This window comes from Staurois parvus, unplaced genomic scaffold (assembly GCF_062004578.1).
Source record: "Staurois parvus isolate SC_StPar_1 unplaced genomic scaffold, SC_StPar_1.0 ptg001134l, whole genome shotgun sequence".
Lineage (NCBI taxonomy): Eukaryota > Metazoa > Chordata > Amphibia > Anura > Ranidae > Staurois > Staurois parvus.
In genome coordinates, this window is record NW_028318930.1 from 1,398,581 (window position 1) to 1,470,669 (window position 72,089).

General features: G+C 41.4%; 1 long non-coding RNA gene across 1 annotated transcript; it reads right to left on the reverse strand.

The window, feature by feature from the left end:
* Positions 1 to 33,174: 33,174 nt before the first annotated feature.
* LOC149439302 (uncharacterized) lies at positions 33,175 to 51,971 on the reverse strand. Its single transcript, XR_016307837.1, has 3 exons — positions 51,850 to 51,971; positions 37,027 to 37,175; positions 33,175 to 33,539 (listed from the first exon to the last, which is right to left on the reverse strand). It is a non-coding gene; the product is annotated as an uncharacterized LOC149439302 (long non-coding RNA).
* Between the last annotated feature and the right edge of the window lie 20,118 nt (positions 51,972 to 72,089).

Sequence of the window (72,089 nt, forward strand, 5' to 3'; positions counted from 1 at the left end):
AATTTTTTGCAGGGGTTCCCTGAGACCAAAAAGTCATTTTAAGGGTTCCTGTGTTGAAAAGGTTGAGAAAGGCTGTTATATGTGTGACTTCTGAGTGAATGCTGACTCATTTGCACTGCAATGTTTTATGATGTGTAGGCAATAAAATCATAATTTTTTATATATTTATCTATTATATGTAATATTTTTCCAGGAAGCATGTAAAAAGTCATAAAAACAATGTAAGTACCTTATGTGATCTAGCCTAGACCAGTCCACTTCATGCTTTTCTATCATTAAACTCCTCTCATTAGATGTATAATCCCCTCATTAAGGCAGGAATTAAGTTGTGTGGTGCTTCTAGGGAAATCAATTAAGAATTGATTAATCAATGAAAAACAGCTGTGCTATAAAGGAGAAACAGACAAGGAATTTCGTAGCCATTCAGTTACGATATAACAGTATGTACATCTCATATATAACAAAATGTGCTTTATGAATTTACAAAGCAATCAATAGGAAATATGACCTATATCCCCAACTGGTAGTTTATAGCAATTCACAACAGTAAGAGGACAACTGGGCTAAGTGACTTGGGAATAAAACAAACAGTTGCTATTATCTTAATGAACAAGTAATGAAGGAAAAACAAATGAAAACTGTCTTACAAAAAGGAAGTCTTGTTTGTTTTTCATTTTCATTTGAAGACTACTCTGGAATTGGCGGGTATTACATTGTCATTTTGTAAATGGAAGAAGGTCAATGTCGAAGGTAGACATACATGCTTCAAGTGATACATGGCATGTATTACTCTGTAATAGCATAGCAAATGTAGTTATTGCAGGCCATTTCAGCAGTGCATTTGTTCTGTGACAGCTCATCAGATTAGATGTGGATGTTTTGATTCTGGAAACCCAATAAATAAAAACAGTGGCTCAAAAATAATTCTATATTACCAAGATTTCATAATTGAATTATAATGCTTTAGGCAATTGATATTGTGGGTCCAAGAAACCAATAAAGATCTGGAAAAACACCATCATGAGACTCCATTGTGACTTTAATGGTTTATTTTACACACTTGTACATATCAAGGAAGATGTACTAAAACTGGTGCGTGCAAAATCTGGTGCAGCTGTGAATAGAAACTAATCAGATTCTAGGTGTTATTGCCAAAGCTTAAGTGAACAAGCTGAGATTAGAAGCTGTTTGTGTGCCCTGCACACTATTCACTGATGAGCTGTGGCCAGCTGTAGAGGAAATGTAAAAATCGTATTAAGCCTTGAAATTGGTGCCCACTGTTTCCTATATCTTGCACCAAGAATCTCATATTACTGTGTAATATGTAACTTTAATTGGGCAACTATGTGGCAAATGAGGTTTAATGTTGATAAATGTAAGGTTATGCACTTGGGGGCTAAGAATATGCATGCATCATACATACTAGGGGGGGTACAACTAGGGGAATCAATGGTGGAGAAGGATCTGGGGGTTCTGGCAGATCACAAACTTAATAATGGCATGCAATGCCAAGCTGCGGCTTCTAAAGCGAGCAAAATCCTCTCTTGTATTCAAAGAGGTGTAGACTCCAGAGAGAGATATCATTTTACCCCTGTACAAAGCATTAGTAAGACCTCATCTGGAATATGCAGTTCAGTTTTGGGCACCAATTCACAAAAAGAACATTGGGGAACTGGAGAAAGTACAGAGAAGGGCAACCAAACTGATAAGAGACATGGAGGAGATCAGCTATGTGGAAAAATTAGAGGAACTGAATTTATTCTCTCTTGAGAAGAAGACATTACGGGGGGATATGATCAACATGTATAAATACATCAGTGGTTCATACAGTGAACTCGGTGTAGATCTATTCACCCTGAGGTCATCACAGAGGACAAGTGGGCACTGTTTACATCTGGAGGAAAAGATATGTAATTTCCAAACACGGAAAGGTTCCTTCACAGAAGAGCTGTGAAAATGTGGAATAGACTCCCTCAAGAGTTGGTTCTGGCCAGCTCAGTGGATTGCTTTAAAAAAGGCCTGGATTCTTTCTTGGATACACAGAATATAACTGGATGCTAACATTTATAGGTAAAGTTGATCCAGGGAATATCCGATTGCCTCTTGGGGTATCAAGAAGGAATTTGTTTCCCTACAGAAGCAAATTGGATCATGCTTTGCTGGTTTTTTTGCCTTAATCTGGATCAACTGTGGGTGTAAGATTATAACATTTTTTTTTTTTAATGGTTGAACTGGATGGACTTTTGTCTTCTGCCCTTTGCAGAGACACTGCAACTTTCCACTGCATGGGCACATGGTGACTGTGTCTCTTTAGGGGCCAGCCAGGTGCTACAGGCAAATGGCACCTGAAAAGGTATCAACCTGCAAACAAAATTGTTTATTGAGGAATCAGTCTCCATTTGTCAATTTAGATATCTTAAAAGTAAAAATATAGAATCCAGCAGGACTGTGGGCTTGGACAATGTGTGACCTCTATACCTTTTTTAATTGCAATCATTTTTTTAAATAATTGCTTGGATTAATAAAAATCCAAGCAATCATTTAATTACAAAAAGTTTTACAACAAATCATAAAAATGCCATGAGTCAATAAACAAGATGATACAAGGAAAATATAGGTGTCCGTTTATGACACAGAGAATAGCTGCGATTCAGAGGATCGCAGCTATTCTCTGGTCATTCACAGTTTATGACACTCAGGAGATCAGCGGAGAACATGTTCAGACCTTCACTGGTGATCTGTGTTCTCCCTCCAGATTCTCCAGCCCAGAGCTGGAGAATTGGAAGGACCGCAAACTAAGCAACGATAATTTACCTCTGCTTAGTAAACTGATCTTTTACTGTAATCTCGAGATATTATAGTAAAAGCAGCCGTTTTCCAGCGTTTGCAGATCGTTCTCCCTTCGTTTGGAGAACTGATCCACACTGCTTCATAAAAGGCATTCGCAGGAGAACTGTGTTCTCTGAGAATTCCGGAGAACTGAGCAGCGATCATTTACCGCTGGTTCATAAACGGACACCATAGTGTCTGAAAAGCATCCGGAAGTTCAGTAGTTGAGCTACAGAGATTGTGGTACCATAGGACCCAGTATTCCCAGGTTTAGTTGAGGAAAAAGGAAAAGGGGAGGAATAAATGGGTGACAGGAAGGTTTACAGAGGGGGAAGGAATGGGGGGGGGAGGGGAGAGGGAAAGGGGATGGAACAGCAGTGTGGATTTGGTTTTCATAATTTTGGGTGATCCTTTACTATTGATATCTGCAACAAGGGCAGCAAGAAGAAAATAATGCCCTTACCTATACATTATCATATTATCATATTATTTATGATTATTAAAAACATGACCATTAGAAGAGAATCTACTACTTTTATTGCTCGCCAACCACCCAAATAAATTATAATTTCATATAAAAAAACAAAATGTCACTGTTTTGTGTAATTCTACAATTCGCCTATTAATTATTAAAGCTCACTTGTATTGTCCAATTGTAGGAAAATGTTGTACCAGTTCCTTATGTTCACCCTGCCTGATGATGGAGATGCTACCAATACTTAATAAAGACTATTCTTGGGGCTATTGCCTATGGCTACTCCACCAAAAGTCTTGTGCAGGTTATGGTGAGAAGGAAATTGAAATCCGAATCAGAATCAGAATTAGTGCAGCAGTAGGATAAATTAAAATGTATGGGCAATACAATAGTGCAATGCAAATATATCAAACACTTATGTGTCACCACAAATTGAAAAAATAAAGGAATCCAAATCAGGGCTGTCTTTAATATTGATTGGACCATGGGCAAACATATTCTTGCTCATCGTTCCCCTTCTCCATGCAAGTTTGCTCTCCATCCAAAAATACCAAAGAACAAACATACACACACATAGACTTGTCTCAAAAAACTTTAACCCCTTCACGCCTAAGGGTAAAACAAATCTAAATGCCTAAGCACAATTTTGCAACTTTGCCATGTGTTAGTAAAACCGTACATATCACCACAACTACTTTGTATATCCAGGTGAATTATACCGTGTTTTTTTCAGGACGTATTGGGCTTTCATTTGGTGGTAAATGGTAATAGATATCTCCTGATTTTTTTTTATTATCAAAGGAAAACTGGCCCAAAATAGTAAAAAAAATATTTTTTTTTAAACTTAGTTGTGTGTTCCTTATTACAACCATAACCTACCATCAAAGAACAACCCAAAATACATTTTCCAGCTCTTGACGATCGCAGCGATACCATATATGTGTATGTTATTTGTTGTTTGTACCCGTAGTACAGCCCAGAAACAATAGTGCACATTTTGTTTTGTTTTTTGTTTTTTTAATTAAAACACACTGACACTAACTGAGACTGACACCAATTTTTTTTATATCCTGACCTTTGACCCTGACCTTGACCCAAACACTTACCCTGGCACTGAACTAGATCAAACCTTGATCTAGATATTTTTTCTTAATTTTTTTATTTTATTTAATATTTATTTATTTAACTTTCTTTTTTTTTTTTCAACAAACATTTTTCCTTCCTCTATGCCAGGAGTTAGAGAGATACAATGTATCTCTCTCCTCCATTCATAGAGAGAAAAAAAACACAAGGGGGCCAGGCTGTACAGTGACTGATCACTGTCATAGCCAATCAGAAGCTATCACAACGATCATGTGACCCAGAATCGGGAGTGTTGGGTCCCAATCATTAGAACGGGACACCGCGGTCTTTGTGCTGGGAGTGCACTGATTGGTTGCTAGTGGTTACAGCACATCAATATTACTCACTGATTGGTTGCTGGAGGTTACAGAAGATCACTAATGTTCACTGACTGGTTGCTAGAGGCAGGGCCAGTGCAAGGATTTTTGTCTACATTTGTCTTTGCATTTTGCTGCTCCCCACCCCACTATCCTTTCAGGCGTGGTTGGATGAAAATGAAAATTGGGCATGGCTTAATACAACATAGAATCTGAATAGAAACAATGAAGAAATCTGAGATTTAGCCTAAATTAAATTCACCAACTATACACACAGTCCCCCTTACCCCTGCACACTATCCTTCCCTACACGCACCCTCTGCACACTGCCCCCCTTTTCCTCTGCAAACATTGGCTGCACAAATCCCCCCACCTCAGTCCCCTGCACACATTGCCCCCTACCTTCCACCAGTACACATTGTCCCCTCTGTGTAAACACTGTCCTATACACATTGCCCCCTGCAAACATGCAAACATGGGGGGGGGGGGTTAAATGATAACTTCTCTTTTTAACAAAAAATAATGAATGCTAATTTTTTTGCAGGTAAAAAAACTTTACTATAGCATTTACTATTTTTGTTTTAGGGACCCGGAAAGCATTGCACTAGCTGATCGACTGTTGCCATGCAGGTCTTCTACAGACTATCAGTGTATGCTGTATGATGTATGGGCAGGCAGTTTGACACTGACAGGAAGGATCAATGAACTACCACAATGCTCAACAGCACCGTGGTATTAAATTGAGAATTAAAAGGCGACATCACACCTGTCACACCTGTCTCCCCTCTCCCTGCCCTGCAGAACATCACTACTGTCTCCTCTCTCCCTGCAGAACATCACATGTCTCCCCTCTTCCTGCCCTGCAGAGCATTACACCTGTCTCCAGCCCTGCAAAACATCACACCTGTCTCCCTTCGCCCAGCCCTGTAAAGCATCATACGTTTCTTCCCTCTCCCAACCCTGCAGAACATCACACCTGTCTTCAACCCTGCAGAACATCACATCTGTCTTCAGCCCTGCAGAACATCAAATCTGTTTCTAGCCCTGCAGAACATCACACCTGGCTTCCATCTCCTAGCCCTGAAGAACATCACACCTGTCTCTGGGTCTGCAGAGCATCACACCTGTTGTGAAACGTCAGCCACCAAACCTTGCCAAAAGTCAGCCACCAAACCTTAATGACTTGGAGGGGATCTGCCAAGAGCAGTGGGCCAAAATCCCTCCTGAGATGTGTGCAAACCTGGTGGCTAACTACGGGAAACGTCTCACCTCTGTGATTGCCAACAAGGGATTTGCCACTAAGTACTAAGTCATGTTTTGTGAAGGGGATCAAATACTTATTTCCCTCATGAACATGCAAATCAGTGCATAATTTGTTAGACGTGCATTTCTTTTGAATTTTGTGTTGCTATTCTGTCTCTCAGTGTTACAATACACCTACCATTCGATTTTTAGACTGATCATTTCTTTGTGAGTGGGTCAACATTCAAAATCAGCAGGGGATCAAATACTTATTTCCTTCACTGTATATTTATTTATTCCAGGTACTTATATAGCGCCATAAACACCTCATATGCCAAAATCCAAGATGGCTGCAGCGGGATCATTTATGCATATAGTTACATAGTTAGTCTGGCTGAAAAAAGATAAAAGTCTATCCAGTTTAACCATTACAAAAAGTTATAATCCTATACCCACAGTTGATACAGAGGAAGGCAAAAAAAAACAGCAAAGCACGATCCAATTTGCTCCTGCGGGGAAAAAAAATCCTTCCTGATCCCCCAAGAGGCAATCGGATATTCCCTGGATCAACTTTACCTATAAATGTTAGTATCCAACGACCTTCTAACCGCCAAAGCTAATGGCCACTATTCAGTGCTCCTACTCCTTGACCTCTCCGCTGCCTTTGACACAGTCGACCACCCCCTCCTCCTCAAAAAACTACACTCCCTCGGCCTCAGAGATTCTGCTCTCTCCTGGCTCTCGTCCTACCTATCGCAACGCTCCTTCAGCGTTACCTATAACGCTACCACCTCCCCCTCGCTCCCCCTCTCTGTTGGGGTCCCTCAAGGTTCCGTCCTCTGGCCCCTTCTCTTCTCCATCTACACCTCCTCCCTTGGCCAACTCATACACTCTCAGGGCTTCAACTACCACCTCTATGCCGACGACACACAAATCTACCTCTCTACCCCTTGCCTCACCCCCTGTCTCTGTCCGAATCACAAACCTACTAAACGACATATCAGACTGGATGTCGCTCCACTTCCTTAAACTGAACCTCTCCAAAACCGAGCTCCTAGTCTTCCCCTTCCCCCCCGCACACCCCCCCCCATTGACTTCTCCATCACGTCCAACAATGCCACTATCAGAAACATTAAATATATAGTGCAGCGCTGTAATGTAATTAAAAAGATAAAAATAATTCATAAAGTCCTTTCACAATAAAATCAAACATGTGCAGGCCTCCTCCTCATTAGGTGACTGGAATCAAACAGAAAAAATGCGCACTCACCGACCGCACATTTTATATGCGCCTGTGTGTGATTTTATCCAGATGACCGGCCAGACATGCAGCTCCAGAAAGCACATGGATCATCCCTCTTAAACACTGATATCAGCCTTGGGTGTAGTAATACCTCCAGGTGCAGAGAGCCCTCTTGCCCCAAATGATAGGTAGACAGGGGTCCCCCTCCTGGTTCCAGGTACCCCAAAAGTGGTAGGTGTAGATCTGAAGCCCTCCGACAGGAGAGTCAAAGAAAAGAGGGAACGCCAATAGTGTAGTAGATTCAAAACTTTATTAGATCAACAATAATAAAGCCAGGGTCACATGTGCATACAGATACCATCGGCCATTGAGCGGGCTGGTAAATGTGAAAAAAGTAAACCATGTACTAACCCGGCTGAAGTAAAGATCAGAGACCACTGGACCTTCTCATGGTCTCAGTGGTCAGGAAGTCACACTTGCTACTGGCTCCTCCTGAGGCCTTTCGTGCTACGGCACTTCATCAGAGGGTGGGCGCAACTAGCAGTGTGACAGTAATACTTCCCTTTTTAAATGCGGTTCGCACATGCGCGAAAATCCCGCTCTATCATCCGGAGTTCGAAAAGCGGAACTGCGCATGCGCGGATAGCCGCCATTTTGCCGTGGATCGTGGCTGTGCAGAATTAAACTGCGCATGCGCCGCCCGATCGCCGCCATTTTGCCATGGATCATAGACAGTAAGCTGTGAAAATCAACAGCTGCTGTCAGAAGAATACAAATCAAGCACAAGTCAAGTGTTTGTTACCCATGGCTAGTGATAAAAGGGTGAATAATCCTATCCACCCCAGACAAGTGGTCCAGACTATAAGCCACTGTTAAGATACAAAACAGATGTATAGGAATGCACAAATATGGTGCTGCAGAAGCTGGAACCCCTCTTTATACTAGTTATATCCAAGGCATAGGAGCTAAATCGGTTACTCTTAAATAAAAAATAAAAACCATAAAAGCATGTAACAAAACACAAAAAAACATACTTTAAAAATCCCAAAAAACGCACACAAGCATCTTAAAGGATGCACCTATATTGAGATGAGGCATATTCTGTTAACATTATGAATAACCCTCAGTCATGAATCATGTTACCCCAATATTAAGAGATTATATAATAATCACAGAGAGGGTGGAATTATTCCATGAGAACAGAAAAAAACCAAGAACCGTATGGGTATTACTAATCCACCATCCTAGGGGCTGATATAGAATGGGATATTGATTACACCAACCCTATGGTCCTATAATATAAAGTGCAAAAAAATTATATCCCATTTCCCCATTTATTACCCCTAATACTCTCTAGGTCATCCATGACTAAAGGTGCCCATTTAGGTGCTGCGTACAAAAATGCACTAATAAAACCATAAAACAAATGGCCAGTAAAATCATCTATAAATTCTACGAAAATAATAAACAAAGGTGCACTATATCTACACTACATTAAATCTTGAAATATGATGAGCACAGTGGGAGATGTATCAATGTCCTAACTGTTGGCAATGAAGCTGTTAATATCCACCTCAACATTGTGTCCATGAGGGTAAAGAGTACGTAATTCATAGACCCAACGGGTCTCTGCCTGAGAAACTGTCCTGGTCTTATGAAGTCCCCTCCAATGCGGTGATATCATCTCTATACCCATAAACTTTAAAGAAGTAGGGTCGCTATTGTGGAAAAGCCTAAAATGGTTGGATAACGAGTGGTCCTTGTAGCCTTTTTTGATGTTCGCTACATGCTCCCGCAGACGGTCCCGTAGGCGTCTGGTTGCCCTACATACTGTTTATTACATGGACAACTGAGGAGGTAGACCACAAATTTACTATTACATGTTATGCATTGTTTAATGCCATAGGACTTCCCGGTTGATGTTGAAGCAAAAGTGTCAATTTTCCTTTTACGGGTATTATTGCACCTACACATAATACATTTATTACATGGGTAGAATCCCTTTAGATCCCCGAAAAAGGAGATTTTTGCAGGGGGATTCACCACATTTGGTGCAATACGGTTTCTCATAGCCGGGGCCCTCCTAAACATGATCTCAGGCTTGTTAGGTAATATTTGTGAAAGGACTGGGTCCATCTTCAAAATATCCCAGTTCTTCTTTATCAGTCTTCCTACCTGTTTGTATTGCACTGAAAACGTAGTTACAAAGGGACATACTTTCTCATATGTTCTTTTTGGTTTGTATGAGAGCATCTCTTTCCTGTCAAGGCCTGCAACCTTAGCCAAAGACTCATCAAGCTCAGGTTCCTTATATCCTTTCTCAAGGAATCTATTTTTTAGGATGTTCGCTTGAGACCTATACGTCTCAAGATCCGTGCAATTTCGTCTTATCCGGGTGAATTGGCCTTTAGGTATGTTACTCAGCCAATTCGGATGGTGACAGCTATTCACAGGAATATAGCTGTTACGGTCGGATACCTTAAAGAAGGACTTAGTTACTATCCTCCCATTATCTTTCATTAGTGTAAGGTCCAAGAAATCGATCTGGTGTCGACTATAGGTATAGGTCAAGCGAATGTTTAGAGTGTTGTTATTCAATGTTGCAAAGAAATTGTTAAGCGCACTTTCCTCTCCATTCCAGAGGAGGAGGATGTCATCAATATATCGCTTATACAAAACCAGTTCCGGCCAATCTCTGGCATAGAAGACATCCTCCTCCCACCTGGACATGAAGAGGTTGGCGAGGCTGGGGGCGAACTTAGCCCCCATTGCAACACCCTTTATCTGTAGATAATAAGACTGATTATACCAAACGTAATTGTGGTACATGGCAAAGTGCAACAGGTCCAGAATAAAGTGCCTTTGTGTACCTGACAAGCGACTATGATTTGTTAGATAGAAATCGGTGGCCTCCATGCCATCCGCATGGTTAATGCTGGTATACAAGGAACTGACATCAGCTGTAACCAGAAACATATCAGGTGATGTATTAATTGTATCAACTATATTCAGGACCTGTTTGGTGTCACTGAGAAAAGAGGGAGTTTCAGCAACCAATGGTTGCAGATGGAAATCGATATATTCCCCAATCCTAGATAGCAACGACCCTATCCCACTAATTATGGGTCGGCCCGGAGGATGTACCGGGTCTTTGTGTACCTTCGGAAGGATGTACAATATAGGAAGTTTAGGAGCCACCGGGCATAAAAAAGCCTTCTCCTTCTTATTTATAATTCCATTATCAAAACCTTTCTTGATAATGGCTAAGAGCGACTTTTTGTAACCTGTAAGAGGGTCACCAGGTAGTGGTCTATAGGTGGATTCATCCTCCAGCAATTTGCTGACCTCCCCCATATAGTCAACTTTATTCCAGACCACGACTCCACCACCCTTATCCGCTGGCCTAATTACAAGACCTCTCTTTTCCAAGAGAGTTTTAATGGCCAACCTGTCACTAGGGTTATCCTGTACCCGTTTTAAAGGCATGTTTTCCAAATCCCTTAGGACTTTCTCTTTAAAGACATTTAAGTAGGAATGTGATTGTGGAGGGGGGTTGAAGGTGGACGCATTCTTTAAACTGGAGTGGACCACACTATTGATTCCCTATCATGGGTCTGTTGAAAAAATATTTTTTGAGAGACAGTTGTCTAATGAATTTGTGCACATCTATATAGGTGTTAAACTTATTAATCCGTGTAGCAGGGGTATATTTCAACCCTTTATCAAGAGCGCTCGCTATATTCTTAATTAATGCCACTATCAGGCCCGCCCCGCAGGCCAGAGTACTTGGTGTCATTCTGGACTCCAACCTATCCTTCCAGCCCCAAGTCCAATCACTAACTAACTCATGCAGACTCCACCTCCACAACATCGCCAAAATCCGCACTTTCCTAACCCCAGAAACCACTAAACAGCTCATCCACTCCCTCATCATATCACGACTCGATTACTGCAACTCCCTCCTCACTGGCCTGCCTCGCCACAGGCTATCCCCGCTTCAGTCGATCCTGAACATGGCAGACAGACTCATTCACCTTACCAACCGCTCCATTTCCTCCACCCACCTCTGCCAATCCCTCCACTGGCTTCCGATTGCCCAACGGATCAAATTCAAAATCCTAACACTGACATACAAAGCTGTCCATCATCCTGCCCCAAATTACATCACCGACCTAATATCCAAGTACCACCCAACACGCACTCTCCGCTCCTCACAAGACCTCTTTCTCTCTAGTTTACTAGTCTCCTCCTCCCATGCCCGCCTCCAGGATTTCTCCAGAGCGTCACCCATCCTCTGGAACTCCCTACCTCAATCCATTAGACTACCACCTACTCTCCTCTCATTTAGGCGCACCCTGAAAACCCACCTCTTCAGGGAAGCCTACCCCACCCCCTGCTAATTGCCGATCTCTTCCACTCTTCCTACCACTCCATTCCCCACAGCTATCTCCTCCTGTACCACTATCCCCTCCCTCCTAGATTGTAAGCTCGAAAAGAGCAGGGCCCTCGAACCCCTCGTGTATCACATTGTATTGTTTTCGTACTGTCGCATGTTCTGTCTCCCTTTGTAATGTACAGCGCTGAGCGAACTGTTGGCGCTTTATAAATACTGTATAATAATAATAATATTCTGTGTATCCAAGAAAGAATCCAGGCCTTTTTTAAAGCAATCCACTGAGCTGGCCAGAACCAACTCTTGAGGGAGTCTATTCCACATTTTCACAGCTCTCACTGTAAAGAAACCTTTCCGTGTTTGGAGATTACATTTTTTTTCCTCCAGACGTAAAGAGTGCCCCCTTCTCCTCTGTGATGACCGTTAGTGGTATAGTGGCGTGTGTTCCATCTCTGCCCTACTAGTTTCGTCAAATATGACATCATCAGGAGAAATAGTACAGTAAAGCCTTCTTACGACTAAAGGTATTCACATTTCTCATTCCATCACATATCCCAAAAATAGGATTAATCCTCATTTCAGGGTAGTGGGCAAAGCCATGCAAATCATTTCTTTTTACTGTCAGGTCATCTACAACCACTGGTGTAAAGTAAAAATACAGTCACATTTTACAGAGCTGTTTATTCCAAACTACATACAATGGTTTCAGGCTTTTTGTACATCATCGGTGCAGTGCAAAAAGCAATGATTTGCATGGCTTCTGTCCTGAAATGAGGAACAATTGCATTATTTTTAGGATATATGATGGGATGTGACATGTGAATACTTTCTGTTTTAAGAAGTCTATACTGTCTAGCTGGGTCCCAAGACCTACTCCATAGAAGCTATGGTTTCCATGCACTATACTGATGATGGTTAAATAGTGTAAATCGGCTTTATGCAGTTTGGAATAAATGGTTCCATAACATAAGGCAGTATTTGCACTATATCCCAGTGGTTCTTGACTTGTTTCTAACCGAAGGAGCAAAAATTAATGATTTGAATGACTCTGCCCAGTGTCCTGAAATGGGGAATTATCCTCTTATTTTTGGGATATGTGATGGAATAAGACATGCAAACACTGTTTTAAGAAGGCTTTACTGTGCCACACCACTAGTTTTGCTTAGCAAACTGATGGACAGAACAATGTAAGAAGTCATTTATAGTAAATGAATGTAGGTTGTTTCTGTTGGACTCTCTAAATGATTGAGAACTGGTTTCTTAATAAAGAACACTGTATATGTTATCATTAAAATGCAATAGAAATCAGACCGTTTCTATGCCTTGCAATTTTTTTTTTAATAGACTGACTATATTTTATGAAGAAAGCATGCTTTATAGTGTAGAACTACATAATTTTCTTTTATTTTCACAGGGTAATGGCTATTAGCATTACATACATTTTGAATGGCAGAAACAGCCATTTTCACCCTGCATAAGTTAAAGCTGAGTTCCCACAGATATAAAAGACATAAATGAATGGAGCTCTCTGTTCATTAATACATTAATACATGTACTTTTAAATGCAATCAATGTAAGCACCTAGCTTTTTCTTGGTATTAGCCACTTGCAGTCCCCATACAGAAGTGCTGGGGTGAGAGATGAAGTAGCAGCACAAGGAGCCAATCAGTATTTGAGCCCAGTATATATGAATACTTTTCCTCAACTAATGACAGCGACCCTATTGCTAAAGATGGAGAAATGCAGAGGGTGCCATTGCTGACCTCTTTCTGAAAATGCTAGTTGCCTGACTCTTTCTGGCTTTAATACTTTGTAACACTCTGACCCAGTACAGGCATGCAGAACATACCAGAGTGACATCACAACTCTTTTCCGATGGTGTAATTACAATTCATGAGGCCCCCATATCAACATTTTGATGCCTGTCCACAGCAACCTCTCTCAGTAACACCCGGTAGGGTCAATTGAGGCAAAAGTGTAATTGCTTTTAATATAAAGTATCTTTGATGTTTGTCCCTACTCATATAAAACCAGACACCACATCCCAATAACGCAAATACTAGACTGAAAAGGAAGGATAGGGATTTTTCACGTCATGCCGTTTGCCTTATAAACTTACAACAATAAGTAGAAAAATATCACATTTTTAATTGCCAATGTCATTTAAAAATTACATAAAATAGAGAAGGTTACCATTGTAGTTGTACCAAAATCATATAAACAATCATGTGTTTCCAATAGATCTGCACTTTACCATTTACAATTCAATACACAGTACATATTCTGACGTAGAGGTCACCCAGACTTTATCTCACAGATGCATTCATGATTGTAAACTGGTGGCTACTTACATTATCCTAAAATCCAGCCTGCTTTCTCAGACCATATGTGAATATCTATGGTTGCATAAGCAAATTATCAGTACCGGTAATACATTACTGACATGCTTTGTAGTACATTGTTTGACATGCTTAAATAACAACAAAATACAATAAAAACAAGGAGTTTGCATTGTATTTGTTGTTATTTTCTTCTTTGGAATATAAGATTTTAAAGTATTACTAAAGGTTATTTTTTTTATTTAATTAAAATAAAAAAGCCTTTATACTTACCAGCTCTGTATGATGACATTACAAAAAGTGGTCCCTTACCTCCTCTTTGCCAGTACCCTACTGGTGCAAGGCTCCTTCTCTTCTGGGTGCCTCTGTGCATGTGTCCATAGACACAAACAGCTTCAATAAGACACGCCCCTGCTCCCTCCCCATGGGAGTTTGACTGATAGCAACACGAGCCTATGGCTTCTGCTGCTCTCAGTGTCTCCTGTGAGACCAGGAAGTGAGAGGAGCAATGCTGCATCCGGTGCAGCACTGGAGCCGTGAGAGGGGTCAGGTAAGTATTTATGGAGGGGTTGGGCAGGTTAGGTAGTGGCAAGTTTTTACCTTAATGCAGAGAATGCATTAAGGTAGAAAAACATTTTGACATTGGAAACACTTTAAGGTTTTGGTGTTGCACCATTCCAGTACGCAAGAGTTGAATATTGTGGTTAAAGTGGATATTTATTCCCCAGGTCCACTTAAGCTCCATACGCTCCCCACCACAATATCAATCAACAAATCCTTTTTGGTTTGATTACTTTTTTTATTATCTTTTTATCTAGCCCTGCCCCTTGCAGACATTCTCGTTTACATGAGAATGACATAAACTTACTCCCCCAGCCTCCTGGGATATACCCATCACATATCCCAGTTTTCAGGAGCAGCGATGGCTGAGCCGGCTTCCTGACTCTGGAAGAGGTAGCTGACTTCTGATGACTGAGGAGAAAAAAGATGGTGGCATGGGACTTGTGCTGTGGCACCTGAGCAGTAGACAGCAACAGGAAACTGCTGGCTTTGCTGGGAAGGAGGGTAAGTGAATCAAGGACAACCCAACAGAACAGGTATGTTATGGGGGGAGTGAAGTTCTTCTTTAGGTATTTAGCAAAAAAATTAAAAACAATAATATTATGTTAATTTTGCAATATTACAAAGGTTTTAGCGCTCCTATGCACAATTAAAGTGGAACTTTACACATAACAACGTGATAAAAAAATAATGTTCTTTAGCAAGGAACATACATTCCAGATAAATGATTTTGCTAACAAAATTAGTGTACTGCAAATTGCCTTCAGCGTTGCTCCTGTTTCTTCTTGCTGTAGGCAGCCATTTTGCTGAACCCCAGAGCTCCTGAGCAGCAGTAAGTCTTTAGGCTGTCAGCAGATTGGCCACTACATTTTCAACACAAAAAACACAGAGCAAATGAGCATGTGCACAGCAGAGTGAGACCATGTATTACTGGATTTTAAAAAGTATAGGCACTTATTTGTAATGTTTTACATAGCTATATCTGCAGAAGGGAGCAGCCTAAAGTGGTCTAGCAGGACTTCATTTAATGACTAAAGGTCCACTTTAAGATGTAAATCTGTAACAACTAGAGATGAGCGAATTATTCAAAAATTCGATTCGGCTGATTCGCCGAATTTGAGGAAGAAATTCGATTCGATGCGAATTTATTCGCTACGAATTCAACTTATAAAAAGGGTTTCTAGGCTTCAGAGAGCCTTTATATTAGTGCAGAACACTGTACCTTTAATTTAAATGCCCTTGGAGATGAGGAAGGAGAAGGAGAAGGAGAAGGATGAGAAGAAGGAGAAGGAAAAGGATGAGAAGAAGGAGAAGGAGAAGGATGAGAAGAAGGAGAAGGATGAGAAGAAGGAGAAGGATGAGAAGAAGGAGAAGGATGAGAAGAAGGAGAAGGAGAAGGAGAAGGATGAGAAGAAGGAGAAGGATGAGAAGAAGAAGAAGGATGAGAAGAAGGAGAAGGAGAAGGATGAGAAGAAGGAGAGGGATGAGAAGAAGGAGAAGGATGAGAAGAAGGAGAAGGATGAGAAGAAGGATGAGAAGAAGGAGAAGGATGAGAAGAAGGATGAGAAGAAGGAGAAGGATGAGAAGAAGAAGGATGAGAAGAAGAAGAAGGATGAGAAGAAGAAGAAGGAGAAGGATGAGAAGAAGGAGAAGGATGAGAAAAAGGAGAAGGAGAAGGATGAGAAGAAGGAGAAGGATGAGAAGAAGGAGAAGGATGAGAAGAAGGAGAAGGAGAAGGATGAGAAGAAGGAGAAGGATGAGAAGAAGGAGAAGGAGAAGGATGAGAAGATGGAGAAGGATGAGAAGAAGGAGAAGGATGAGAAGAAGGAGAAGGATGAGAAGAAGGAGAAGGAGAAGGATGAGAAGAAGGAGAAGGATGAGAAGAAGGATGAGAAGAAGGAGAAGGATGAGAAGAAGGATGAGAAGAAGGAGAAGGATGAGAAGAAGAAGGATGAGAAGAAGAAGAAGGATGAGAAGAAGGAGAAGGATGAGAAGAAGAAGAAGGATGAGAAGAAGAAGAAGGATGAGAAGAAGAAGAAGGATGAAAAGAAGGAGAAGGATGAGAAGAAGAAGAAGGATGAGAAGAAGAAGAAGGATGAGAAGAAGGAGAAGGATGAGAAGAAGAAGAAGGATGAGAAGAAGAAGAAGGATGAAAAGAAGAAGAAGGATGAGAAGAAGGAGAAGGATGAGAAGAAGAAGAAGGATGAGAAGAAGAAGAAGAAGGATGAGAAGAAGGAGAAGGATGAGAAGAAGAAGAAGGATGAGAAGAAGGAGAATTCCAAGCCGGCAAAAAGTGTATCTGCAGAGCTCCGCTATTTATTAGCGGAGCTCTGCAGATACACTTAGCGGAGCTCTGCAGATACACTTTTTGCCGGCTTGGAATTCTTCTTATTTTCATCCTACTTCTTCTTCTTCTTCTTCATCCTCATCCTTATCCTCTTCTTCTTCTTCTGAGGATGAGGATGAAGAAGAAGAAGAAGAAGAAGAAGTAGGATGAAAATAAGAAGAATTCCAAGCCGGCAAAAAGTGTATCTGCAGAGCTCCGCTAAGTGTATCTGCAGAGCTCCGCTATTTCTGACAGTTCTCTGACATTCACTCCATAAATCGGTTGAAACATTGTATCTATTTGTTTCCATAAATGGAAACAAATAGATACAATGTTTCAACCGCTGTATGGAGTGAATGTCAGAGAACTGTCAGAAATAGGCTATTTCTGACAGTTCTCTGACATTCACTCCATACAGCGGTTGAAACATTGTATCTATTTGTTTCCATAAATGGAAACAAATAGATACAATGTTTCAACCGCTGTATGGAGTGAATGTCAGAGAACTGTCAGAAATAGCGGAGCTCTGCAGATACACTTAGCGGAGCTCTGCAGATACACTTTTTGCCGGCTTGGAATTCTTCTTATTTTCATCCTACTTCTTCTTCTTCATCCTCATCCTTATCCTCAGAAGAAGAAGAAGAGGATGAGGATGAAGAAGAAGAAGAAGAAGAAGTAGGATGAAAATAAGAAGAATTCCAAGCCGGCAAAAAGTGTATCTGCAGAGCTCCGCTAAGTGTATCTGCAGAGCTCTGCTATTTCTGACAGTTCTCTGACATTCACTCCATACAGCGGTTGAAACATTGTATCTATTTGTTTCCATAATAGATACAATGTTTCAACCGCTGTATGGAGTGAATGTCAGAGAACTGTCAGAAATAGCCTATTTCTGACAGTTCTCTGACATTCACTCCATACAGCGGTTGAAACATTGTATCTATTTGTTTCCATAAATGGAAACAAATAGATACAATGTTTCAACCGCTGTATGGAGTGAATGTCAGAGAACTGTCAGAAATAGCAGAGCTCTGCAGATACACTTAGCGGAGCTCTGCAGATACACTTTTTGCCGGCTTGGAATTCTTCTTATTTTCATCCTACTTCTTCTTCTTCTTCATCCTCATCCTCATCCTCTTCTTCTGAGGATGAGGATTAAGAAGAAGAAGAAGAAGAAGAAGTAGGATGAAAATAAGAATTCCAAGCCGGCAAAAAGTGTATCTGCAGAGCTCCGCTAAGTGTATCTGCAGAGCTCCGCTATTTCTGACAGTTCTCTGACATTCACATTTACAGCAGTTGAAACATTGTATCTATTTGTTTCCATTTATGGAAACAAATAGATACAATGTTTCAACCGCTGTAAATGTGAATGTCAGAGAACTGTCAGAAATAGAGGAGCTCTGCAGATACACTTTTTGCCGGCTTGGAATTCTTCTTATTTTCATCCTACTTCTTCTTCTTCTTCTTCTTCTTCATCCTCACCCTCAGAAGAAGAAGAAGAATGAAAAGAAGAATGAAAAGAAGAAGAAGAATGAAAAGAAGAAGAAGAAGAATGAAAAGAAGAATGAGAAGAATGAAAAGATTCTTCTTCTTCTTCTTTTCATTCTTCTTTTCATTCTCTTCTTCTTTTCATTCTTCTTCTTCTTTTCATTCTTCTTTTCATTCTTCTCATTCTTCTTTTCATTCTTCTCATTCTTCTTTTCATTCTTCTTCTCATTCTTCTTTTCATTCTTCTTCTTCTTTTCATTCTTCTTTTCATTCTTCTCATTCTTCTTTTCATTCTTCTTCTCATTCTTCTTTTCATTCATTCTTCTTTTCATTCTTCTTTTCATTCTTCTTCTTCTTTTCATTCTTCTTCTTCTTCTTTTCATTCTTCTTTTCATTCTTCTCATTCTTCTTTTCATTCTTCTCATTCTTCTTCTCATTCTTCTTTTCATTCTTCTTCTCATTCTTCTTTTCATTCTTCTTCTTCTTTTCATTCTTCTTCTCATTCTTCTCATTCTTCTTTTCATTCTTCTTCTCATTCTTCTTTTCATGAAGAAGAAAAGAAGAATGAGAAGAATGAAAAGAAGAATGAAAAGAAGAAGAAGAAGAATGAAAAGAAGAATGAGAAGAAGAATGAAAAGAAGAATGAAAAGAAGAATGAGAAGAATGAAAAGAAGAAGGAAAAGAAGAATGAAAAGAAGAAGAAGAAGAATGAAAAGAAGAAGAAGAATGAAAAGAAGAATGAAAAGAAGAAGAATGAAAAGAAGAATGAGAAGAATGAAAAGAAGAAGAATGAAAAGAAGAATGAAAAGAAGAAGAAGAATGAAAAGAAGAAGAAGAAGAATGAAAAGAAGAAGAAGAATGAAAAGAAGAAGAATGAAAAGAAGAATGAGAAGAATGAAAAGATTCTTCTTTTTCTTCTTTTCATTCTTCTTTTCATTCTTATTCTTCTTTTCATTCTTCTTCTTCTTCTTTTCATTCTTCTTTTCATTCTTCTCATTCTTCTTTTCATTCTTCTCATTCTTCTTCTCATTCTTCTTTTCATTCTTCTTCTCATTCTTCTTTTCATTCTTCTTTTCATTCTTCTCATTCTTCTTTTCATTCTTCTTTTCATTCTTCTCATTCTTCTTTTCATTCTTCTTCTTTTCATTCTTCTTTTCATTCTTCTTCTCATTCTTCTTTTCATGAAGAAGAAAAGAAGAATGAGAAGAATGAAAAGAAGAATGAAAAGAAGGAGAATGAAAAGAAGAATGAGAAGAAGAATGAAAAGAAGAATGAAAAAAAGAATGAGAAGAATGAAAAGAAGAATGAGAAGAATGAAAAGAAGAATGAAAAGAAGAAGAAGAATGAAAAGAAGAAGAAGAATGAAAAGAAGAATGAAAAGAAGAAGAAGAAGAATGAAAAGAAGAAGAAGAATGAAAAGAAGAAGAAGAAGAAGAATGAAAAGAAGAATGAGAAGAATGAAAAGAAGAATGAGAAGAATGAAAAGAAGAATGAAAAGAAGAAGAAGAATGAAAAGGAGAAGAAGAAGAATGAAAAGAAGAAGAAGAATGAAAAGAAGAAGAAGAAGAATGAAAAGAAGAATGAAAAGATTCTTCTTCTTCTTTTCATTCTTCTTTTCATTCTTCTTCTTCTTTTCATTCTTCTTCTTTTCATTCTTCTTTTCATTCTTCTCATTCTTCTTTTCATTCTTCTTCTCATTCTTCTTTTCATTCTTCTTCTCATTCTTCTTCTTCTTTTCATTCTTCTTTTCATTCTTCTCATTCTTCTTTTCATTCTTCTTTTCATTCTTCTTCTCATTCTTCTTTTCATTCTTCTTCTTTTCATTCTTCTTTTCATTCTTCTTCTTCTTTTCATTCTTCTTCTTCTTCTTTTCATTCTTCTCATTCTTCTTTTCATTCTTCTCATTCTTCTTCTCATTCTTCTTTTCATTCTTCTTCTCATTCTTCTTTTCATTCTTCTTCTTCTTTTCATTCTTCTTTTCATTCTTCTCATTCTTCTTCTCATTCTTCTTTTCATTCTTCTTCTCATTCTTCTTTTCATTCTTCTTCTTCTTTTCATTCTTCTTTTCATTCTTCTCATTCTTCTTTTCATTCTTCTTTTCATTCTTCTTCTCATTCTTCTTTTCATGAAGAAGAAAAGAAGAATGAGAAGAATGAAAAGAAGAATGAAAAGAAGAAGAAGAAGAATGAAAAGAAGAATGAGAAGAAGAATGAAAAGAAGAATGAAAAGAAGAATGAGAAGAATGAAAAGAAGAATGAAAAGAAGAAGAAGAAGAATGAAAAGAAGAAGAAGAATGAAAAGAAGAATGAAAAGAAGAAGAAGAATGAAAAGAAGAAGAAGAAGAATGAAAAGAAGAATGAAAAGAAGAAGAAGAATGAAAAGAAAAAGAAGAAGAATGAAAAGAAGAATGAAAAGAAGAAGAAGAATGAAAAGAAGAAGAAGAATGAAAAGAAGAATGAGAAGAATGAGAAGAAGAAGAAGAAGAAGAATGAAAAGAAGAATGAAAAGAAGAAGAAGAATGAAAAGAAGAAGAAGAATGAAAAGAATGAAAAGAAGAAGAATGAAAAGAAGAAGAATGAAAAGAAGAATGAGAAGAATGAAAAGATTCTTCTTCTTCTTCTTTTCATTCTTCTTTTCATTCTTATTCTTCTTTTCATTCTTCTTCTTCTTCTTTTCATTCTTCTTTTCATTCTTCTCATTCTTCTTTTCATTCTTCTCATTCTTCTTCTCATTCTTCTTTTCATTCTTCTTCTTCTTTTCATTCTTCTTTTCATTCTTCTCATTCTTCTTTTCATTCTTCTTTTCATTCTTCTCATTCTTCTTTTCATTCTTCTTCGTCTTTTCATTCTTCTTTTCATTCTTCTTCTCATTCTTCTTTTCATGAAGAAGAAAAGAAGAATGAGAAGAATGAAAAGAAGAATGAAAAGAAGAAGAATGAAAAGAAGAATGAGAAGAAGAATGAAAAGAAGAATGAAAAGAAGAATGAGAAGAATGAAAAGAAGAATGAGAAGAATGAAAAGAAGAAGAAGAAGAATGAAAAGAAGAAGAAGAATGAAAAGAAGAATGAAAAGAAGAAGAGGAAGAATGAAAAGAAGAAGAATGAAAAGAAGAATGAAAAGAAGAAGAAGAATGAAAAGAAGAAGAAGAAGAATGAAAAGAAGAATGAGAAGAATGAAAAGAAGAATGAGAAGAATGAAAATAAGAAGAAGAAGAATGAAAAGAAGAATGAAAAGAAGAAGAAGAATGAAAAGAAGAAGAAGAAGAATGAAAAGAAGAATGAAAAGAAGAAGAAGAATGAAAAGAAGAAGAAGAAGAAGAATGAAAAGAAGAATGAGAAGAATGAAAAGATTCTTCTTCTTCTTCTTTTCATTCTTCTTCTTCTTTTCATTCTTCTTCTTCTTCTTTTCATTCTTCTTTTCATTCTTCTCATTCTTCTTTTCATTCTTCTCATTCTTCTTCTCATTCTTCTTTTCATTCTTCTTCTTCTTTTCATTCTTCTTTTCATTCTTCTCATTCTTCTTTTCATTCTTCTTTTCATTCTTCTTCTCATTCTTCTTTTCATTCTTCTTCTTCTTTTCATTCTTCTTTTCATTCTTCTTCTTTTCATTCTTCTTCTTCTTTTTTTCATTCTTCTTTTCATTCTTCTCATTCTTCTTTTCATTCTTCTCATTCTTCTTCTCATTCTTCTTTTCATTCTTCTTCTCATTCTTCTTTTCATTCTTCTTCTTCTTTTCATTCTTCTTTTCATTCTTCTTCTTCTTTTCATTCTTCTTTTCATTCTTCTCATTCTTCTTTTCATTCTTCTTTTCATTCTCTTCTCATTCTTCTTTTCATGAAGAAGAAAAGAAGAATGAGAAGAATGAAAAGAAGAATGAAAAGAAGAAGAAGAATGAAAAGAAGAATGAGAAGAAGAATGAAAAGAAGAATGAAAAGAAGAATGAGAAGAATGAAAAGAAGAATGAAAAGAAGAAGTATTCAAGTACAGCAAAAAGTGTATCTGCAGAGAGCTCCGCTATTTCTGACAGTTCTCTGACAGTTCCTTCACATTTACAGCGGTTGAAACATTGTATCTATTTCCGAATAAAAACATCTGTATCCTAAATGGAAACAAATAGATACAAGAAGAATGAGAAGAAGAATGAAAAGAAGAATGAAAAGAAGAATGAGAAGAATGAAAAGAAGAATGAAAAGAAGAAGTATTCCAGTACAGCAAAAAGTGTATCTGCAGAGAGCTCCGCTATTTCTGCAGAGAGCTCCGCTATTTCTGACAGTTCTCTGACAGTTCCTTCACATTTAGTATTCCAGTACAGCAAAAAGTGTATCTGCAGAGAGCTCCGCTATTTCTGACAGTTCTCTGACAGTTCCTTCACATTTACAGCGGTTGAAACATTGTATCTATTTCCGAATAAAAACATCTGTATCCTAAATGGAAACAAATAGATACAATGTTTCAACCGCTGTACATGTGAAGGAACTGTCAGAGAACTGTCAGAAATAGCGGAGCTCTCTGCAGGGACACTTTTGCCGGGTGATCGGGAAAAATCCGATTCGCGCACCCGAAGTATGCTAATATTCGGATTCGCCGCGAATCAAATTTTTCCTGAAATTCGAAACGAATTCCACTTCGCCTGGTTCGATTCGCTCATCTCTAGTAACAACCTAACACTGTAAAAGCTTGTTATATGATTAAAACTACCTAAATTAGTACTTATAATTGCTGACCTTGATGCATTTATTAGTTATGTTTTTAAAGTACAAAGACGCTGCAACTTTCTTCAGTTTTTTGGCAAGGCAGCCAAGTCAGCAGAATCTCACTCACTGCTCTCAGACAACTTTGGGCAATCTGTAATGTCAGTGCAGAAGTTTTGAGTTGCAGAGACCTTTACACTGTTCTTAAAGCTGATCATACTCACAGGGCGTTCTAAACATGCAAAACAGGGTAGATGGACTGGGGATATTGAATTCTGACAGCTGTCGCCACCGTCTCTCAAAATACCCCAACATTGCCTGCATCTGAATAGATTCAAGTGCTGTTAAGCCAACAATTTTCTGCCCAGCTTCTTCAATTTTTTTCAGTTGGAAAAAAATGGATGTGGAACAGAAAGGTGTCAACAGGGCCACCCACAGAGTGGGCAAACTTGGATAAGTGGTTAGCACTTCTGCCTGGTAGTACTAGAGTCATTGGCTTGAATCCCAAACACTGAACTACCTGCCTAGAGTTCGCATGTTCTCCATGTGTAGGTTTCCTCTGGGTGCTCTGATTTCCTCCCACACTCCAAAGACATGTTGGTAGGTTAATTGTCTCCTGTCTAAATTGGCCCCTGTACGTGTATGTATGAAAGTGAATTGGAACCTTAGACGGTAAGCTCCTTAACCACTTCCATACAGGGCACTTTTACCCCCTTCCTGCCCAGGCCAATTTTCAGGTTTCAGCGCTTTCACACTTTGAATGACAATTGCGCGGTCATACAACACTGTACCCAAACTAAAATTTTCTTCACACAACTAGAGCTTTCTTTTGGTGGTATTTAATCATCACTGGGGTTTTTATTTTTTGCTAAATTAACAAATAATGACCGAAAATTTAGAAAACAAAACTCACGTTTTTCTTTGTTTCTGTTATAAAAGTTTGCAAATAAATAATTGTTCTTCATAAATTTAGGCCAAAATGTATTCTGCTACATGTCTTTGGTGAAAATAACCCAAATTACTATTTATTATTTAATCTGTAGGAAAGTTATAGAGTTCACAAACTATGGGATATATCTGAAAATTGATGCATCCTGAAGTACTGACAGCCAATCTAATTTCTTGAGGTCCAAGAATGTCAGAACAGTATAGATATCCCCCAAATGACCCCTTTTTGCAAAGTAGACAGTCCGACGTACTTCATAAGAGAAATGGCGAGATTTTTGATGTAGTAATTTTTTTGTTATTATTTTTTGGAAAATGAAGAAATGAAAAACAATATTTTCACTATTTTGATCAGGGACACTGACTGGTGACAGTACAAAAAATGTTAATTTAAAAAGAACAAAAATTTTTTATTTTTTTATTTTTTAAGATTTTTTTTTTCATATTGCACTATGACCAAAGTAGTATATTGTTACCATAGTAACATTGTACTACTTTGGGAAAGTGATCAGTATTTTTTTTACACAATTTGATTGCTTATAGCAAAGAATTACTTTGCTATAAGCAAGCAGTTACCTGAATGAAATCGATTCATTCAGAGGTTTTTTCTTCGTGATTAGCTGTGATTGGCCATGGCTAATCACATGACACAGCTGGGCTGTGATTTGCCCTGCTTGTGCATGTGATCGCTGTAACCATTCACAGCTAGACACACTTGTATACAATGGATGGCATGAAAGGAAGCCATCCATTGTATACAACTGTCATGTGACCTGCTGTGATTGGTCACAGCAGGTACATGGTACTGGCAGATCTGTCATTGGCTGAGGTACATGGCCAGTGACAGATCTCGCCAGAGTGTGGCCCTGCAGGCATGCGGGCATGCTCAATGCGTGTTCTGGAAAGGACGCCATATGGCGTCCACCCAGAGGGACGAGCTGTAGCCAGATGGCGGCCGGGCGGCAACTGGTTAAGGACAGGAACTAATGTGAATGTACAATATACAGGGGTTTGGGGAAAAAAGGGAAACACTACATGATCTGCAGGCGGGAAAGTGATGACATGTTTCACTTTGAAAGCAGAGGTGATGTAACACTCTTTTGCTTCCGCTGTGTGATGAGACACCTAGCTAACCGGCGGGAAGCCTCACTTTCATCATTCACTGCATGCGCTGCTAGAAATGCAGAGTCATGTCTGAGCTTACTGAGCTTCAAAGAAGGCAAATTGTTGGTGCCCGCTTAGCTGGTGCCTCTGCGACTGAAGTTGCCAATTTATTTGCCATGTCATGAGGTACAGTACGAAAGGTACAGCATATACAATTTCCAGGAAAACGTTGTGAATGAAGAAAGTGAGGCTTCGCACCTGTTAGCTAGGTGTCTCATCACAAAGTGGAAGCAAAAGAATTGTACATCACGTCCACTTTCAATGCGAAACATGTCGTTACTTTCATACCTGCAAATCACATAATGTTTACATTTTTTTTGTCTAACCCCTGTATACTGTATATGAAGTAATGCATAAATTGCTGGTGCTTTATAAGTACCTGTAATAAATCATTTGGGCCAAAGATTGCTCCATGTACAGCCAGTTTACGAGTGCACAGCTATCTTTCATACACACAGCAACTGCGCTGTCATTGCAGACTGCCTACAGCTATGTGTGGGAGTCTGCTCACTGCCAGTGACATTGGTGAATTACATGAATCTGCTATCTCGCCCAATTTACCACTGATATCACAAAGTGTTACAGGCATCACAGGCAATGCTGTATACATCAAAGCTGGTGACATCGGGGCTTGGGAAGAGAAGGAAGGGAGCATCGTTCTCACTGCCTTACTGACAAAGCCTCTAACACTCCCTGGAAGTGTCAGAGGTAAAACAAATTTGCAGTGTCCTTTACTCAACCCCCCCCCAACCAATAAATATCAATGCCAGCAATAGTAAGTACTAGTTTAATACATTTTAATTATATGTGGGGTAGCACAGTGGCTAAATGGTTAGCACTTCCACCTGGCAGTACTAGGGTCGTTGGCTTGAATCCCAGCCACGGCACCACCTGCCTGGAGTTTGCATGGGTTTCCTCCGGGGAACTCCAGTTTCCTCCCACACTCCAAAGACATGCTGGTAGGTTAATTAGATCCTGTCTAAATTGGCCCTAATATGTGTATGTATGAATGTAAGTTAGGGACCTTAGATTGTACACCCCTTGAGGGTTAGGGACTGATGTGAATGTACAATATATATGTGTAAAGCGCTGCATAAATTGATGGCACTATATAAGTACTTGAAATAAATAAATAATAAATATAGAAAGCCTGCAAAGTGTTAAGTAATGCCACTGTCACTTTGAAGGATAAGTTCACCTTTTAAAAAAAATAGTAAATGCACATCCTTTTGCAGGTAAAAAAAATGTGCATTTATTATTTTTTTACTAGGAGCCTAGAAAGTATTGTGATCAGCCGGTTGTGGATGCCATGCCGGATTCCTGCAGACTTCTCAGTGTATTTGTGTGTTCGTACATCGTACAGGCAGGCAGCTACACACTGAGAGGAAGAGACAATGAACTGCCACAGCGCTCAACAGCGCCGTGGTAATTCTTTAACAACTACAAGAAAAAACGAGTGATATTGGTATCGGCTCGGAGGAAGAGGCATTGCCTCGAAAAGCATCAGCCATTTGGAGGTCTATAGTCCCCGACAAGGCACTTTCCAGGGAGATTGGACCTTGCTGTATTTCTTATGATGTGCCTTTGACTTTTATTTCTTTGTGAGTATATCACTTTTTATACCATAAACCAATTTTTAAAGGTAATGCACTAGGCCTGTGTGGCCTCTGTTTGTCTTTTTACATGCAGTTCTTTGAGGACTACAAGCTGACAGACGCAAAGGCTACTGGTACTTGAAGTTTGCCATTCACAGAATTCTATGAATGAATAACGTGTCCAGCGGATGGAGCCCCACATGGCCGTGTTTTTTAAAAAATAGTGACAACAAGTAGGGGGAGAAGATCCCCTGCTAGCTAACACTAGATGCAGCAGAGTGGGCAGTGGCTCCGGGAGTGTGAACTTGTTACATTTTCCACCCTAAATATGGGTAACATGTTCCCAAAGGTGAACTTATCCTTTAATACAAACCCCCCCAAAAAAAAGGGCAGACTCGATGGAACACTTGGTCTGTTTTTGCCATCACTATTCTATGTTACAATATTATTTTGTTTGTTTTTGGCATGAACAAAAAAAAAAATCGCTGCTCCCAAGCTGTCTAGCCTAACAAATATAACACAGTGCATGGCAAGCTAGAGCATTGTCACTGTTTCATTAAACATTAGAGTTTTGTTCTTGCCCTGGGGCATAACTACAAACTACAGGGCCCCATGGAAAATCTTTGATGGGGTCTGTCAAGTCTTTACTCACCCCAGCCATTAGTAACCTTTCTTACCTACCTTCTTTTTATGGTGGTCATTGACTGCTTTATTTATTTATTTCAGGTACTTATATAGCGCTGTCAATTTTACGCAGCGCTTTACACATATATATTGAACATTCACATCAGTCCCTAACCCTCAAGGGGTGTACAATCTAAGGTCCCTAACTTACATTCATACATACACATATTAGGGCCAATTTAGACAGGATCCAATTAACCTGCCAGCATGTCTTTGGTGTGTGGGAGGAAACCAGAGTACCCAGAGGAAACCCACACAGGGATAGGGAGAACATGCAAACTCCAGGCAGGTGGCACCGTGGTTGGGATTCAAACCAGCAACCCTAGTACTGCCAGGCAAATGTGCTAACCATTTAGCCACTGTGCTCTCCAGGTGAGAGATAGTGGATCATGTGGGATTGACAGTTTATTCAGTGGCACTTGTGATGGACCAACATGTTGGCACAGGGAGAACATGCAAACTCCATGTAGGAGGCACCATGGTCAGGAATCGAACCCATGACCCATTTACTGCAAGGCAAACATGCTAACCACTAAGCCACTGTGCCGCCCACTAACCAAAACTGCAACCATTACATTAGTGCCTCCCCCAATACAAGTTCTTACATTGGTGGTCAGAGGTGAGGAGTGTGTTATGAGGAGTGTGTTATGCCCACCAATAAAAAGCATAATTTATTGTTTGTGTACATGGCCATTTGTTCACATCAGAACTGTTTTTCCTCACATACAAGTCAACATGCATACAAATGCAACTTGAAGTAACTTAAATGGAGATCAGAAGCGGATAAGAAGGAGCTCAGAAGGATGTCAGAAGCACCCAGACACATTCTAAAGTATCTGTGAAGTATCTCAAATAGAACTGGATGCACCTCATTACATGCTGCATATGCCCACTTACACAACGGTGGGGGCCATTTATGCCCTCCCAATAAAAAGCTTGATTTGCACAGGTGTCCTATCTAATGACCTCCAAACATTCCCTGTACATTGGTGGTATGTGAGATGGGTAGATAAACAGTTCCTAAAACTGTAGCCAATAAATGGAGTAACATACAGACTGGATGTCACACCACTTCCTAAAACTCAATCTATCCAAAACTGAGCTCATAATATTTCCTCCCCCACGTGCCTATTCCCCTGATTTCTCGGTCAGGATCAATAGCACCACTATCAACCCGTCCCTGCATGCCAGGGTGCTAGGTGTAACCCCGGATTCTGAACTATCTTTTCAGGCCCACATCCAATCCCACATCCAAATAATGCCGCCTCAACCTCCACAGCATCTCCAGAATATGCCCCTTTTGAACCAATGATACCACAAAGCTCCTAATTCACTCCCTGGTAATCTCTCGTCTTGACTACTGCAACTCCCTTCTCATTGGCTTACCTTTACATAGGCTATCCCCCCTCCAGTCCATCATGAATACTGCTACCAGGCTCATCCATTACCAACCGTTCAGTGTCTGCTACCCCTCTCTGCCAATCCTTCCACTGGCTTCCACTCGCCCAACGAATAAAATTCAAAATACTAACAACAACTTACAAAGCCATCCACAACTCTGCCCCAGCTACATCACCAACCTGGTCTGAAAATATCAACCAAACTGCTCTCTTCAATCCACCCAAGACCTTCTACTCTCTAGTTCCCGTGTCACCTCCTCCCATGCTCGCCTCCAGGACATCTCCCGAGCTTCTCCCATCCTATGGAACTCCCTACCCCAATCTCTCTGGCTGTCTCCTAATCTATCCACCTTTAGACGATCCGTGAAAACCTTTCTCTTTAAAGAAGTCTATCCTGCTTCTACCTAGTAAACCGCCATTTATTTCCTCCATCAGCTCATCCCCCCACAGGTATTACCTTTTGTATCACTCAACCCTTCCTCCTATATTGTAAACTCTAACGAGCAGGGCCCTCTGTTTCTTCTTGTACCAAATTGTATTGTAACTGTAATGTCTACCTTCATTTTGTAAAGTGCTGCGCAAACTGTTGGCGCTATATAAATCCTGTATAATAATAATAATACAAGAAGGATCTGTCTGCATAGTAGGAACAGACTAACATATTGGGTTGATTATTCTATTTTAAAATCTGGGCTCACCAGACCTTTTATGCTCCTGGGCCCCAAAGCCGCTATGACAGTATATACCCTACTGTGTCTGGGAGGCTTTTATTGGGATAAAAGGCTGAGGAAGAAGCTTAAGTTGTATATGTAATTAGCAGTTAAGGCTGCAGTAACTTTTTCAAACACAACTACATGAAGCTGATCTGTTTCACATTCATATCAAGGACCTAAAAAAGAAAGTTCCACTTTATATACTAACAGATGCTATAGTATAGTTCAACTACATAGATTCTACACCTCTGTTGCAGCACATGCTGTTTTCAAAGGTTAAACAGTCACATTGTATTTGAAGCCGCCAGATATAGAGGTTATGATGTTTGTAACAGCATTTCATGAAGAATCATTTAAAAACACCAGGAATCATTCAACAACTGTGGTGAAGACAAAAGGTAGCAAAGAGAGGATAGCTGAAATTTTTTTGTAGCTTGCTGGTTAAATGGGGTACGATCCACAACTTTTTTTCTGTAGGTTCTTTTTGAATGATGTTTAAAAGAGAAGTATGGGTTTCCTTTTCTTAGCTTCATCCTATTCCCTGTGAGCTACTAATGCATAAATGTATTTCCAGCCCTCTGAGAAGTACATCCTTTCCGTTAAAATCAAAGTAAATACCTGTAGAAGGGGCTACAGTCTTCTCTGGATTCTTATGGTGACAATCTTGTCTGGATCCACCTCCTTTCCTTCTCCTGTGTTTGACTGATGTTGGCTCTTCCCCTCCTCCCCCCTCCCTCTTCCTCTCACACAACACACAGTTCAGATCGATTCTCTTACAGACAGCCTCTATCTGCACACTGTGTAGCTGCCTGCTATGCTGTAGTTCTCACATATGAAGTTCCCTGATAAAAATGGCTGTGCAGCAATAGCAGTGAGCAGATAGAGGCTGTCTTTAAGAGAATCAATCTGAGCTGTGTGTTGTGTGAGAGGAGAAGGGAGAGGGAGAAGGGGGAGAGGAGCTGTGCTGCCTGTATTGAGACTGTGATACAGCCATGTTTACACCTTTTATGTATTTTCCACTATGCACAGGAATAGCACAGTGCATGAACTCTTTTACTGTTCAGGTGTTTGCCTGCTGAGTAGGTGTGACCACATCTCCCAGTGGAGGTGGGACAGAAGGAATTTGTAACCACCCCCTTTAAACTTTCAAACAGCAAACGGACCATTATTGGGACCTACATGACAGACGAAGTGCCCCTGCTGTAAAAACAGAAGGGCAGAGGAAAAAATAACAGCTGATTCACAATCATGGTAATATTTGTGAATTTATTTAGCCTATTCCATACTTCTCCTTTAGAGGATCGGTTCACCTTTTCAGAAAGATTGAAAATCTGAACTAACTCACAACACCTTCCCCACACCTCCGCTCCTCACTGCACTTGCTAGGCATTTAAAAGCCATGCTTTTCTGATCCTTCGGCATCCTTGAACAAAGAGGGCTCTGAGAGATTCTCATTGGTCACTGACAATGCTGGCACTGAACAATGTCCGCTCACCATTGCAAACATTACGATGGGCCATATATAGCATTTTTCAGATGCCTAGACTGCTACACTGGCTGCACTGGAGGAAGAAGAATCAATGAAGGACATATGTTCAGTGTGGACTACCGTAGGAGTGTGAGGAGGGTGTAGTGTGTTAGTTTACCTTTTAATTTTTTGTGAAAAGGTGAGCCAATACTGTAATTGTATGCAGGCTATTTTAATACAAAAGGATGGTGGAATGTCAAATTGAAGAGATCCCTGTGCTCTCACCTCCTGTAAGCAAAATTACAGTGTTAACCTGACAGCATTAGGCAAAGTAATAAAGCCCTGACTGATTCATAGTGCTAACCATCCCTGTCACAATCAGAGTCTTGCTGTGCAAAGGTTTATAATAGTCGAATACTAAAGCTGGCTACACACCAGTAGAATTTTTATTTTAGTAATTTTTGTTTAATTTTGTGAACTAATAAATATATTCTTTGCTTGAATGACTGAATCGACTGTGGGTTTATAGTCAATCCGATAACCCAACACTCCTTTGCTTTGTAAGATAAACTAAGAGGTCCTTTTTACTTAATGTCTCCTCATAGTCCCATACTTTCCTTCTATAACCACCCATCTTTTCATCCAGCCTACTCTGGTCCTGTCTCGTTCCAGTTATGGCAAGTACTGGGTTTGACATGTGTACGGGATCTAACAACAGAAACAGGCCTGAAAACATTCTCTGCCCTACAAGAAATGCCTCAAATTCCCCCGAGAATATTTTCTGGGCATTATATCCAAACTGTGTTCTCATCTTACCTCCTTGCTGGATAGTTTACCTTCCTATGCCTCAAAATGAGCTGTGGACTTCAAAGCACAATTGGAGCTGGAGGATTGGGACGATATAAGGGCAATAACTAAAGCTTCCTCTCATAGCATATTAGCAATAGAAACAAATTGCAAAGTACTTATGTGATGGTATTTTCTCTAAATTTTTGCCTGGCTACCCCTCTGCTTGTTTCCCCAGCTGTGGACAAGACCTTGGCACTTTGCTTCCTGGAGACTAAAAAAAATAACTCAATTACCCCTTCAACACAGTCAGTGGTGATGGAGGAATCCCTCTCGCAGCACTATTTTGTACTGCAGGCAGGAAGCATTCCCAGCCAGCAGACTACAATGATTACTGGTAGCTGCTATAGCTGCCAGCCATAATTGCATGTAAATAATCCAACAGGCTAGTTGTACCCAAGGCAACCAGCCTGCCCATAGAAGAATCGAATCTTGGGTGGTTCAGCAGGGACCAGATGATATTCTATCCATCTGTGGCCGGCTTTAGAGGAGGTATGATCACAATATGCAAATATCTAAATGGTGGTTCTAGCACAGAGAGAAATCTATTCCATCTCAAGTTGATTAAGAAGACACACGGCCACTGAGGATATATTTTATCTTATATTCAGGACCATGTACCATTGGGAAATAAAAAAATACAGTAATTGCCTGATTTCTGATAATTGGAAAGTAATAAAGAGTCATCTTTTGGGGATCCTTGCAATTTATATATTCTGGATAGGGAGTGCCTGGTGTCAATTTCAAAGATGTCCAAATGTAATAGGAGTGAGTAAGAAACCACCTAGATGGCCATGGTTTGGATACAAGAGACAGGCATGAGAGGAGGACCAGGTATGACCAGGGGACATCCAAGCTGTTGATGTTGTTAAGAGCAGGGAAGCAGGGAAAAAAATTATGTGGACAATAATATAATCAATTCTCATAAAAGTATTGTGTGGCACTGAGTGATATATGAAGTTGTGTGCAATTTAATATGATTCTTCTGGGAGATCCATATGAAGCTAATAAATCTTTGAACCATTGTGAGTCTAATAAATGAGAGGAGATAGTAGGACAGGATTTAGCAAATCTGGGGTTTAAGGATCTCCATATGTGAAAGTAATACCCTTCTTGTCTTGGTAAAGTGCTAGGGGCCTAATATGTCAACATTATTACTTCTAATAACGAATGGTGCATTGCAATAGAAGATCCTTGATTTGTTTGTTGCATTGGAAATCAGTGCATTTTCTCTGAAAACTATTAAAATACCTCTTTGTATAGCAGGAATAGAAGACGTGGGGTAAGGCAGAGAAGAGGTATTAGAGGCTGAAGACAAGCAAAAATGTCAAAAACCATATATAGTTTCATTGTGCAATTTAAGTCTTTAATATTTGATATTAGCAATGTAAGTGACATGCTGTACAAGATAAGTGATAGGATCTTGTGGTAGAGAAACATAAACATGAAAGGATCTAGAGAATCTCTGTGTCCATGAAATGGCCTTCCCTTCTCCAGTGGAGTGATTAGGAAAGGGAAGTTATCTGGGGATGGGGTAGATGGGGGAGATAGAAGGCAGGAATACATGTTTAACAGTTTCTGGGTGCATATAGAGCTGACATAAGCAATGCTTTCATAGCTTATACCACTAGCAACAGTAATATTCTCTAATCATCATCTTCAGTACTTTGTGGGGTAGTACACTGTGCCTTTTAGCTGCCGTGCTGTAAAAAAAAACAAAAAAACGTGTTTGCTTGCAGCATCTTTATTACAGTTTGATCAGTGTTACATTGAGTTCAGTTGTAACTCTTGGAAAACACAATGCATTTATAACACAACCCACATAAATTGCAAAGGTATGAACTGGCCTTTAATGTTGTTAACCAATAAAAAGTAAAATTCACAAGCCAAGTAGCTTGTTTGCCACTTCCAAGGCTGGAATGTCAAAGAGGTAAGATGTCTTTTTCTGAGCAGACAGTGTTGACGTTTGCTGTTTGCACATTTTTATACTTCAGTTTCCATTTGTCAATTCTGACCACTGACCCAAGACATTCTAGCTACATCATTATCTGAACCCTGCTCATCAACCAGCTCAGGTTAATGTGTCCTAAGCATATTGAAAAAGCTAAGGTGGCTGGTTCATTGTCACACCTGACACCTGTTAGTACACTGCAATGATATATTTATTTAGAGAAAACCCCACGGTGAAAGAAGTCATAAATGCTCAAAAGGTTTGTGTCACTTGCTCTTTTTCATCCCCTGAACTGAGCAGGTGGGTGTTATTAGCACATTTTGAAAAGAATTAAAAATGTAATATAGTTAAACTACAAAATATCCATTTGTAGGGTTTTACGAAAGCTAAGTAGAGAATAACAAGGAATTATTGCTTGCTAAATTTAAATCATTAATACCCGTATTTTTAAACTCTTTAATGTTTAAAGAGAATCAGTAAAAGGCAGTGTACACACAAGACCAAGGTTCCCTGTGCTTCTGACCTTCATATACACTATATTGCCAAACGTATTGGGACAACCCTCCAAATCATTGGAATCAGGTGTTCCAATCACCTCCATGGCCACAAGTGTATAAAGTCAAGTGCCTAGGCATGCGGACTGCTTCTACAAACATTTGTGAAAGAATGGGTAGCTCTCAGGAACTCGGTGAATTCAGCCGTGGTACCGTGATAAGTTGCCACCTGTGCAATAATTTCATTGCTACTAAATATTCCATCTTCAACTGTTAGTGGTATTATAACAAAGTGGAAGCAACTGGGAACAGCAGCAACTCAGCCACGAAGTGATAGGCCATGTAAAATGACAGAGTGGGTTCAGTGCATGCTGAAGCGCACAGTACGCAGAGGTAGCCAACTGTCTGCAGAGTCAATATCTAAATACCTCCAAATTTCACGTGGCCTTCATATCAGCACAACATAGATAGCTTCATGAAATGGGTTTCCACAGCCAAACAGCAGCATCCAAGCCTTCATCACCAAGTGCAATGCAAAGTGTCGGATGCAGTGGTGTAAAGCACACCGCCACTGGACTCTAGAGCAGTGGAGACGTGTTATCTGGAGTGAGGAATCATGCTTCTCTGTCTGGCAATCCAATGGATGTGTCTGGGTTTGGCGGTTACCAGGAGAACGGTACTTGCCTGACTGCATTGTGCCAAGTGTAAAGTTTGGTGAAGGGGGGATTATGGTGTGGGGTTGTTTTTCAGGAGTTGGGCTTGGCCCCTTAGTTTCAGTTAAGGGAATTCTTAAGGCATCAGCATACCAAGAGATTTTGGACAAAGACAATTTCATGCTCCCAACCTTGTGGGAACAGTTTGGGGATGACCCCTTCCTATTCCAACATGACTGCGCACCAGTGCACAAAGCAAGGTTCATAAAGACATGGATGAGCAAGTGCGGGGTGGAGGAACTTGACTGACCTGCACAGAATCCTGACTTCAACCCAATAGAACATCTTTGCGATGAATTAGAGTGTAGACTGCGAGCCAGGCCTTCTCGTCCGACATCAGTGCCTGACCTCACAAATGCGCTTCCGGAAGAATGGTCAAACATTCCCATAGACACACTCTTAAACCTTGCGGACAGCCTTCCCAGAAGAGTTGAAGCTGTAATAGCTGAAAAGGATGGGCCAACTCAATATTGAACCCTACAGACTAAGATGCCATTAAAGTTCATGCGCATGGAAAGGCAGGCATCCCAATACTTTTGGCAATATAGAGTATACATAAGTGAGACACAGACAAACAAATCGACACCATCATGATTTAACAAATATTACAGTTACCGTATACGTAATTGGTCAATGAAGCAGCAGTTAAGTGTTTGTGGCTAGACACTTTGGGGTTTATTTACTAAAACGGGAGAGTGCAAAATCTGGTGCAACTCTGCAAAAAACCAATCAGCTTCCAGGTTTTATTGCCAAAGTTTAATTGAACAAGCTGAAATTAGAAGATGATTGGCTATCTTGCACAGCTGCACCAGATTCTGAGTGCTCCAGTTTTAGTAAATCTACCCCTTTAGGTCTGCCCATTTAGGGATCACTTGATGGAAGTTGGGAACGAACGTTAAACAAAAAATCACCTTTTGGCTCCTATTTATCCTTAGGCTAAATCATCATAAACAATACATATTGCCTATTTGCTGAATTTTACTATTTTGCAGTCTGTATGTAAAATATTAGCTTCTTCCTGAAAATAAAGTAGACGAGTGATTTAAAAATATTATTTCCTAACAGCCTCCTCACCTTCTCTAACAAGTACATGTTAAGAAAATCCAGATCTCAGAATATGGCATTTTCCAGGCTTTAGCCTGAACAAAACATTTAGGCACCCATTAGCAGATTGGTACCATCAGTATCACAGTGCAACTCCTAAGTCTATAATGAGAAAGCCCTTAGATCTGCATGGATCTACAGGAATTTTTATTTTAGCCTTTGAACTGCATTGAGCATTTGCAGTTTGCCAACTTTGATAGTCTAAAGGACACTGCAAGACTCTGGCTGAGCTGGAGAATGATATATTCTGTTTTGAGACCATTAAATAACAATGTATCATGCATGCAGTCAATACTAACATAATAGCAGCTGCTACTGAGAAGCATGTCAGCTAAGTGGTTAACACTGTTGCATGGTTAAGGCTGATGTTCTGTGTTTGATTTCAGTGAAGACCATTGTGTACATGGACTTTGTATTTTTCTCTCTCTGTTTGCATATGTTTCCTTCAAAAACAGAATGGAATATCGACATCTATTAAAGTAAATGTAAACTCTAGCTGAATGATATTTAGTCATAAAATGCTATTTTCACCTGTTTATTCATCCTTTTTTTGCATTTCAGTGCTGCTGATTTCCTATGGCATTTTTAGCTACTTCATGCCTATAAATACTCACTGCAGTCAAGCAAATCATTGCTCAGGACCAGCATCCCAATAGTAACAACGGTGAACCATGGTTGTGCAATGTGTGTTGGCATGACTCTTTGACATCATGACCCTTTTGACTTTTAGTCAGGGTTGCATATGTTAGATTGACAAAACAGGAGCACAACTGGAGAAAGCTGTCACCCAATAAGAGGGAAAATGCCTGAATAGGGACATTCTTGGCAGAATCCCCAGATATTATTGTCACGAAGACTTCAGATTTTAAAAGACTGAAAACAACTTTTGAAATCACATTAAAGTGGAACAAAAGTCCACAATACATACCTCTGCTTCAACAGTTCAACACCCAGGAGGATTCTGACCAGTGCAGGCATCTTCTCCCTGGCTTCTTTCAGGTGCCAGCTGTCATCTATCTCAATTGGTAAGCATGGAATGATGTACCTCCCATCCTATGTGCCATGCCGAAATGTAAACTACCAGAAATATAAACAATGTGCGTTTTAGGGAAGACTGCGACCAGGCAGGTAAGTTTATTTTATTATGTATAGAAATGTTTGCACTTAGTAAAAACCATATGACAATATGAGTGGTACAACCAAAAAAGTTTGAATACTAAACTTTAAAAATAATCTTTTTCATAATGTGGTGCGCTTCTAACTTTAATAAATCTTAAATCCCTAAATGAAAACAAATCATGCAACAATCAAGTGCTTTATTATTATAACAAAGTCCAAAGTAATGTGCAGTCCACTAAAATTACTTCAAAGACGAAGTGTTCAGTCTGACACAAATTCAACAGTGAAAAAAATCCTCTACCAAACCCTGGTTCCTCCACCAAATAAATGATCAGCCTCTTACCAAATATATTGATCTCAATATCCATAAATCAGTACATGCCATGTGCTTTCAAATGGCACTAATCCCACTAACATGAACCTTAGGCACCTCCTCTCCATGCTGTCATAGGCAAAAGAAGAGATCCTTCTAATTGTAGATGTAATATCCCTCTGAAGAAAAGACCAAAGGAGCCGCAATGGTGTTATATCATAAAAACAGTATTTATTAAAAACAGCCATATACGCACAAAAAAAGGAGATATCAGAGCGCATATCAAACCAACACCAAAATCCCGATGTCGGCATGTATGTGATGTCACTGTCAGGGCAGGGCTGTGGAACGGACAGGTAGGCCTAGTGGCAGGGTAACGCACTGGCTGACGACAACCACCACCAACAGACCGAAGTCCCTCAGGGCACGGAGTCTAAGTCCCAGGCTGCCCTTCACCAGGGCCCCTGATGGTGGGGATGGACTTGACGCAGCCAGGAACCAGGTCGCGGCCCCCGAGACACCCCGGTAATGGCCGCCGCCAATAGCGTGTAGCTGGTGAGAATGACAATAGCGTAGTCAGGCAAGCCGGGTCGACAACAACGGGACAAAACGGTACAGAACAGTAGACAGAGAATAACAGGTCACGGGCCGGGTTCAGCAACGGAGGGTCAGATCGAAGGAAAACACAGAGAATGGTCAGGTCACAAGCTGAGTCAAATACCAGAAGAGTCACGAGCATATACACAGAGCTGTAGCAAGACAAAGACACAAGACACAAGTGCAAAGAGCATGTGCGGGCCACAGGCTTATATGTCATCAGCCACACCCCTCTGGGGGATGGACCTCAGAGACCTGAAGGCATAAAAGGATTCCCACCATGCACAACAGAGTCCAAGATGGACGCCAGCACATGGAGTAACATAACCTCAGGGAAAAGGTAGGACCTTGACAGTACCTCCTCCTCAAGGGCCCCTCCCCCTCCGCGGCTCAACAAAAGGTTTCTGAGGAAAGCGGGTATGAAAAGCGTGGAGGAGGGCAGGAGCATGGACATTCACGGAAGGAACCCAGGAACGCTCCTCGGGACCATAACCGCGCCAATGAACCAGGAACTGTAATCGACCGCGCACCAATCAAGAGTCCAGGATCCGGCTCACCTCATACTCCTCATGACCGTCATCCCGAATGGGACGGGGCCGAGGCAGAGAGGTAGTGAAGCGATTGCAGATCAGAGGTTTCAACAGTGATACAAGAAAGATATTGGAGATCCGCATCCCAGGTGGAAGGGCAAGGGCATAGGCCACCAGATTCACCTTGCGGAGAATGCAAAAAGGACCGACAAAACGGGGAGCTAGTTTGGGTGTGGGCACCCGAAGATTGAGGTTACGAGTAGACAACCACACCCGATCGCCGACCTGGTATGAAGGAGCGGGCAACCGTCTGCGATCAGCCTGGAACTTCTGACGCTGAGCCGAGTCCCTCAAAGCCCTCTGGATCTGCCCCCATGAAGAACGCAGGGCAGCAAGATGGTTCTCCACAGCCGGAATGTCCTGTGGTGAGAACCTCTCAGGTAATACCGCGGGTTGGTACCCACAGTTGGCCATGAAGGGAGACATTCCCGAGGAGGAGTTGACCGCTGAGTTCCTGGCAAACTCTGCCCAAGGCAGGAGATCGGCCCAATCGTCCTGATGGTCCGAGATATAACACCGAAGGAATTGTTCTAAGGCCTGATTGGAACGCTCCGCAGCCCCATTGGACTGCGGGTGGTAGGCTGAAGAAAAGGAGAGACTAATACCCAACTGGGAGCAGAAGGCGTGCCAGAATCTGGACACGAACTGACTCCCGCGGTCTGAGACAATCACCTTGGGCAACCCATGCAGGCGAAAAATCTCCCTGGAAAAGACCGTGGCCAGTTCTTGCGCTGTTGGTAATTTCCTGAGTGGAATACAATGGCACATTTTGGAAAAACGATCGACGACCATGAGGATGACCGTATGACCCCGAGACACAGGGAGGTCTACAATAAAGTCCATGCCCAGGTGTGACCAAGGACGCTCCCCATTGGGAATGGGTTGTAGAAAACCCATTGGAAGATGCCGTGGAGATTTATTCTGGGCACAGATCGAACATGCCGCTACATAAGAGGCGATGTCGGCACGGAGAGTAGGCCACCAGAACAACCGAGAGACGACCCAAGACAACTGGTTCCTCCCCGGATGCCCAGCAGTTTTGGAGTTATGGTAGGTACGCAGCAGACGGGTGCGCATTCCCTCGGGTACAAAACATCTACCCTCCGGTCTCTCGGGAGGAGCGTCAGTTTGAGCCGCCAAAATCTGCTCCCCAAGGGGAGAAGTCAGACTGGTGCGAATGGCAGCCAGGATCTGATCCGGAGGTATGACCGAGGTTGGCTCAGAGTCCTCCCTGGACAACTCAGAGTATTGCCGCGATAATGCATCAGCCCTGACATTCTTGGAACCAGGCAAATAGGAGACCACATAGTTGAACAGCGACAAGAACAAGGCCCATCTGGCCTGACGGGGTGTCAATCTCTTGGCCTCCAAAAGATAAGTCAGGTTCTTATGATCGGTAAGAATGAGGACCGGAACCGCGGAGCCCTCGAGCAGGTGCCTCCATTCCTTGAGAGCCAGAATGATTGCCAACAACTCCCTATCTCCAATCTGGTAGTTGCACTCTGCAGAGGAAAGCTTCCTGGAGTAGAACCCAGTAGGGGTCCATCGGGCGACCGACGTTGAGACAGGAGAGCGCCTACTCCCGTCTCGGATGCATCAACCTCAAGGACGAAGGGCAATCCAGGATTGGGATGAGACAGTATCGGAGCCGAAGCGAAGGCGGATGTCAGAGCCTCGAAAGCTACGATGGCCTCGGATGGCCACTCGTGAGGATTACTGCCCTTCTTGATTAGGTCTGAGAGAGGCTTTGCCAGCGTGGAGAAGTTCCTTATGAACTTCCGATAGTAGTTGGCAAAACCCAAAAAGCGCTGAATGGGCCGAAGACCATTGGGATGAGGCCACTGCAGAACCGCCGAAACCTTCTGAGGGTCCATGGAGAATCCCTCCGCAGAAATGATGTAGCCTAAAAAGGCAACTTGGGATCGATGGAATTCGCACTTCTCAAGTTTACAAAAAAGTTTGTTCTCACGTAATCGTTGCAGCACCTGCTTGACATCCTGGATATGGGACTCCATGGAGGCAGAGTAAACCAGGATGTCATCCAAGTAAACTACCACGCACTGCTGCAACAAGTCACGAAGGACATCATTTATGAATTCCTGAAAAACTGCGGGCGCGTTACACAACCCGAAGGGCATCACCAGGTATTCGTAGTGACCGGTTCTGGTGTTAAACGCGGTCTTCCATTCATCCCCCTGTTTGATCCGTACGAGGTTGTACGCCGCCCTAAGGTCAAGTTTGGTAAAGACTGTTGCCCCCTTAAGGCGGTCGAACAACTCAGTAATCAAGGGAATCGGGTAGGCATTCTTAGTGGTGATTCGATTAAGACCCCTATAATCAATGCAAGGCCTCAATTCACCACCCTTCTTCTTTACAAAGAAAAAGCCCGCTCCTGCTGGGGAAGTAGACTTACGAATGTGCCCCCGGGAAAGCGCATCCGCAACGTACTCCTCCATGGCCTTATTCTCCGCAACCGAGAGAGGATACACCCTGCCACGCGGAGGAGTGGCACCGGGTTGCAAGGATATGGCGCAGTCGTAAGGACGATGAGCAGGTAAGGCACCAGCGCGTACCTTATCAAACACGTCCTGGTACTCCCCATAATCAGTGGGCAACGCAGAGTCCGAGGAGGAACACAACACCTTAACCGGCCCACGGATGCACCCAGCCCCACACTGTGGAGACCACGAGAGAATCTCGGCTGTTTGCCAATTGAAGGTTGGATTGTGCATCTGGAGCCAGGGATACCCCAAAACCAACGAATAGTGCGGAGAAGAAATCACCTGGAAACAAGCCAACTCCCTGTGAACAGCCCCAATAGCTACTTCAACTGGCATAGTCTCGTGGGTAACCTGCGGTGGTTGCAGGGGCCTGCCATCTATTGCCTCAAGAACCAATGGGGTAACTCGAGCCTGCAGGGGAATGGAGTGCTGGGCAGCAAACGAGCTGTCCATAAACAACCCGCCGGCCCCAGAATCTACCAACGCCTGGGCCGTCACCGAGCCCTCCACCCAAGAGAGGACAATGGTGATCAGTGGCTTATCTCTGCGGAACGCCGGGGATAAGGAGACTCCACCCAAGATCTGTCCCCGACAGGATCTCAGGTGCGAGCGTTTCCCGGACGGACCGGACAGGACTGCCGAAAGTGCCCACCAAGGCCACAGTACAGGTAGCGACCCTCCCGACGCCGAGCAGCCCGCTCTCCCTCGGAAAGGCGAGCAAACCCCAGCTGCATGGGCTCACCACCAGACAATCTATCCCCAGGAGGCGTGGGAGGAGAGGGAGGAGCGGGTGGGACAGAAAACGCAGGTGCCAGTCGATTGGAAGGCCTCCGCAGGCGTTCCCTGAGTGAAGGCCTCTCCCTGAGCCTGGTATCAATCAGGATCAGGAAGGAAATTAGTGCTTCCAGCTCCACAGGCAATTCCTTGGCTGCGATCTCGTCCTTCAATGCATCAGAAACACCCTGAGAAAACACAGCCACCAGAGCCTCATTGTTCCAACCCACCTCTGCTGCCAGGGTACGAAACTCTATGGCGTACTCGGCAACGGTCCGTGAACCCTGATGCATAGACATGAGCAGCTTGGCAGCCAAGGCGGAGCGACCCGGTACGTCGAATACCCTACGGAAGGCATCGACAAAACCGGAAAACGCGTGAATCACTTGGTCATTCCTCTCCCATAAGGGATTCGCCCATGCCAAGGCCTTGTCTGAGAGTAGCGATATTAGGAAACCCACCTTTGACCTCTCAGTCGGAAAAGCGTGGGGTATTAATTCGAAGTAAATCCCCACCTGGTTGAGAAACCCACGACACTGACTCGGCTCACCTCCAAAGCGCTGTGGAAGAGGGGCTGAACCAGTCATACCACTGGGCGCCGCGGGTGCCGCAGCAGCCGCGGTGGTGGGCGCAACAAGCGGAACAGCAGCGGGAGCGACCACCGGAGTGACAACCGGCCTAATGACACCAGGAGTAAGGTGCGCGGTGCGTGCAAGCAGAGTTTGCAACGCCTGAGCGAACTGATCTAACAGGAGATCCTGTTGATCCAGTCTGGCGACCAACAATGGAAGCGAAGGCATACCTGCACCGTCAGGGTTCATGGCACTTGTGTAATGTCAGGGCAGGGCTGTGGAACGGACAGGTAGGCCTAGTGGCAGGGTAACGCACTGGCTGACGACAACCACCACCAACAGACCAAAGTCCCTCAGGGCGCGGAGTCTAAGTCCCAGGCTGCCCTTCACCAGGGCCCCTGATGGTGGGGATGGACTTGACGCAGCCAGGAACCAGGTCGCGGCCCCCGAGACACCCCGGCTGCGGTAATGGCCGCCGCCAATAGCGTGTAGCTGGTGAGAATGACAATAGCGTAGTCAGGCAAGCCGGGTCGACAACAACGGGACAAAACGGTACAGAACAGTAGACAGAGAATAACAGGTCACGGGCCAGGTTCAGCAACGGAGGGTCAGATCGAAGGAAAACACAGAGAATGGTCAGGTCACAAGCTGAGTCAAATACCAGAAGAGTCACGAGCATATACACAGAGCTGTAGCAAGACAAAGACACAAGACACAAGTGCAAAGAGCATGTGCGGGCCACAGGCTTATATGTCATCAGTCACACCCCTCTGGGGGATGGACCTCAGAGACCTGAAGGCATAAAAGGATTCCCACCATGCACAGCAGAATCCAAGATGGACGCCAGCACATGGAGTAACATAACCTCAGGGAAAAGGTAGGACCTTGACAGTCACCAGCTAGGCCCTGCCCTAAGTTTATTTTATTGCAGAGGGTTCATTGCATTTCTCTTCTGCAATAAAGTGCTAGCCTGATCACAATTTTTTTTTATTTTACGCTTTAGTTCCCCTTTAACATTTTGGCCTTGTTTACACTGACATTTTCCTCTGAAAAGCACTCCATGGTTGCGAGGCAGCTGTGCTGCAGCCCCATTCACCTGAATGGGTCTGTCATGCCTATGGTAGTGAGCTCTATAGATCCACAGCTTGGGGTTCCCCAGGGTGCGGAGCCTAAGCCCCAGCCTGTTTGTTCACTAGGGCCCCTGATGGTGGGGATGGACTTACAGCAGGCTGGGACCAGGTCGCGGCCCCCAGGTACACCCAGCTGAGGTGGAGGAGACCGCTAGCGGGAGCAGGGTACAATTGGAGAAGACACAGGAAATCCAGTGGGCAAGCTGAGGTCAGGACAGGCGGAAAACAAGCAAGGTCAGGAACGAAGCCGGGGTTGGTACACAGATAGACAACATAGGATTCACAGCGGAAACACATGGGAGCTCCAACAACACGAAGTTGCTCAGGCAAAGTGGGACAGACTGAGAAAGTCTTAAATAGATAAGCCAGCTAGGAGGTGGGCCGGGAAGTGATTGAAGGGAAGGACATAAAACCCAGAGGATAGCAGACGATGCCCACAGATGAGCACAGACAAATACACATGTGAAGGAATCAAGAGCAGCAAGGAGGTAAGAATAAACACACAAGAGGCTGCAGGCTAACTTGTGACAGGGTCATATTCTACAGGCTGTACTGCCTGCCAAATGCATCGGAGGGGATCATTTTTGCTTCTCCGTGGTGCTTTGCGACTGTCCGCTGCCTTTGCAGCTTTAAGGAGAGCAGTTTGGTGGCTGTAAAGACCACATGTTGTTACTGTCTCCCCATCCAAAAGTGTAAATGAGCCCAGATGCTGTTTCAATGGCACTGAAGATTGATTTGATTAAGGCTTCTTCTGTTTAAGCAATTTGTAGGTTGTTAGTGAATACATTAAAAAACATTAATTTAATTCATTTTGAAAGCATCCTCACTTTACAGCATTTTTTCACAAGTGCCTAAAACCCTTGCACAGTACTGCAGATTTAACAGTATCTTACCCACCACATGGGTAAAGAAATACTCAACCACCAATTTTAGGGCACAAAAAAAAAATCCAGGTTTAGATTTTTCTATAATTAATTGGTATTATTGCATACTTATTGCAAATGTCAAGAGGTTGACAGTATGACATCAATCAGCAAATGTGTTTACAGCTGATCCAAGATCATATTACTTGCTTTATATGAACAAAAAAATCTCAATACTTAGGGTCTTTAAAAGCATCTCAACTGTACAGTTTGTTACAATGCCTGCTAGAAAGGCAATTACACCATACTGGCTGAAACCTTATCCCCCTCCTCTGACATCAGTCAAAACAGTATTATATAGCATGCTTTTCACAGAAAGAAATTCTGCTGTTATTAATAGGAGAAATTGTGCACAGAAACAATTGTAAAGATGAATGCCCTACTCACTGCCAGTGTCAAGAAACTGATGATTATATGAGCTAAGCAGTTTCTGTCCAGCACAGCACAATGATTGGAGACATGGGGGCTGTACTAAGCATTCAAATAGTATACATCAATAAGGACAAAGAACAGTTTGGGTTTGCTGGAAGAGTCGCAGCCATATTCTCAGACAGTGAACATGAAAAGAACAAAACGTATCTGAAGCAAATAGCCATCTAGTTGGCGTCACCAAAACAGTCCAAATGATCTATAAAATTGATCTTTAATTGTTCAAAAGCCAATATTTTACCAGCAATATTTCCTATTAACTAAAGGATTCACACATGGCAGCATGGAAGGTAGAGAACCCCATCAGAAGACCCTTTTTATTTTTTTGTACAATTTCTTTAAATAAAAGGAGGGTGGGTTTGTTGTGTGAAATAAAGGTATTTTTCAAGGTTTTAACCTCACTTTTCAATAACCCTTTTCCTCTTAATAAACTAGCATGTAGCACTTACTGACAAAGGTCAGTAAATAATTCAAAAGCAATGATGTAATTTGATGAGGCCTTGCCTATTAACTATGTGACGTGGGTGGATAACTCAGGGTTCAAGGAAAGCACCTCACTCCAGGAAAAAACAGTAACTGGGTGGTGGTATATGCCTATGAGGGTGTCCAAAACATGGAGACATATTCTGGCCCCTTGAAAGAGTGGTAATTAGGAAAGTCCATTTCAAACGTTTTGCTTCTGTATACTCCCCATGAAATTATAAGGGAAAATATGAGGAAAACGCCAGGGCACTAACATTTGCATTTATGTGGCTCAGTAGTAGGATTTGAGCCCACATCATGGATGTTCATAAAGATCATGTGCACAACTGAGGAATATAGACGTTATATGGTGATATTTTTATGAAAGATTCTCAGATTATGGAATATTGGTTATACAATTTAGTGTATAGCTTCAAGTAGGTAACAAAAATAGTAGGTAGGGCAGAATTGTATGGTTGTTATGGACAATGTAGTCATTTTTTTATCTGTATGGGATGAAATTAACTTTTCTTTCTATTCTATAAATTTGAAGAATTGACTACTTTAACTGAAACTAAAGATAAAACTTTTTTTAGTTTTGGATAGAGTGGAGAGAGATTAGAACACCTCTCAGGTTTTTATTGCTGTCTATGCCGCCATTAGGGAGATTTATCCTCTCTATTTGTCCTGTTTACCTTTATCATTGAAAGTGAAAGTAAAAGAAAATCCCAGATTTTGGGTCATTCCCAGAAAAGTATTAGATGGAAAATCTTTCAATGGGGACAATAGTTCTGGTGACCTGGTGCCCCCAAAGGGATTCTCTTAATTTTCAGGGATTTCCTGTCACTTCCTGTTGTATCTATAGGACAGAAAGGGAAGGGAAATCTTCCCAATGAGATACAGATGGTAAAATTTTTTTACAGGGGCTATAACCCTCCCTTAGGGCTTGTTCACACTTAACTAAATTTCGAACACTTAACAAATGCTCCTATAGCTTAAATATAGGTGTTAGACAGACGTTAATAAGCTATAGTATGGATAGTAGACTGGTGTTTTACATGCGTTAAAACCGCTCAGCCAGTCTCTGCTAATCATCTACCAGTTGCTCAGCCAGTCTCTGCTGATTACCTGCCTGCTGCCAACCAGTCTTCGCTAATCTTCTGCTTGTTGCTGGTCTGACTCTGTGGACATTCAGACTACCTATATATGCCAGCTGGTAGCAAGAACTATGAGGTACCCCTGCCATTCTGCACCCTAGAGCCTCCTCTTACTTTACCAGGGGCCATGTGCTGGAGGTGTAACAGGAGCTGTCATCATTACTTCAGGCTCCTCCACCAGGTACACGACAGCTAAACTTGGGGCACTTATGAAACAGCTGTTGGAAACAGTAGAGGTTCAGACAGTCAGAGGTAAGCAGGAAACTATAGATGGAGAGCAAAGATGACTGTGGTCTGGGTATGGCCTGCAAAGCTATTGCCGAAAATATACTTATTTGCTGATATGTCCATGTAGAGACCAAGTCAAGGAGTATGTAGAGAAATGTTTCATTATATACAATCATCTTGTACAATAGACAAGCATATCCAGCACTCACAAATGATGGAATAAATTTTAAGTAGTGTACCAGCCCACAAGAATTGGTGAGATAAAAACAAAAATTATACACTGAAATTGACCCAAATAGCGGTATGACAGAAATATGTCAAGCGGTCAGTTCCTCCAAGGGGTATGCAGAATGAGGAAGAAATGGACAATGGGGACTGAAGCACACACGATACTGGCCGCTCCTCGCCAAGGATGTGGTGAATCCCTCAAAAGCATGCAAAAAACACACAGCAGGGCGCCTGATCAGAGTGGATAAAAACAATGAGACTTTAATGCAAAGCACTCACATATAAAACTCCCACAATCAGCATCCAGGATATGAGCAGAGTGCAGGAACAGTAGAGCTGATGATTACTGCATAGCATGGGGAGAGGCCCGCTGCGATGAACTCCACAGCGTCTCTCTGTGTATTAATAAAAGCATAAATAAAACATGATAATAATGCTTGTCTAGAATCATGCACAATGTACCTAGTGAATAATATATGAATTAAAGAGTTAACGCTGGGACCAGGATAGGCACTCTGGGTCCCTAACATCATGGTGAGAACTCATGATTAAATAATAGTGTTAAATTCCAGCTCTTCGTTGAGCCCCTTTGGTGACAATGTATTGAGAGTGAAAATCCAAAATGTCTCTCTGGTACATAGGAGACACCCTTGCACGCCTGCTCCTAGATATAATCAGCCTGAGAGTCACAAGAGGGAATGTATTCAAGGATCCAAACCTTCAGGCCATCAGTGGACTTGTTGTTCTGAGTAGGAAAGTGTCGTGGGACACTATGGTCTTCACTGCTATCCTCTATGAGCTTCCTGTGTTCCCCAAAGCTTGCCCTAGCTGTCCGGATGATATGGCCTACTTAGAGGAGTCCACAGGGGCAGGACAGGCAGTAGACAACATACTCAAGGAGAGGTGTAAAATATTTTGATAGTGTACTTCTTTCCTCCCAAATCGGAGAAGTGTTTTTGCCAATGTGTAACAAACGTACACATTTTGAACCTAAGCTTTCTACACTGATACATACCAGAGAGATGGCAGAAAGTGTCCAAGGGGTGAGCTGTGAAAGATGCAGGAGTGTCAACTCTGCTGGGAGCCACCATATTCTTGACACCACGTGCTTTTATGTAGATGATCCTAGGTTTATTTGCCAGTACTGGATCTAATTTTGGATCCTGGAGCAATATGTCCCAATGACATTTCAAAATGTTCTCCATTTGCCTGTGTTTGTAATGTTACTGAGTGATGAATTTGACATCTCCAGAATTTTCAGTAGATGTGTGTTTGGACCTGGAGGAAGGAAAATGGCAAGCCTTGGTCACCAGGTCAGGGTCATAACCCTTATCCAGGAACCTGTCTCCTAAGACTAACCCTTGTTCCATGCAGTCAATATCCTGAGTATAGTTCTTGCGTAATCTGCAAAATTGACCCTTGGGGATGTTTTTTTTCAATCCATTTGGGGTGTTGGCAACTTTTGAAGTGTAAATGGATAGTTAGAAGTGGGTTTTGGAAACAATATTTCCCTCGAGATGTGACAATTCCAGGTCGAAGAAGACTAGGTACTCAGGGCTACTGACATGAATGAAAGAGAGGCCCAACTGGTTACTATTACAATAGTGGATGAAGGGTGCAATGGAAGAAGGTGGACCATCCCAGATGACAATGACGTCATCTATATATCTGCCATAATAGATGACATGTTCAGCATAGGGGTTACCTCTCCAGATGCATGTCTCCTCTCACCAACCCATGGCAATGTTGGCATAGCATGGTGTAAAGGATGCACCCATGGCAGTGCCATGTACCTGGATATAGTAGCCCCCCTGAAACTTGAAATAATTATGCTCCAAACAGCATTTGACACCCTCCAAAATAAAGTGTGATTGCCTGTGGTGGAGATGGGGTTCTTTAGCCAAAAAAATGTCCCATGGCTGTAAGGCCAGCCTCATGGGGAATGGAAGTATATAGTGAACAAACATCAAGAGATACCCATACATATGAATCCTTCCATGTGTAATGAGATAGGGTGGTGAGAAGATGTAGTGAATCTTGCATATATGATGGGAGGGCCTGAACAATGGGTTGCAGAAGAGAGTCCACATATTGGGACAAACCACTGGTCAGGCTCTCCATGGCCGCAATAATGGGTCTGCTTGGAGGGCAGGTGGAGTTCTTGTGCACCTTAGGTAGATGGTAAAAGTAGGGGTGTTTGTAAAATTCCCTGTTTAGGAAATGGTATTCACCCAAATCAATGATCTTCATATGTGTAAAAATTGTGAACAGTGAGCGCAAAGGAGTATAAGAGCAGCTAGCACAAACATCCTTCCCAGGATGAATCTGTGAGGCCAATAACAGGAAGTATGAGGAGAAGTGAACCCAGGGAGCTCTGTGGAGGGAAAAGTCCACCTCACAGCCGAACCCAACCCATCGATTGGACTTCCTTGACGTTCTCCGCCCCCAGATCTGCATTTCTCCACCCCCAGACCTGCATTTCTGGCTGGCAGGACATCAGCCCTGTACAAGGATGGCCATAACTGACTGTGAGTTGCTGACTGTTGACTAATAAAGTTCATCTTTATGGAGGAACTCAACCTTTGATGGATCAGTGACTGGTGAAGGGAAGTGGACGGATGCATCCCTAGGAGTCATTTCTATTCAATGCTGGTTTGCTTGTTGCTTCTGGTGAGTGCACAGTGGTGGAAGATTTTCACAGAAGTCACAGAAGTCACTTTTTATTACTGATCACTATTGGTTCACACAATACGTTGGACATTATTATTGCTTGTCATCATTGACACACAGATTATTTTTGGGACACTGTAATACTGTATGAAAGTGAATAACATTTGCATATTTGTCATTTGGTTTTTATGTTTCCAACGTATTCACACAGTATGTTGGACATTTTCATTGCTGGTCATCATTGACACACAGATTTTGTTTTGGACACTGTAATACTGTATGAAAGTGAATAGCATTCACATATTTGTCATTTGGTTTTTGTATTAGTGCTGCACATTTATTTAAATGATCTTATTATGGTAAGCTGTGTCAATGAGGATTTTGAGCTCAGCCTTGTAGGCAACCAGAGGATCCCCTGGAAGTTTTCTATAGATGTGTGAGTCAGAGATAAGTCTGATCACCTTGCTGATGTAGTCAGACCTGTCCTGAATCACAATGATCCCTTGTCTGCCTGTTTGAGGACTATGTCATCAGAGGCGGCTAGATGATGTAGGGCTAGTCTTTCTGGTCTGGTAAGGTTATGGCTTTTATAAAGACTGGATAGAAAGTGGAAGGAGGTTTAAATCCAGTGTGTGAAATGGAATTGCAAGGGATGGAATCATGTTGAGACTCATCATCACTGATCTAATCAGATAAAAATTCTTGCAGAGTGGCCAGTGACATCTGATCCTCTGAATCCCACACCTCATCCACATTGGAAGAAAGGGAGGATGGATCTGTGGCGTGGGAACTGAGGCCCCTAATGTAATAAATTTGTTTTACCATTAGTTTACAAATAAATTTGTTTAGATCCCTAAAGTGTGTAAAAGAATTAGGGGGATTTGTAGGAGCAAAATTCAAACCTTTTTTAAGGAGAGGTCTCATCTACTGTGAGTATATGTGAGAGATTAAATATTTTTATAGTGTCTGTACTGACTCTACCTGGTGTTTTTTGTCTTGTGCTTCCCACCTCGTCTGCTTCTGGCTTTTCTTTTTTTTTCTCTGGCTTTTCTTTTTGTAACCTTGTCCTGTGTGTGACGAGCTGGGGTGGACACTAAAAAAGGTTGACCTAAAGCGGATGGTTCATCAGTAAGGATAGGTAAGCTCAAGGCCATGGAGATATTATTAGAGGAGTGTCCAAGATCACTATGAGGAATGGTCTCCTGACTGAGACTGTTGATAGGAGGGATGAAATCAGGAGAAGACTCATCCAGGATGGAATTACTCCTGCAGAGTCTCTTCTGAGTGCTAGTATTGATAGAACTGACACAATGATGGACTTTTAGCTCAGACATTGGAAGAATTCACTGTGGAGATGATACTGGTGTCCAGACACCAGGGGCAGAAAGAGAGAGCAAACATCTGGATTGAAACTGATATGGGATCCCATTATTAGGTTTTATTAGGAACTTTTTTTGAAATTGACCAGTGCTGAATGGACTATATCTAGGAGCAGGCATGCGAGGGTGTCTTCTATGTACCAGAGAGACATTTTGGATTTTCACTCTCAATACATTGTCACCAAAGGGGCTCAACGAAGAGCTGGAAATTAACACTATTATTTAATCATGAGTTCTCACCATGATGTTAGGGACCCAGAGTGCCTATCATGGTCCCAGCGTTAGCTCTTTAATTCATATATTATTCACTAGGTACATTGTGCACGATTCTAGTCAAGCATTATTATCATGTTTTATTTATGCTTTTATTAATACTATCATTAATAGTCATTTAAACATTTTTATATACATTAATAGTTATTCAATCTTCTTTTATTTTCCTGGATTCATGTTTTTTAAACATATTGTTGTCATTTATTATTTATGAATTTATATAATGTAAAGTGGACTCGATCATCTGACTGCATGGCTTTTTTTTCCCTATTTTTTCTTTACTCTCTTTTTTTCCCCCTTTTTATTCCCTTTCCCTTCCTTTCCACCTCCCCCTTCCCCTTCCTTTCACCCTCCTACTTCTGTCCAAACCGCCCCTCGATTCTAAAACCCCTTTGGTTATTCATACCATCATGTTATACTGATCCGGTTTGTTATTGATGTTTACTTTATGTCCTCTGATCATTCTTTGGATTTAGCTTAGTGTAGATTCTCGGAGATCTCACACATGTTCCCTTACGGTGTTTCTCTTTACATACTCCTCCCTTCCCTATTGGTTCCCCCACGATCTGACAGTCTACTTATACCCTTCTGCTCCAGGGGCAGAACTGCTTGACAAAGTAGGCGGAGCTTCTGAAACGCATTGATCGCCCACTCGACACCTGTCACATCTCCCAATCACTCAGTGGGATTACACAGAGAGACACCATGGAGTTCAACACAGTGGGCCTCTCCCCATGCTATGCAGTGATCATCAACTCCACTATCCCAGTGATCTTTGGCTCCACTGTTCCTGCACTTTGCTCGTATCCCAGATGCTGATTGTGGGAGTTTTATATGTAAGTGCTTTGCATTAAAGTCTCATTGTTTTTAACCATGCTGATCTGGCACCCTGCTGTGTTCTTTTCTGAATTTAGAGAAATGTTTTCTTGAAGATGTATCAAAGCAAAAATGGTTAAAGCTGAAAAAATATGTCCATTCTTCTTAGATTCTTGTAAAAAGCTGAGACATGCTGGGAATGGGAGGGATTATACCGAGTGGTCACGTTTTTTTCTTTTTCAGTATCCAAATCCTCCTGCAGGGGGGCAGTATAATCCAATTGTCTCTGAATTCTGTGTCATTCAATGAGTGAGAAATAAAAACATCTTGACAATACCAGAAATGTTCTTAGCTGATAACTTCCTGTGATGCCTTCTGGGCTGCATTCTTATTAATGTTCAAAGTTTTCTCTGAGGACAAAAGAACCCCTCCCATCTATAGTATGTTATGGAGAAGGGAGAGGTTTCTCTAGTTCTGTTCTGTTTCTCTTGTCATGAACAGGATAAGTGAGCGTTGTCACCCTAAGACAGGTAGTGGTTTATTTTAGGATCACCAAGTGAAAGTAAAGAAATAAAAGTTTGAAAAAAAAGAAAACTAATGCAGTCACCACATCTAAAGCCTGATAAGCTGTTATATGCTGTTGTAGAGTTTTGATTTGCTTCATGGTTTTTTATGTTAAGATTTCTTTAGCCTTGCATGAGCTTCATGCAGCTTTTTATTAAACTTTTTTCCCTCATAAGTCCATTCTTGGTGGTGGTATATTAGAATGTGTTATATGAAAACATGTTGATTTTACTTTTATATACTGTAAATTAAATTAATAATTACAATTTATTAATTGGTATGCATAAAATGGGTGTGATCAGTGATAGCTCTGTGCTCCTAATAAGTAATATCTGCTTGAGACTGGGACCTTAATAAGTTTTAACTAGAATCTTTAGGTTAAAATATTTTTTTAAAAATACATAAATTACACTTCATGTTAAATTGTGTACACACATGCTGTTATATTTCATATTGAATCGGATTTGCTGGGCATGAAAACTGTGTATTCAAAATGTATTTATTTTTTAACAGAATTTTAAAAGCTGACCACTGATCCTTCAGAACTAGGGCTCTGCAGTTGTGGACGTTTGTACTCACACATTCCTCTTTGAAGACTCATCTCTTGTTGTATTCCTTGTTTGCTTGAAGGCTAAGTTCATCTTAATTCTGACCCATGCAAACAAGTGCTCACAAGGACAGAATGTTCTTTTTTCCTCCAGTATGTCTCTACAGATGCAGTATCTGCAATAAAATTGTACTGTGCAACAATTAGACCTAGCAGACATAAAACAAATGTATATGTAAAAATGCAAGAGTAAAGGTATTAAAAATGCTACCTAAAAACACATTGAAATGCACCTACCAACTTAAAAAATACAGCAAGGAGAACACAGCAAATACAACATACAGTGACAAGAAAAAAAAGTATGTGATACCCCTGGAATTAACTGGTTTTATGCTGAAATTTGCCATAAAATGTGATCTTATCCTCACCTATGTCAAAACAATAGACAAACACAATGTACTTAAGCTGATAACACATAAACAATTCTAGTTTCTCATTTCTTTATTGAACACATCCATTAAACATTCACAGTGCGTAAGAAAAAAAAATAAGTGAACAGCATTGCAAAATCTAAAGCAGATCTGCATAGAAACCAATAAGCTTCCAGTTTTTTGGGAGTTTTTTTTGTCAAAGCTTAATTGGACAAGCTGAAGTTAGAAGCTGATTGGCTACTATGTATAGCTACACCAGATTTTGCACCCTCCAGTTTTAGTAAATCAACCCTGTTCTGTTGGCTCCAATCTAAGCATTGATAGTGTGATCTCTGTAACTTACAGTTGTGATGAGATAGCGATAACTTCAACCTCTGATGGACACCACAGTCAGTGACTCAATGAGAATGACATCTTGTAGATCTTGTGAAGTTTATTCCATAAACCGAGAGAATCTTACAACAATGAAATTCCATAGGTCAAAAGAACATGCTGTTTCCTGCTCCATGAGGCTTACTGCAATGCATCTCTGGGAGGAGCAGAGACAAAACACTGAAAACATTTAAAGGCATATGACAGTCAACATGACAGTCATGTGAAACATGACAAACCCCCTGGAGTCTAATTTTTTAAATCAGTTTAGAGGTATGATTTAGAGCTACTTTGTTTTAATAAAAGACAAATATTTTAAGATTGCTGCTCATAAAAAGCATCAGCTGTTGTGAACCATGAATCAGAAAAAGAAGCTCTCTGAAGACATACAATCAAGAGTAGTTGATCCTGATAAGGCTGGAAAGTGATACAAAGCAGTTAATTCTAAGAGGCTCACATACTTTGTCTTGCCAAGATATGTACCATGTTTGAGTATTCATTCTTAAGGAAAACTGCACTAAACTGATCTAATAAATATCCAGAAAATATATGTCTAAAAATGGGGTCTACAGAAATAAAAAAAAATATTCAGGTATATATGTATTATAGAGAATATGGAAAATTCTAAAGTATAGCTTCAGTCAAAATGTTTTTATATTTGTTCTGGATGCAGTGGGGGTAGGACTAGAATCCCAGGTTTTTATTGCTCTCTCTGTCTCTATTGGAGAGATGTTAGCAAGACAGGAAGTAAGCATAAATCAACTAATGGGAAACAGCACTACAGACTTCATCAAGATTCTAAACTTTCCATACAATACGTAATACAAAGATTTTATTGCTGTCTGTGATCCTGTTGGAAAGATTTCCCTCCTCATTTCTGGTCGCAGCAAACATTCTTAACCAGGGCAGGAAATCAACAATTTTCTCTTTTCAAAGGAAATTTCCACTTAGCTTAGTGAATGTAGAAATGTTTTGCTGACTTCAGTCATCCAAACATGCAAGCAAAAATCCATTTTTCTTCCTTGCTCCTTGCAGATGTGACAGTGTTTCCTTAAATCTAATTTATACCTGTGGAAATTTTGTCTCATTTCCTGTCAGAGACAAGCAGTAAAGGGAAATCTCCCCAGCAAGAACATCAAAAGCCATTAAAATCTGTTAGAGATTTTAGGCTTTTGCAACTCTTAGCTGTGTTTCCAATGAAGAGATCATGCTTACTTTTAACTGTTTTCTATTGTGTCAATGATGAATAAATAAATAAAGGCTTGGCTGCAGTTCCAGTTTAACAAGAGAAGAAAAAAAAAGTGCCTATGTTAAATCACCCTAAAGACGTGTACCTTTTAGTAAATCACCTCAATTTATTAACTAGAATCCATTCATCTGTATCATTTACTTGTTTACTTTTAAATTAGTTAGCTTTTTTCATAAATGAAGGGGCTCTTGTAGATGGCCATATAATAAGTGTACAGCCATACAGAAAATATTCTTCTTGTGGCTCCCGGGAGTCACAGCTACAGCGTATTTTGTGCCCATAGACATACAGTTGCAAGAAAAAATATGTGAACCCCTTGGGATTACGTGGAGTTTTGCATGAATTGGGCATAAAATGTGCTCTGAACGTCATCTAAGTCACAACAATAGAAGAACACAGTCTGCTGAACATAATACTACACAAACATTAGATGTTGCCATGGTTTAATTGCACATAACATGTAAACATTCACAGTGCTAGGAGGAAAAAGTATGTGAACCTTTGGACTTAATAACTGGTTGACCCTCCTTTGGCAGCAATAACCTCAACCAAACATTTCCTGTAGTTGCAGATCAGACCTGCACAACGATCTGGAGTAATTTTGGACCACTCCTCTTCACAAAACTGTTTCAGTGTAGCAATATTCTTGGGATGTCTGGTGTGAATCGCTCTCTTAAGGTCATGCCACAGCATTTCAATCGGGTTGAGGTCAGGACTCTGGCTGGGCCACTCCAGAAGGCGTATTCTGTGCTGTTGCAGCCATTGTTTTGTTGAATTACTTGTATGCTTGGGTCATTGTCTTGTTGCATCATCCATCCTCTGCGGAGCTTCAGTTGGCGGACAGATGGTCGTACGTTTTCCTGCAAAGTGTCTTGATAAACTCTGGAATTAATTTTCCCATCAATGACAACAATCCGTCCAGGCCCTGAAGCAGCAAAGCAGCCCCAAACCATGATGCTCCCTCCGCCATGTTTTACAGTGGGGATGAGGTTTTGATGTTGGTGTGCTGTGCCTTTTTTTCTCCACACATAGTGTTGTGTGTTCTTCCCAAACAACTCAATCTTGGTTTCATCTGTCCACAGTATATTTTGCCAGTAGTGCTGTGGAACATCCAGGTGCTCTTTTGCAAACTTCAAACGTGCTGCAATATTCTTTTTGGACAGCAATGGCTTCCTCCGTGGTGTCCTCCCATGTACTCCATTCTTGTTTAATGTTTTCCTTATTGTAGATGTGTCAACAAAAATGTTAGCATGTACAGGAGATTTCTGTAGGTCTTTAGCTGACACTCTGGGATTCTTCTTTACCTCATGCAGCATTCTGCGCTGTGCTTTTGCAGTCATTTTTACAGGACGACCACGCCTAGGGAGAGTAGCAACAGTGCTAAACTTTCTCCATTTGTAGACAGTCTGTCTTACCGTGGACACATGAACATCAAGGCTTTTGGAGATACTTCTGTAACCCTTTCCAGCTTCATGCAAGTCAACAATTCTTGATCGTAGGTCTTCTGAGAGCTCTTTTCTGCGAGGCATGGTTCACATCAGACAGTGCTTCTTGAAACCAGTAAACCCAAAACAGGTGTGTGTTTTTTAAGGGCAGGACAGCTGTCAGCAACACATCCAATATCATCACACTGATTGGAGTCAAGGTTGGCTCACTCCTGGCTCCAATTAGCTCTGGGAGAAGTCATTAAGCTGGGGCCTCACATACTTTTTCCCCCCTGCACTGTGAATGTTTACATGTTATGTGCAATTAAACCATGGCAACTTCTAATGTTTGTGTAGTATTATGCTCAGCAGACTGCGTTCTTCTATTGTTGTGACTTAGATAACGTTCAGAGCACATTTTATGCCCAATTCATGCAAAACTCCACGTAATCCCAAGGGGTTCACATACTTTTTCTTGCAACTGTACATTACAAAAGCCACCATATGCAGCTATGCTGGCAAACGCAGGCACTCGCATTTATGTGTACAGGAATATTTTTGAAACGATAAAATTCACAATTTTAAAAATACGTCTGTTTGCATGTAAACACGAGTGCCACTGTTTACGCATGCATAGCCACATATGGGGTTTTTGTAATATGTGCCTATGGAAAAAATAAATTGCAGCTGTGGCTCCTGGGAGCAACAACAACAAGCATAGCTTATTCTGAACAACCGTATGTCTAATATGCGGCAATGTGCAAGGGCCCCTATTGTGGCATTTGTTTTTTAAAGAATGTATAACATTGTGCTATCCTAGATTATTTTAAGACTGCACATACAGCTAAAAAGTATGAAGGAACCTTTTACTGTAATAGACCCCTCAAATCTTTTTTGTATACATTTTTTGCAGCAATAACTTTAGCAATGAACCATAAAATGTGCTTGCTTTGCAAATACTCTTTGGAGCGTAACATCACAATTTCAGAAACTCATTTGAAAAAACGTACTTTAATACAAGCAAAGGTACAGATGATCCCAGGTAGAAACATCAATGCGATCTATGTGTATATCAGTTAGAATAAAGAGCTATGCTAAAACAGAAATAAATGGGTAATACTAAATATGTTAGATCCATATATTAAAACTACAATAGTTATTACACTAACACAGTGCACAAACACTTGTAGTTTACAAAAAATATGTGTCAGTTAAACCTGAAAATGTTGCTTTTAATGTCTAAACAGTCAATATATATATATATATATATATATATATATATATATATATATATATATATAAACCAGAAAATTGTTATAAAATACTTACTGTAATTTTCCTTTCTTGGTCTGTCCTCACATCAGCACACAATTGGTTAACCCCTCCCTTTGGATCCTTGGGACCACCTTTTCCGGCTTAATAAAAAAAAAGGCTTTCCCCTCCCTTCCTGTTCTATTACATAATGGTGACAGGCCACTTAGGGAGGGAAGAAAATTGAGCTGATGTGAGGACAGACCAGGAAAGGAAATTACGGTAAGTATTTGATAACAATTTTCCCCTTTCCTGGTCGTCCTCCCCACCAGCACAAAATTGGATATACCATAGCTAATCTAGGGTGGGATATAAAAGAGAAAATTCAACCAGCCTGACTACTTGACATAAAATCTCTAATTAAATCAAAGAGAAGCTGACACTACCGATGATCCAAACATAGAAGACTTGGCAGAGATTGTTCAGTCTATAATGACGTGCAAAGGTCTCGCATGCACTCCAGCTAGCGGTTCTGCATATGTCTTCCACTTACTTACTTACTCCACGTACTTATGGGACAGATACCCATGAGGCTGCCATCCCTCTGGTGGAATGAGCTCTTACACTCTGTGGAGGAGCAAGGCCCTGTTGACTGTATGCTATGTTGATTGCTCTTGTGATCAAAGTGGCTAAGATTCTTGGTGATGCAGCCTCCCTTTCTCAGGCCTGATTGGGATGATGAATAAGTTATCGATCTTGCGTACATGTTGCATATGCTGCAGGTATGTTGATAACGGACTGGCCATGTCTATTGATCTAAGGTCCGATTGGTTCATCTGCTCCGGTGGTTGCGTGAAGCTGGGTAGCTCCAGTTCCCAGTTTACATGGAACCTCAAAACTACCTTGGAGGCTAGGGCAGACGAAGGAGACAGAATTACCTTATCTGGGCAAATGATGCAGAATGGATGCCTGCAGGATAGGGATGCTAATTCAGACAACCGTCTTGCTGTTGTGAAAGCTATAAGAGAGGTTAGTTTAATTGTCAGAAACCACAATAAGCATGATTCAGAAGGCCCAAATGGGGGCTGTAGCAGAGCATTTAGTACCGTGCCTAAGTCCCAGGCTGGGAAGAAGTCCTTTTTAGGAGGCCGCATTCTTATTGCTGCCCTGAAGAACTGTTTAATTAAAGGTTCATCTGCATTTGTGTCCCGTAAAGGAAAACAGTGCTGAGACTTGCACCTTGACTGAGCTATATGCCAAGCCCATATTCAGTTCCGACTGCAGGAATTCTATCATACTTGTGATGCTTGGAGCCAGCGGAGAGAAGTTATGTTATGACGCAAAAGCTACAAATTTCTTTCATATTCTAGAATATGTCATGTTTGTTGTAGCTTTCCTTGCTTTTAATAGTGTGGAAATTACTTCTTACAAGAGGCCTTGTGAATGTAATTTGGCTGATTCAACAGCCAAGCCTTCAGTAGTAATCTCCCCATGGTGGGATGAACCCAATGCTCTTGCTGTAACAAATCCTTCCAGAGAGGTAGAGGTACTGTCAGGGCCACTGTCATCTCCATGAGTAGAGGAAACCACAGCCTTCGAGGCTGGAAAGGAAGGATTAGGATGGCATGGGCTCTCTCCCTCTCAATCTTAGCAGGGTCCTCATGATTAGAAGAAACGGAGGGAATAGATACACTAGAGGGATCTTCTAAGGAATTGAGAAGGCATCCTGCGCTAATGCCTTGTTGCATGCAAACCTCATCATGAATTTCGGTAGTTGCGCATTCTCTGGTGTCGCCACCAGGTCCACAGTGGGCGTTCCCCATTTGGCGAAGATTGGTTGCAGGTAGCATTTGTTGATTGAACCCATTGCCGTTGGAACTACCGACTAAGCTGGTCTGCTATCTTGTTGTGCTTAGCTGGAATGGAGACTGCTGTTAGGGCTTCCATATGAATCTCGGCCCAGAGGAGGATCTTGGTTGCCAACTGGAACAATGGCAGGCTTTTGGTTCTACCCTGTTGGGCTATGTAGGTTACTGCCATCTGATTGTCTAACATTAAATTGACCCTGGTTCCCTGAATCAGCCCTTTGAAGGCCCGTAGGGCCTGGTATGCTGTCTGCAGTTGCAGGTGGTTTGGGTGCCTGGTCTCTAGCATGCCATCTGCCCTGGGCTTGTCTCCCAAGACAGTAAACCCCCCCAGCCCTGGAGGCTGGCATCCGTGGTTACAATAAACCAGTCTCCTGGACTGAGAGGCATGCCCCACGAGAAGGTTCCCGGTGCTGTCCACCAAACTAGGTTCTGTCGCATTCGCACTGGCACACGGATCCCCTGGTCCATTGAGTAGCCATCCCATTGGCTTAGCAAAGACAGCTGGAAGGCCCTCATATGGAACTTCACTGAAGGCACCACTAGAGTGGCTGTGGTGAATATTCCTAAGAGCATCGTACAGTCTCTTGCTGACAGTGCTGGTGATTCCATCACTCTGGAGACTCATGCCGTTAGTTCAACCCTTTTGCGGTAGGGCAGGAAGATTTGTCCCAATCTTGTGCTGAAAACCATACCCAGGTACTCCATCTCCTGGGTCGATATTAGAAAGCTCTTCTGGCTGTTTATAAGCCATCCAAAAGTAGACATGATCCCTAATACTTTGTCACGTTGTAGTGTTAGCTCTTTGCTTGAACCACCAGGATATCGTCCAGATAGTGACAGATCTTTATCTTTTGCATACAAATAAACGCTACATTTGCCAGTAGGTTCTTGGAAAGCACTCTGGGTGCCGTGTTGATTCCAAACGGCAAACATCTGAACTGATAGTGCTCTTCCCCCGCTGTGAATCTGAGGTATCACTGATGATGCTTGCAGATCGGGATATGCAGATATGCCTCTGCCAAATTGATTGAAATCAGCTAATCTTCTGGTTGAACTACTGATATAATTGTGTACACTGACTCCATCTTGAATCTTTTCGGGTCGATGAAATGGTGCAACCGGTGTGATGGCTTGCTTCTGTAATAATTATGTCATGTATTCTTGTCGTTTCTTCTGGTTCTGTTGCCAGTCTATTTGGACAAACATATTTGGTGGTTTTTCCTGGTAGGCTATCTTGTATCCATGTTTCACAGTATTCTGAACCCAACAGTCCCCAGTCCTTACCGTCCATACCCTCCAGAATGACTCCAGCCTGGCTCTCACCTGGAGGGCCAGACGGGCTGACCGTCAAAAAGATTTTTCGGTCTTCTTCACAGCCTGACCTGCTCTGTACTTCACACCCCAAAGAAAGGAAGCGTGTGTCCCTTTCCATAGTGGCCTAGTGTATTCTCTGCCTTGTCTGTATGATCTGGCTTTTTGGGCTCTTCTGAACCCAAAACTACCCTGTGACCTAAAAGGGTTGCAGTCTCTTCCTCGACGTCTGAGGTTATAGGCCTGATTTTCCCCATGACCTGCCTAATAGCTTCCTCAAGGGTTTTCCCGAACAACATCTTACCGTTGTATTAGAGGTTACGCAAGGCCTGTTTTGAAGCTCTGTCCGCAGTCCAATGCCGCAGCTAGAGAGCCCTTTTTGGTATCACATAATGTGCCATAAGTCTTGCTAACAGCTTCACCAGATCTATGGAAGAAGGATGCTGTCAGGTTGAGCTCTTCGAGGGCCGAAATGATCTTTGCTGCCTCATTCCCTGAATCTAATGCTGTCTGCACATTCAAGACCCAGACCTTTAAGGCCCTTGAGATGGGTGTTAGGGCTATGGCCAGCCAACAGGCTGCTCCTGCGACCGAATAGATCCTTTAAAGGTCGGCATCTGCCCACCTATCCATCAGATCTCTAAAGGTGGTTGAGTCCTCCAAGGAGAGGGACACATGCGCTGTAGAGTCGCATCCACTCCTGGCACTGTCTCCCACAAAGTGGCATACTTAAATGGATACAATTTTGCAAACCAATTCTGGATTCTGACTCTCCTCTCTGGTTTTTCCCATTCATCCTCAAATAACTTGCGGATCTCCTCAAACAAGGGGAAGGAGGCCCCTTGTCTTTTGAGAATCCTGACTCTAGTCTATGGCCTCCTTAACGGCTGTAATATATGAATTTATTAGAATGAAATCGAATAAATGATCTGAGTCCTCTGACTCAGAAGAAGGCCGTGAAGAAATTTCCAACACTGGAGGTTTTTGCTCTTTGTCCCGTGGACTGTAATTTAGGTTCACATTATTTACTTCTTACGTTGGAGACTAGATGCATGCTTTTGGGTACTGCCCCATGTATATAATCCTTTACTCTACGCTTCTGTCTGTGGCCACATCTCTTCTACATTAGGCACACAACAGTTTCCAGAGATCTGATGAGGCTGCACAGGTCCAACATAGGTCATCTGAGGGCCGGCTTTTCTGCCTTGGCTTCGTCACCGGAGTTCTGCTGCAGCTTGGAATGACAGGCGCATGAATCTTGTTTTTGGAGTGAGGGTCGGATCGGGAGATATTGACCGATGGTAGGACCTCTCTTTCTGGGCTCCTGCTTCTAAAAAGAACGAGCATCACATTAGTTTCGTGAGCAGTACTCTTTTCACCGTAGTCCCCCAAAGCCCCTCCTACCTTTCCACAGATCTTTGTGCCTGCTGTGGCTGTGGTGAGCTCATGACCGGGTAATGAAACAATAGAAAGGGTTCAAATCAAATGCATCTTTCCCTTTTTTTTTTGGCTTTATCCCATTAAATTGTCCTCCATCTTACCTCTCCCCAAGTCAGGGAGAGAGGACGTCAGACAGAATCTGTAGATCAAAGATGCAGAGTTGAGCAGGGAAAAAGAGTGCCTGAGGAATATTCCAAAAGCCAAGCCTGTGTTCTTACCGCTGTGGACCAGAATGTCAGCCATGGCTTCTGGCCTATGCGGTTGCTAGGTGACTGGTGGGACGTTCTGACCGCGGCCTGCCCCCTGTGATGTCAGCATCAGTGCCAAAAGCTGGTGAAATTGCTGGCTTGGCTCCTAAGGAGGAAGGAAGGATACAGTGTAATTCTTGTGCCCCATATGCAAACCACAGCCTTAAAGTGCCACTTCAGCACCATACTGTATGCCTGCAGCCAAAGCACCCAGGGCATCCAGTATTTTAAAAGGGTAGGAAGGGGAAGGGAGGGGAAAGCCTCATTTTTATTAAGCTTGAAAAGGTGGTGCTGAGGATCCAGAGGGAGGCGTTAACCCATTGTGTGCTGAGGTGAGACCAGGAAATATATATATATATATATATATATATATATATATATATATATATATAAACTGTTTTAATTGCCAAAATATTTAAAAACATTTTCATACACCACTATCAGAGAGCACAGCAAGGCTGGAGGCTGGTGGCCTAACGTTTCTACATTGCGGTAAAATATACAGCTTATTCTCCAATGTTAACAGCTCTCATATCTGAGTGAGCAATTGGGATGCTGTTGACTAGTAATTCTCCTAGTCCAGTAATTAAAGTGTTACTAAACCCACAACAGTAAAATCAGTCTGTATATACAGTAAAGTATGCTTGTTATACTCACTGTGGAACTTAAGGGGTTAATCCTCTGCATTGTGTAAAAATAATGTTTGATCATGTCTTCTCAGATACTCCCCTTCTTCTACATTTACCATTTCATCTTCTGATAGAATACAGCCTCAGAGACCTTCTGCACATGCTCAGTTTGGTGTGTAGTGCTAGATAGTTTTTTCTTTTTCTTGGGAGAGTGCGTGTGATCAGTACAGGGCCAATCAATGCTGTCCAGACAGAGGGGCATGGGTTATGCAATCTCATAGGGCAGTGACAGATGAATGAAAACGCCTCCTACAAGCTTTAACCAGTGCTCAGCTGGAAACTGATTGAAGTCACAAGACTGCTCTAATTGCTGATGAGAAAAAGTATTTAGCAGTTTATATTTACTAAAATAATTGCATTTCCATGTTCTGCGTGTACTGTGGGAGACCAAATATAGTGAATGCAGGGTCCTGGGTTTAGTAACACTTTAACTTGCCTACATAGATTCACACAGGGAAGCCTATTTTGAGTCCATTCAGGTTTCTTATTTCAACCGAAGCCCTGATGAAGAGGGAGTGTTTTTTTTAGCCCTGAAATGTGTTTGATTTTTTTTTTGTGTAAATAAATTAATTTGGACTTTTTACCATTGTTGCATTTTTTTAGGGATAATAAGTAAAATCTTTAATTTATTAGTCACATCCATCTAAATCCACTAGTGCATCTAACACTACCCTATCCCCATATTGATAAGGCTGCTGTTCAAAGGTGTCTTTGTTGTTCCTCCATCCAGAGTGAAGACACCATAAAACAGGAATTGTGTTACTGGCTAGATCACCAGGTGAAAATAAAGTAAAGATATCCTATAAGAAGAAAACTAATTGAACAGTAAACTATATAATTTTAACGTGTTTCACTTAAACTTTTTATTAACATCTACACATTTAGCCCTCATTCACGCAGGTGATTACATGCTTGTCCCATGCAGGGCAGTGTTTGACAGCGCGAGGTTGCACAGGTGTTCCGTGCATACTTGTGCCAGCAGTCCCTTTGTCTATGAGGATGTGTGTCATGTACCGCCCGGCGGTACCTCTAGCGACCCACAAAACGGGATTCCCCAGGGCACGGGGTCTAAGCCTCAATCTGCTTATTCACCAGAGCCCCTGATGGTGGGGATGGACTTGGAGCAGACTGAAAAGAGGTCGCGGCCCCTGAGTACACCCAACTGTGGTAGATGGAACCGCTGGAGGTATGTAATGGAAGAGAGCCTGATGTGAAGAGGCTGGCAGACCCGGGCAGTAGTGACTGGATCCGTGCAGGATGGATGGACGGATGACAGTGCAAGTATAGCGTAATCAGACAGGCCAGGTCGGTAACAGCGGAGGCAGAATGATACAGAGCAGCAGACAGAGAGTAGTCGGGTTCAGCAACAGGAGGTCAAGTAATCAGGAGTAGGCAGAAGAGTAGTCAAACGAGCCAGAGGTCAGAGCAGGAGACGGTCAACAGGGATCAGGATCAAGCAGGGTCGGCAACAAGGTATATCTCTCAGGAACAGACGAGCAGGGAACAGGGAACAAAGACCATACGGCAATTTGAGTATGCACAGGGCTGGTTTAAATAGCGTGCCCTGTGCTGTCATTGGTGCCAGGCGCGTGTCTGCAATCGCGAGTGCGCATGTGCGGACGCCGCTGTTGCCGCGGATGCCTATGTCCTAGTGCCCGCCAGCTAATGCGCATTGGCGTTCTGCACATGCGCTGCCCCATGCGCTGCCGCGAGCCCTGGGATTCCTGACAATGTCTCTCAATATGACATCCATGTGGGTGTGGATGTGGGTGCGTGTCCTTCTCCCAAGGCGAGATTTGGGGCTATGCACCCACACCTGCATGGATGTCATATTGGGAGCAGCAGCTGTGTCTGTGTATTTGCTGCATCCCAATAGACAACAATGGGACTGTTGACATGGGGATGCATGGGGATGCATGGAACACCTGTGCATCCTCATGCTGACAAAACACAGCCTTGCACAAGGTATGTATGTAATTGCTCTGTGTGAATGAGGCCTTAATTTCAATCTTAAAACAACACTATTGCAGTTTTGATTGTAAGTGGCCATGTGGCCATATTAGGTCAGTGATGTGACAAGCATCCCGCCCCTTTGTATACCTGCAGCTGCATGGTGTGGAATGCCCTGGCCAAGTTGATTGGGTAGGAGTGACAACTTCCTTTTAGATTCAGTCTGAAACTGTGCTCATTCCTTTTCAAGATCTGTGCAGATTTCTAGGAAAAGCAGAAAGCCAATGAGAGGCACTGTACTCCATGATTCAAGAACACAAAAGTTTATTTTTTTGTCAGTTTTGTAAAGTGATAGCTGGGGTGTCTACTACACCCCAAGCATATTTTTCCACTTGTTAGTGTTTGATGCATACAGAGTCTGCCACTGTAAAACAGGATTTTGAAAGGTCCATGTACCAAGCAAATTGACCCCCTAGCTTGATGTATCAAAAATACAGAAACCTGTTTTGTGTGGGGATGCTGTTTAAATTATATCTAGCAGCTGCAGTGATACTAGCATACCTTCCTGACCATAAAGTGTTACTAAAGCCATGACCCTGCATTCACTATATCTGGTCTCCCACAGTATACAGAACATGGAAATACAATTACTTTACTAAACATAAACTGATAAATACCTTTTCACATCAGCAGTTAGAGAAGTCTTCTGGCTTCTATCAGTGTTCAGCAGAGCACTGGCTAAAGTTTGTAGGAGGAGTTTTCCTATTCCCCTGACTGTCCTATGATGCTGCAGGACCCCTGACCCTCTGTCTGGACAGAGCTGATTGGCCCTGTGCAGATCACATGCACCCTCCCAGGAAAAAAACCTTTCTAGCAATACAATCCAAACTAAGCATGTGCAGCTTACCCCTATGGGGACATTAGAAGAAGGGGAGGATCAGAGAAGACAGGATCAAACATTCTTTTTACACAATGCAGAAGATTAACCTCTTAGGTTCCACAGTGAGTATAGCAAGCTTGCTTTACTGCATATACAGACTGATTTTACAGTTGTGGGTTTAGTAACACTTTAAATCCCTATGCAAAACAGTCTTCAAGGCATGTTAATGTAATGACCTTGCTACTTTTCACCTTGTGATATGTTCAGTTGTGACATGATAAAACAGGATCACATTTGCTGAAAGGATATAGTCCCAAGACATTGGAAGCTGCTGCATAAACAATGCTGTCTGTTGAAGCTAAAGGATGAAACCTTTGCTCCCAAAAGACTTTCTATGTATAAAAGAAGAATGACAGACCCATTCCTGACTCTGTTTGCTCATCATTATCACTTAATGTTTGTTTATGCCCTTTTGCCATGGTGCTACCCGCTCAGAATCTGACCAATGAGATTCACAAGGCGCCTATAGCATCTCCTGCCTACAAACTCAGATTCTCATTTTGTCTCTTTCTCCTCCTCATTTCTCTGTTAATTACTCAATTTATTCCTGTTGCACTCTCACAGGCAACAAAAGATAATGCTCATTTTGCCTCTATCTGATGCTCATCTCTCTATTAATTACTCAATTTACTCCAGTTGCACCCTCACATGCAATACAATCATTCTTCATTATGGCACCAGGGGATCCAATCACATATGACTGTTGGGCTTTCTACAAAAAATCCCAAATAACCAGCAGCAGTAAGGAAGTCCTTTCTCTGTCATGCTCATCTGCTCCCTCATGTGTCGCTGTACAACACTCATATCTTTTTAATTCCCTATGTAGAAGCAAAAGAAGTATATCTACCATGTATCCAAGGCTACCTAGACCAAATCCTATTTACTATTACAATAAGGTCTCCTATTTAACATTGCATTGTGTGAAATTTGTAGTTTTGGATTTGTCACCCACAAGGACTTTTCTTTCTTCGTATGAACCTAAGTCCTCTCATCCAGGTCTTTCACTGACACCATTTCCACCTGCGTGAACCACTAATTCAGCACCACACATTAACCCTCACCAGCCAGTCCTCTTCACTCCTCTTGGTCAGATGTCAGTCCTCTTCTAGGTCCTAAGAGGAGGCTTCTATGGGCTGCTTAATGGGAATTAACCACATCTCTCAGACAGTGATGTAGACACCTGGAAGAAGAACCCCTTAAAGAAGAGGGGGAATGACCTAGCAAGGATGATCACATGCCTACGGCTTTAGATATGTGAAAATGGGGATTTAGAGAAGCTCTTTTTTTAACCCAGCAATTAGAGATAGGGAGGTGGGAGGAGGGGTTAAGTCTATCCCGCAGATTGTTTTTTAGGTCGCCTTGTAAAGTTCACTGCTGCATGATAAGCTGCTGCCCTAGGCTATTTTTAAAAGATGCATCATGAAATATACCCATATAAAAACCATTTATAAAAATCATTTCTGTAAAAAATCACCCCCTTGGTTAGGTCAGTTTATTTATATTATAATCAGTGATTAGGTATAATTTTTCAGCCTATAATTAATATAATAAAAAAATAGATCACTAGAGCAAGCCCAAATTAATATTATATGTATATTATATGAGTATTATATGTTCTTATTGCCAAATAAGATTTCACATAAAGTGGCTTGTGACCACTTATAAGTATTCGTCCTTTGTGTCAAAGTGTGTGCATAAAGGTTGAGTAATTACTCTGGACTTCTATGTAATCTGAGATGAACTAGAGCAACACAACAGTAATGAAATTCTCATCACAATAGTGTTTTGGCTGGGGTGAGCATTGTCTTACTTCAACAACAGTAATCATTTGTCACTTTAACATAGCATCTTTTATACCCTTGAGAATCCATATGAAAGCAGAGAATTGAAAGAGTTATGCAACATCGTTCAGCATTTCCATGCCTGAGTTCACTTGCAGCTTAAAGGGAATCTGTCACAAAGCAACTGGGTGATTAGGCTCTGATGGAAGCAGACATTCCCTGACTTAGGCCATATACTTCAGAGGCAGTGAAGCTGAACCTATTTCCTAACTATATGTCAGCTGCACCTCTGTAATATGACAATGTGGTTGTATGAACTGGTGTGTGGCACTGAAATCAGTGAATGACTGCTTCCATCAGGACCTAATCACATGGTGCCTTGGAAAAGCAATATACTTGTGTGCTTTTATAACAAACTATTATAAGTCTTGGTAGTTCATAAAAATGTATTATTATTTATATTTTTAAAGTGCCTTTAAATATAAATTAAGATTTGTTTAATTTAAAATATTTTTTTTCATAAATATGCAAAGGTTTGAGGGACTAAATTAAATATAGTTACTAGCTAAAAGAATGTGGCCAAGTAGCATTTTAAAATTACTTTCCAACAGTAGTAAAGGTATGTACTTCCTCATTAATATTTAAAAGCTATGAAGAGAAGAACCTAATATCTATCTATTAACAATAAATGAAATTGAAATAAAATGTAAAAAGCGTGTTTAAAATGAAGTACTCATGTTACTGCACTGAATAAATTAAAATAACTACAGAACATGTTGCTACATGTTGATGTATGGTGTTCGATTCTTTTGGAGAAATATATGTAGAATAACTAAAAACAATTGAAATGCAGAGAAAGAGTTATTTCTGGGAAACTGTTATACGTGAATAATAAAGAAGGAATTTACCATTCAGAGAAATCAAATCACTGAAGCTCAGATGTGTGAAAAGATGGTGGGGGGAAAAGTGTTATATGCCTTAGGTGGTGGTGAGGATGTGTGCTTGGGAAATCATGGGTGGTCATCAGTTTGGGAAGGGGATATCACAGGTACTTACTGGTTCTGGCTGAAGGATGAACACAAACATCAAACAAACAAATACCTTAATATAAAAAAAGAGTTACTAATTATGTTTTGAAGGCTCTGTAAAAATAAATTACAAGCTGATATATGTAAAACAGATTTACTGATATCTGTACATAAATATGTAAAGGTTTTTGGGACTTATCAGAACTAATTATACAATTATCAGAAGAATGAAAATGTGCCATTTCCATAGCTGCTACCCAGGTAGTTAGCTATTTAACACATTTTTTTGTACAGACATTAGTAGTTTTACTTTAATATTTGCAAATGTTATCACAAGCTTTTTTATCTAGTAACTTTTTTGTTTTAAGTTTAGTAGTCCTTTGGTTACAAGTAAACATTAAGTGTTGATGGGACTGAAACCAAAACAAACTCTATACTTGAAAAGTACAAGTGGTGGATGATCACTCTTCACCCAAAGTTTAGATCCTTTTTATGTTTTTTGCAGTCATGGAGTGTTGAGATAAGAAACTGAGTAGGATAACTTACTGTGGCCTCTTGTCAGCACTGGCTTGAAGAAGGACAAAGCCTTTCGTAACGGCTGCCTACAGTGATTTGCTTAGATGTCAGAAGTGCAAATGATTCTGGAGAGCTTTTTCAGGGATAAAAGTTTTGTCTTAAGCTGCCCAGAGATATGAGATGACAGTTGACCAAACCAGCAGTTTTTGGCAAGATAGGGTAAAACTGTATGTCATGGGGTCAGGCAGACACCTGCTGACCAACCACACTAGGGGGGAACATTGACCAGACAAATTAGAAAACCCTGCAGTGGTCACTGTTCTCCCCAAGATACGGGGTACCAGTAAGCTGTCATTATCCATCCCATAAAAATAAAAGAGCACATAGCTAAGCTACAAATTGTGGTTTATGGACACCATATTCAGATGCCTGAAGATGGTCAAATTGTGTCTATAACTCTCTTCAAGGCATATATGATTTGTACTTTCTTGTTATGATGGCACCCATTATCCAGATGAGGAAGAGGCACACCTATAAATTTAACCATTGCTATTTAGGTATCTAGTATACACTTCCTGCAATGGATAGCAAAGGAGTCAAAGCAGCACAAAGAGTACAAATACAGAAAGGCTGGTATTTAACATATTTATGCTCTATTCCTCCTAATATATTCCAGTATAGAAAGTGGATAGCATGAAGTTTAGACTACAGAAGAAATTTTAATCATTGAGAAGCCTGAGATTAATCCTTTGTTGACAATTATTTCATTGCAGCACATTACAGCTAATGTGTTACAAATTAGGTGATTGCTTACAAAAGGTTAATCTCAAACTACTGAGTGATTAAAAATCTCCTGTGTAATTCAGGCGTAACACAAACATTCTGAGATAGACAACATTTCCAAATCTTACCAGGGGATAGTTTGACCAAATTATTTAGTCAGGTCCGCTGATGTGACACACTGTAAATGATAGCTAAGACCTTTCACTGCATGACAGCTTTAATGTGACAAAGATTTGCAACCAGCATTGTATTGGTAGCATGTGTTACCATAATAGTATATAATTCATTACCTGCAATATAAAACATTTGCTTAAGGTTTCGGCTTTGTGTTAAGAGTTTCAACTTGAAGGTTCGGTTCAGATCAGAAAGTAGCTTTATGAGTTAAGGTGAAATTAAAACAGCTAAATACTTCTGACTGGTGTTGCTTGTGCAAGTATGCACAGAATATTTATTTATTTCAGGTACTTATATAGCGCCGTCAATGTACACAGTGCTTTACATATATATTGTACATTCACATCAGTCCCTAACCCTCAAGAGGTGTACAATCTAAGGTCCCTAACTCACATTCATACATACACATACTAGGCCCTAGTATGTGTATGTATGAATGTGAGTTAGGGACCTTAGATTGGCCCAATTTAGACAGGGGCCAATTCACTTACCAGCATGTCTTTGGAGTGTGGGAGGCAGGGGCGGACTGACCATTTGGGAACTCGGGCACTGCCCGAGGGCCCGGGGTCAGTGGGGGGCCCCATGAGATGCCCCTGGTACCTTTTTCATAGGCTTTTTTGAGTTTGGGCAAGGACACAGGGGCCCCATGATCCCCTATTGCCCGAGGGCCCCATGAGTTGTCAGTCCACCCCTGGTGGGAGGAAACCGGAGTACCCGGAGGAAACCCACGCAGGCACAGGGAGAGCATGCAAACTCCAGGCAGGTGGTGCCGTGGTTGGGATTCAAACCGATGACCCTAGTACTACCAGGCAGAAGTGGTAACCATTTAGCCACTGTGCTGCCCAATATTTGCATATTATTACACACTTACCTTCAGCAATGCAACATTCGCAGTCTCCTTTGTTGCTCTGTTGCCCATCCTGACATCTTCTTCCAGTCTTTTTCTGAATCTGGAGTTTTCAAGCATCTTGATTGGCTGGCCTGGAATCACGTAAATCCTCTGCATGTGCACTGGAGTAGCTTCATCTCAGTTCCCAAAGCATGCTGAGATTGTACTTAGAACTGCACATGCATCTAATCCAATATTATCCAAATTGATGGCCTTGAATTGGGCTTTAAATCAATCAGGTTCCCAAATATTAAGATATTTGTTATCTCAGATTATACTATATACTTGAGATATTAACCAATAGCCGCCCGGCCAATAGCCGTTTGGTGGCCGGAAAAATGCATTCGATTTCCGGGTGGACGCCATATGGCGTTC